We start from the raw sequence: 72,089 nt of genomic DNA, 5'->3' as shown, positions 1-72,089 counted from the left end.
AACGCAATGGAGCTGCAAGTGAGGGGGTTTGTTTCCCGTCTGTGTTTGTGTTTGTACGCGTTTACCAATGGTTTGTCAGGGAGGCAGTAAATTACCTCCTACTGCTATAATAATTTTCAATGACGGTGGAATTCTTCAGACAATCAATTAAAACCTCAAAATCTCAAGGGACACATAACAAAATGGTTTATGTTATCAAATGCACAATATAAACGGAAGAAAACTATTCAGATTAGATACTAAAGACGTGTATTATGAGCGGTAACTCGGTGAGCAAAGAGGCCGCTTGTGAGCTACATGATGTATTTGCAGGATGGAAGTTGTGCAGAGCTTGGCTAACCTATTCATACTGCTGAAGCCAATAATCCGAACGCTATTAATTGTGGTAGCTATACCTGGTATTTAGAGCATTATGAAACAACAAAACGCCAATAACAGGCGGGCATAAAAAAAAACTTCCGTTATTATGAGCAGCAAACCATAGGCTTTGGGAAAATTAGGAATTTCTACCAGACTTAATATCAATTGTGTGCCTGGTGTTAAACGGAGAGATACAGACAACTATATAACAATTAATTTTATTCCTTTATACATCTTAATTTTCATGTTTTAAGATTGTTCAAAAGTATGTCTTTTTAGAAGTCTTTCTTTGATTGTAATAATCATGTTTTTTTTTTTTTTACCTTGCATTCCGATTGATGGGTCTCTGTGTCTAAGAAGGAATGAGATTCGCATAAAAATACACATTTAACACAAGAGGAAAACGTTTTCGTTCTTAGTACCTGGGAAATCAAAGCTACTAAACTTACTGATGATCATTCAAGTGAGTTGACAAATGTGTAAACAAAACTCAAAAAAACTTGAATTTGTCTAACTTTGTAATAATATTTGTAGCATGTGACAGTCATCACATCTGGCTACGGGTATGGCCCTTCTCTCTGGGTTTCATCTTGTGAAGCACTTGTGGTTTCACATTTGTAGCAGTCAACAAGTACATTAGTATACTTTTATGCACAGGATTTTTTGTAGACCCCAAGATCACCATTGCTAACAAGTCACCCTCACTAGGCAGAGGTAAGGCCTTAATGAACTGTTGTGTTGTTCCCATATGAATGCTTTGCTGCAAGTGACGCCTTGTCCCCTGAGATAGTTCACTGCTTGAGACCCGGCATGTCACATTGCGCTACCTAATAGCAAGTTGCCCTTGACTGGTGGCAGGACGACGGAGGGAGCCCATAACGTGCAATAGCCATCAAGCAAGTATTGCTTTATCGAGGCAATATCTGTATTTTCCCCAGCCCCCCCCCCCCCGCCGAACTTTCCCACTCAGGAAGACCCACCATCGCAGTAAATGATGTAGAAACTAACAAATAATAACTCGAGTACCGAGCTGAATGTAAATGTAATGTACCAAGTATTCATTTGCACTATAATGTACCTTGTGATGTCGATTCCTAAAAGTTCAATATAAAGAATAAACATGCTCTGTGGCTTGCTGCTTGGTCATAATATGGCTTGCATTTGTCACCTCAGCATTATTGCCGCCATTTGCTGCGTGAGAGAATAGCATAACTGTTAACTCTCTCGCCCCAAAGATGGTGAAGACAAAATTAGACAGAGCCCCAGCAGCAGCTGGTGGTGCACATGGAAATGAAAAGCGCCCAAACGTTGATGACCCCACAAACAAAACATTGGTAGCCACACTATCAGAGCACTCCCGACGCTTCAACAAAATCCTAGCGCAGTTTTGGACATTAAATCCACTCTCAAACCTAAACTGGACTCTTTATGTATCAAAGTGGGCTTCCTCCAGCAGACCATAAAAAATTGAAAGACAGCTTTGAAATTTCCGAATCTACACAGGCTGCCCTGTGACCCACGGTGGTGTATTCTGACAATCGTATCTGTGCCATGCAGGAAGAGATTAACTATTTGTGTGGATAAATTGAGGACCAAGAATGTCAATCATTGCAAAATAATGTATGGATCTTTAGCCTCCCCGTACGTAGGACCACAACCACTTATAAAACCTAAGCTTGAACCATTGTTTGTCGATCTTGTTTTCTTACTCGTGTTCTTGCATTTTAAGGGACCTTGTTACTTACACAGTATATGTGCTACAATTACTATTGTTACGTGTGCTCTGGATCTTGTATTCACAATGTACCTCAAGGTATGGTTCATTAACATGATCTTGAAAAGAAAACAATCCATCTTATTTTCAGTTGAGAGGGCCCATAGGGTGCCTAGAGAGACTTCTTCACCCAGGCTCACCCCTATGTCTGGTGGTAGCATTCTTATTTAACTAGAGGGACAGAGATTATATTTTTTCAGGCAACAAGAGCCAGAGGTCCCTGTAATGTCAAGAGCACCCAAGTCCTATGGCTGAGATACCCGCCACCCCCTCTCAACACACTCCCCAAGGATGGGAAACCGGAAACAGTTCTGAAGTCTTTGGAAGACGGGAGGGAGTAACCCCCCCGGCCGTATTTATTAAAATATGAAACAAAATTAAAACATTAAATAAACAGTTTCATATTATGTACAATTTCATTACCACATTGCGATGTTTGGCTAACCTTAACAGATTCTCTAATACAAAGGTTCTCCTAGCCGAACTAACATCCTGCAAAACATTTACTTGAAATTTTGAAATTGTACATCCTAACGTTTAAGGGCCAACGGCAAGGTCGTAACCGGTGTCAAGATCCCTAACCCAGAAATATCGCCCTCACTTGTGAGGGGCGGCCCAGAGGCGTACCTCAAGTGCAATTACCAATTTCCCTTGACTTGACGGGGGCCCCAATAAAACTCGACGCCACTTAGAGGTCGTACGAGGACTCGTGTGAGGTATCTAGAAGGTAGCGTAGACCCCCCCCAAACCCCACACAACTTACCATATCTGCCGTCGCAGACGTCCTGGCCCCGGGAAATTCCCCAGGAGGGGGCTGTAACCCCTCCTACCCAGGAAGGGGCCTTGACCGCCTTTCCTCTTCTTTCGGCGACCCATCCTTAGAAGGGACCGCCTCCCCGTTGAGGGGCCAATGGCCACCTCCCCCGAGCGCTCCCATCCGTGCTGGGTGACGCCCACTCATAGGGATCTTCCAATTAGTGCTCACCGATCATGACCTTACCGCCCGACCAAAATAAATACGACAATGCTAACTAAATGACTAAACTAAAAATACAGTAGCAACTATAGTTTTATTAAAAGCATGCTTACCAATGAACACTAAAGCAGAATTTCTTTATTTGCAAAACGTAACACAAATCGACATTCTTTATTACATACTCAAAATCATCACGATAATACCACAACCTGTAAACGAAAATCAGAGTTATCCATCAACTTTATTCAAAAACCACTTGCTGTCATCAGGGGCTGGTGGGTGGGTCAAAATTGGCTCTTCGTTCCGTCTCGAGCTCACGTGCAGCGAGGAGGTGCAGCTTCAGAGCACAGGAACAAGAGGATGCCTTCGGATCTTGCTTCTCCTTTTATCCGTCTTCAGGGCGGGCGTAAACCCGCCCCTGCCTGCCCCGAGGGCGTGGCCAGCCGCGTCAGTGTCTAGGCCAACCCACTCTAGGGCGGGAAAAGGCGCGCCCCGGCTACGCCGCTTCGGGCATACCAGCCGAGACTCGCCTCCCGCCCAAGATGGCTTCCCGGGGGGATCGTGGTACTCTGCCATACGTTCGGGGGGACCGAGTGGTCGCCCCTTTCCATATGGCTGAGATACCCGCCACCCCCTCTCAACACACTCCCCAAGGATGGGAAACCGGAAACAGTTCTGAAGTCTTTGGAAGACGGGAGGGAGTAACCCCCCCGGCCGTATTTATTAAAATATGAAACAAAATTAAAACATTAAATAAACAGTTTCATATTATGTACAATTTCATTACCACATTGCGATGTTTGGCTAACCTTAACAGATTCTCTAATACAAAGGTTCTCCTAGCCGAACTAACATCCTGCAAAACATTTACTTGAAATTTTGAAATTGTACATCCTAACGTTTAAGGGCCAACGGCAAGGTCGTAACCGGTGTCAAGATCCCTAACCCAGAAATATCGCCCTCACTTGTGAGGGGCGGCCCAGAGGCGTACCTCAAGTGCAATTACCAATTTCCCTTGACTTGACGGGGGCCCCAATAAAACTCGACGCCACTTAGAGGTCGTACGAGGACTCGTGTGAGGTATCTAGAAGGTAGCGTAGACCCCCCCCCAAACCCCACACAACTTACCATATCTGCCGTCGCAGACGTCCTGGCCCCGGGAAATTCCCCAGGAGGGGGCTGTAACCCCTCCTACCCAGGAAGGGGCCTTGACCGCCTTTCCTCTTCTTTCGGCGACCCATCCTTAGAAGGGACCGCCTCCCCGTTGAGGGGCCAATGGCCACCTCCCCCGAGCGCTCCCATCCGTGCTGGGTGACGCCCACTCATAGGGATCTTCCAATTAGTGCTCACCGATCATGACCTTACCGCCACAGGCCGGATAGTTGACCGGCTATCCGGACCCCCCACAACACTCCTACCTAAAGGTCATGGTGTAACGTTTTCAGCCATGCTAAGAAGTCTCCTATGAGTAACTCATTCCCCACCCGAGACAAATGCACTCCATCCCCCAAATACATACTGTCATCATTAATACACCCATGTGAAATAGCATGCAGTGTCTTGGAACGGAACAACCTACTCGCTTTGTTATTAAGCTTCCTAACAGAATGATTTAAAGCAGGAACCGAAATAGCCCCCCGCCACACTTTTCGTGGGATCATATGGGACCACGCAATTGTGCACCCTGGAACTCTCCTCGCTAACCAACTTACAGTGGAAAGCATCGCCTCGAGAAGAAGTCGTCTACCAGTGGTGACCAAATCATTACCCCCAAGATGTACTATCACTACAGACGGCGGTGACCTCGTCCGCCCTAGCAAACCCTCAAAAAATGATTGAAACTGGTCAATACAGAGACCGCCTCTTCCGTAGAAGGACACACTGTACCCGTATTCCCCAGCTACGTGAATCATATCACCTGCCTTGAATACGTCTGCGGCACGTCTCACGTATGAGTGGCCCACAACCCACACCTCCTTTTTCACAGCCGGTGATGTCTGACCGCTGGCCCGGTGTAGGGTCGACTGCAAAGTCCGCCCCGCCTCGTAGGCTTGCGCAACTGAAACCAAACAAAAACAAGAAGCGTGAGTACATTGCTACAGCTTCACAACATGTGCAACCGCACATACCTTTTATAACAATTGGAGGACCAACGCCCCACCCGTTTAACTTGTTCAACATCCAGACCCCTGGCTGTAGCTTCTGTAGCAGCCCCTATCCGAAAGGAATGGGTCCCAAACTCGCCCGGGTTCAAGCCCGCAGCGGCAATCGACATCGCAAGCACCCGCTGAAACTGAAACTTTGTCAGTGGGGTGGCGTCAGCGTGTCTCAACAAGGTCCCCCCCCATGATGCCACCCTTCGTGCTAAATAATCTTCTAGACACCTTACCGGGCACATGGAGGACCCGGGAATCCTGCGTATGATTACGCAGTCACCCATCCCACTTTGATCGGTCTTGGACCTGACAAATGAGACCGTCATCGTCTCCCCTCTGATCTGGACGTGCTCCTGGCACAATCCTCCTGTCACATCCTGCTTGTTCCTCGCCACTAATTCGCTTACCCGCATAGCCCCATGGAATGCCAGCGTAAAAGCGGCTCGGAATAATACTGTCTCAAACTGAGATGAACACGTAGCAGGGAGTCTGGATAATAACTGGGCCAGCCTATCCAAACCTATCGGGCGCCTCTCATCTACTCTGCGACCCTCAAGGCGTTGCCACCCCCGTAGCGCTTTCTGTACAACGAAAGACGCTGTCGGGTCATGGATCCCGTGAGCCCTAGCAACAAATGAAATGGCAGCCCGATGCCTCTGAGCCGTGGCCACCGATTTCCCGACCCGATGTAAGGACATCAGAAAATCCACCACCCACTCTTCCTGGCCCCAAAGCTCCTCCCTATCAGTACCCAAAAAGGCCAAATAGGACCGGAACGCCCCTTCATATGCCTTCCTCGTCCTGGGTGCTAAACTCTCTCCCACGAGGTTACGAAGTTCGGGGCACCGAGAGACCAGAGAGCTTCGGGAAAGGGTGCCGGCTCCGGGTCCGCTGTTGGAAGGAAACCCCAGAAAGCCTGCATACGAAAACGAGACAGTGCATCAGCCGCCTGGTTCATTACCCCTGGGACATGTCTTGCTCTGAATAGCACATTCAATTGCATACAAAGTAAAACAATTTCCTTGAGCAGTCTCAAAATCCATTTGCATCGTGCTGCCTGGCTATTGATACACTCGACCACGGTCATATTGTCAGACCAAAATACCACAGAGTGATCTTTGAACCCTTCGGGCCAAGTTCTCAGGGCCACTAAAATGGGGAAAAGTTCCAGGAAAGCAATGTTACTTGTCAGTCCACTGTCATGCCACCATGTCGGCCACCTTTGTGCAGACCATTTTGTGCCGAATATGGCACCGAAACCTATACTCCCTGCCGAATCTGTCCACAGCCCCAGCTCCTCAGAGGACACTGCTGGTTTGTTCCAGACGACTCGACCATTGAAATCCGCCAGAAATGCCAACCAAATGCGCATGTCCTGGCGTACCTCTGCCGAGAGCCTTGTGTGATGATGGCACTCCTTCAGGCCGACCATGGCTTGAGCGATCGAACGGGAAAAGGGGCGGGCCATTGGTATAACCCTCAGGGCAAAATTCAACTGGCCAACTAACTGCTGTAATTGATGCAGCTTAACCTTAGGACCCCTTATACACATCTGCAAGGATGTCCTGAACTTTGACACTTTATCAGCTGGTAAACGAAAACAACCTTCTGCGGAGTCTAACTCGATCCCCAGAAACTCGAGGCAAGTGGAAGGCCCCACAGTCTTACCTGGTGCCAATGGCACGCCAAACTGATTCATCAAGACACAAAACTGTGCCAAAGCCTGCCCACATTCCGGGTCCCCGGCTGCCCCCAGGAACAAAAAATCATCAAGGTAATGCATCACATTTTGAAAACCCGTCTTCCTTGTGAAGACCCATTGTAGAAAACTACTGAATTTTTCGAAATAGGCACAAGATATAGAGCACCCCATCGGCATACACCTATCCATGTAATAATGACCCTGAAACATGAAACCTAAGAGACGCTGATCGTCTGGATGTACCGGGAGCAACCGGAACGCTGACTGGATATCAGATTTTGCCATCAGCGCCCCGGGCCCCAGGCGATTCAAAATGGCTACGGCCTCATCGAAGGATGCGTACCGCACCGAACACACTTCCGGGTCTATCGCTTCGTTTACGGAAAGACCACGTGGAGCTGATAAATTATGTATCAGCCGAAACTCACCCGGGTCCTTCTTTGGGACCACACCTAAAGGGGAACAAACAAACTTAGGAACCGGTGGTACACTAAACGGACCGGCGACTCGACCTCGAGTAACCTCCTTCCTGATCTTATCCTGTACCACAGTCGTATGCTGAAAGACCGATAGCTGATTTTTACATTTCGTTGCACCTTGAAAGTCCCCCACTGGGATGCGGAAACCATAAGAAAACCCGTTCCGCAACACCCCAGCAGAAGCACGATCCGGGTATTCGCTGAGCCAAGGAATCATTGCCAAGGTATCAATCGGGGTAGGTAAAGGCGCCCCTCGGACTATGTTAGACCTGTTTGGCGCCTCCTCTACCCCCGTTATCACCCGTATTGGCTCTGCACGTGGACTCAGGATGAGATGATTGCCCACACCCACTACATTCGTGTCTAAATTTGCACGATCCCTGGGGCCTAGTACATTTACCCCTGTTAAAGTTCCAACAAACCCCCCTTTTTCCTGTGTTACCGGCAGGCTTCGAGTAATTGTCTGTACCCGCACCTGACCGAAAGGGCGTCCCCGCATACTGGCGGGAAGATTCGCCAACGATACTCCCCACTAATGGCAATTTTAACATACCAGTCTCCTTCATTTTGGACCATGACACAGAATCATAACAATCCCATGTTAAGTTTTTATCATGTTCTTTAGCTTTTCTAAACAGGTTATCATAGCAGAACCAATGATTACCCTCGTGTGATACCGAGTACCCCATGATTCGTGACTGATAAATCGGCAATTCGGGTAACAGATCGGGCCTTCGCTCCCCCAAGATCGATGTAAAAACCCCCCACGCTTGGCCCCAATTGCCAATGTTTTCATTTACCTTAAAGGCGGCCATTTTTGCGCGCCAAACACTCGGATGCATGAGCTCCTTCTGGCCCTTGACATGCTCCATCTCATAGTGATCAGTAAGCAACGAGAATATGTTTACGTACTCCCCTGCCCATATCTTTTCCTTAATAGCCAAAGGAACATGCTGACCCAATTTTTCCCGACGAGAGGGTGCCGACTCATCCCTCGCAATCGGCAATGGCCGCTTACCTGCACCGGACGTTGTCTCTGCTACTGAACCCGTCCCCTGTGGCTTCTCTACTGCTGCAGCCGGCGTGGACACCTTCGCTGCTTCCCGTGACTCACGCAGTTGCTTCATTAGCTCCTGCGCGTCGACAGCCGTGGCGCCCTCGCTACCTTTTCCCAACCACGCTGCCAATTGTGCTGCCAGCTCGGGCGGCATATCTTCCTCGGACACGGGGGTGACCACAACGGGAATCGGATTCCCTCCCTTCGGCACAGGAGTTGGTGCCTCGAGCGGGGCACTGGGACCCGGGATGTCGTCTCCCGCTGCTCCCCTCCTGGGCCTCTTATTTTTTCCTCCCGGGGCTGCTCCCGCCAAAGGACGGTTCGGTCCCCCTTCCTCGTTCTCATTCATTCGCCTCTTTAGTTCGGTCATCTCCTTCATGAGAACGCGCAGCATCTGTTCAGTAGTCATGCGCTTTCCCGCCTTCTTCGACATTCTCCAACAGAGTATCTGCAAAACAAACAAGAACGATTACAACGCTCAAAATTGGCTCTTCGTTCCGTCTCGAGCTCACGTGCAGCGAGGAGGTGCAGCTTCAGAGCACAGGAACAAGAGGATGCCTTCGGATCTTGCTTCTCCTTTTATCCGTCTTCAGGGCGGGCGTAAACCCGCCCCTGCCTGCCCCGAGGGCGTGGCCAGCCGCATCAGTGTCTAGGCCAACCCACTCTAGGGCGGGAAAAGGCGCGCCCCGGCTACGCCGCTTCGGGCATACCAGCCGAGACTCGCCTCCCGCCCAAGATGGCTTCCCGGGGGGATCGTGGTACTCTGCCATACGTTCGGGGGGACCGAGTGGTCGCCCCTTTCCAATATTTACCCAGACTGTGCCCTGGAAGTCCAGCATCACAGATCTTCCTTCCCGGAAGTGAAGAAACGTCTTCGTGAAAATGGCATCAAGTATGCCTCGCATTTCCCTGATACTCTCTGGGTGACGCACACAGGCGCCACCTTCTTTGGTATGACACCAGAGGGAGCTTGGTCTTGGCTCGAGCAGAGGGGCCTTGCACCCACCACCGGTGGCAAAATGGACCACTCCACCTCACAGCAAGTATAGCGGCAAGGCAAATCACGTACCAGACATGAACATGGGGCCCCACTAAGGAGCAAGCTGTCAAGGAGAGTGCTGACGTGGTAAAGTATGTGGAGAAACATGCATCAATCCCCTCTCCCTGGCATCGAGACCGAGTATCCAGGTCACCCGCGAGCTCTAATCCGACCGCGTCCCATTTCGACATTGATCGCTAACGAGTAGACGGCCATAAAGCCTTACTCGACCAACCCAATACTATTGTTATTTAAGCTCGCCAAAAATCCGGCGTAACTGAAAGAACCAGTGTACCTTCCCTCCACTTCCATCCGCAGATTAACAGGAGCGGAAAGCATAACAATTTACTGCTTGGCCCATTGCCGTAACGGGATACATGAGAGTATAATCAGCAACCACCAGCACTACCAGTGCGTCTGCTCAATTATTTAAGGAACGTCCTCTCCGTTTGTCTCGCTGAACACCAGCCCAGACGTCATACCCAACAATCAAGTTCACCATTCCCCACCTCTCATTAAGAGGCGTTGTCATATTCAGGCAAATTTAATTTAAAGTCCTGATGATGATCCCCTTTATGTAATTGAGCAAAGGGATCGAAACGTCGACACATGTAATATATTTCAAATGTGATTTTGTATGTGCTACTCCAGGCGACACTGTCACTATTCTCTACTATTTACAGTGCCCTGCCTGCTCCTTTTCTTGCCTGAAAACACCCCTTTCACTCTTTTTTACTTTCTTTCTCTCCTAGTACGGTACAGGATTGTGCCACGCTACAGTTGTAGAAATATATTATGATTATATCTGATATTTGTTGATAAATAAATTCCTTGTCCGGCTGGGCAAGGAGACTTAAGCGTATAGTAGCTTATTGTGTTCTATACCGTATTGTTATGATTCTAAATAAGCTAGGAACCCTTGTTTCCATAACTGGGTTCAAAGAGCAGGCACATTGACTAGCTGACAATATCTTACTCACAGATTGCTGCATTGCCGGGTGCCGCTCTATATTTCAGGCCACAGTCAACTGAGGACTTAATGTACCTACTCCTCTCAGGCCTGAAGAGCACTTAAATGGGTGCGCATGCCATCTAAGTTATAGGACACCTTTTTTTTCAACTGCATCTGTAGTTGGGTGCAGGCCGCAGGCTGTGGCTACGGTCCTAAGGGCCTGCGTCTGCCATTGAATACTGCCCCCCTCCACTAAAGAACCACCGGTAAGTACTATTGTTTGGAATTGTTAGTATTGCATTATAGTGCCATTGGCTGGCTGTCCGTTGGCGAACTGGCCGGGGAGTGGGAGTTGGGTGTTTAAGTTTTTATATTTTAATTATTCACAAACTTTTCTTTAATCTTAGCAGGGATGTCTCATGCTGTGTGTGTGAGGGGTCGAGAGGTGTGGGTGTGGGGTGGTCAGGTTTTGTTGAGGGGTTACACCTTCTTAAAATGTCCTTAAGTATAAATGAACAGGGCTCATCTGTTCTGTTACTGACCTGGAACGTCCGGGGACTTGCAGGTTTTGCAAGAGGTACCATGTGTACCAATACCTCTGCAGACACGAGATTCATATTGCACAACTACAGAATACAGCCCTCATGCTGCAAACACTAGAATGTTTGTGCAGGCACTGGAGAGGGACTCTAATAGAAACTAGAGGAGTGCTGATTTGGGTGGCACCCAGATGCCCCTGGAGGTTCTATGCACTTAGGTTGATCCCAAGGACCGTTATGTAGTGTTGGAGGGCCTGCTAGATGGCCTTCTGCTATTGCTCTTTTCTCTTTATGCCCCCACTGCATACCAAGCTCTCTTCCTGCAGTTCATGACCCCAACGCTGCTGCGGAATACTCTGGATCTTGACAAAGTTCGCTCCTGCCCCCCACTTCCAGGAGCCCAATCGGTAGCTCTCTCACAATGCTTGCAGAAATGGGCCACTGATCTTCAGATACAGGAGGCTTGGCAGGGCTTACACTCGGATGCTAGGGAATTCTCACATTACTCTTGGTTGCACGACCTACACACCAGAATTGATCTAATCTATTGCTCACAAGAAGCCATTGCCAGGGTTTCCCATGCCTAAAATCTTGGATGTACCCTCTCAGATCACTGTCCTCTGCAATTACAATTGAACTGGGGGAGAAGTAAATCTAAAATCCCAACATGTCGTTTGCCTCTGGAGGCCCTCCGGAACATCCAGCTCTGTTCCTCCCTTTAAAGCAATCTCACACAGGATAATGAGGGTACATCAGGAGTTGAGAAGAGTGGGATTTATTCAAGGTCATGCCTGTGGCTACATGCTCAAAGCAGTTTACAGTGCTAGGCATACCCTCCAAGGGGGGATCTTAATAACCTAGAAAGTGGGATACCACGGGAATGGGCATCTATCTCCAACGTATCAGTCATTTGAGACTCCCTTGTCCCAGGTAAGACTAGCGCACAGGACAACCCTAGAAAAACTGGGTACCCTTGATGACAGGGAACATTAGGCTAGACAACATGCTGAGGGCGACAAGACGAGCAGACTGCTGGCAAGGCTGCTGCTGTCTGAATCCCCCTGGAACAATTGAGTTATTTGGGAAGTAGGGATGGCATGGGAAATATTATAAACATGCAGGAGGGCATCAATAATGCCTTTTACTCATATTACGCGTACTTGTACAGAGCCCCCATGGGAATGACCCAGCGGGGTACAGTCCTTTTTAGAGGGCATTGCCATACCCCATATCCTGCTGTTGCAGCATGGTGGGCTAGAGTTTCCCTTTAACGAAGCAGAGATAACTGATGCCATCAACCAGATGGCCTGAAGCAGGACTCCTGGAGCAAACGGTCGACCCTTGGAATTTTATTCCACTTTCAGTATGAAATTAGTCCCCACCTACACTGAATTTACACTGAGGCATTCTACAGGCGAATATTGCCCCTCTCCCTGCAAGAGGCAGTACTGGTGGTCTTGCCTAAACCAGACGGGAACCCACTACTGCTTGGATCCTACCAACTTTTATCAGTTTTGAATTTAGAATATAGGATCCTTGCTAGAGTGTTGGCTGGCATATCAATCACAGTGACACAAACTTTGGTGCATCATGACCAGAATGGCTTTATACCTGGTACAAACACCTTCCTAAATGTACGTAGTCTTTTCATGATGAAGGACTGGGCATGGGCAACGGGTATACACAATGGGTCACCGCAATTTATATCAAGGAGGCTTTTGATATGCTGGGATGGTGATATTTGAAGGAGGTACTCATTAAGTTTGGAATGGGCCCCTGTTCCTTAAGTGAATCCCTCTATTGTACAACTCACCAGGGCGCGGGTGGGACTGGGCCTACAGCCTACTATCCGTTCACCATAGGGCATGGCTCCCTGCAGAGTTGCCCCGTGTAATGGCGGACCTTTTCTGGCTCCTTCAAGAGGGAGAATGATGGAGAGTGACTCCAGTCTATCAACCTTATAGTATAGGGATTAGGACTATAGATAGGATCTCTGCCTTTCATATAGTAGAGTATTTTCGTGTCCCTTTCCTTAGAGTAGGGCTTATGAATTTAAGTTAGGGGATAGATACATAAGTATTAATCATGATTTGCCTATTTGCTAACGTGTTAGGATATTTTCGATGGAGTTATGCATATTGCGGGCCCCGTAGGCCTTAAACGAGACAGACTCCATCTTGCTCTCTGTCTGGTAGCTCGAGAGGCCTTCTAGGTCAAGTGTAATGTTTTAGTTTCAAGCTGTTGTTCGCTTGGAGAGAACCGGCTCAGGCTGGCCCTTATCGAAGGAATGTATTTTTCTCCACTCCGAAGACACAACTTCAGGCCGGCCGGCTGGGAACGTGTCCTTGGTACGGGGAGGTACAAGAATTTGGTGGGCGGCAGGTTGCTGGCCGTAGCTTTCCATGAAGGAACAGGCTTTGATATTAGCAAAGGTGTTAGTTAGTCGACAGTCAGTTCGTAGGCGGCATCTAGCCGTTAGCATCTCTGCCATTAATTGTTTCATGGCGGACAGTCGCCATCTTTGAAGTCAGAGAAAGATTTAAGACCGAAACTCTCTGAGAAAGACTGAAGGAAACTTAGCGCGGAGCGCACGGAAACAGAGAGAGAGAGAGAGATACGGTAGTTAATAATCAGCAAGGTTCCAGTGGCCTGGAGGGAAGCAGACGAGGTTGAGCCTAGCGGTGCAGACGTGTACTTGTGACGGCTGGGGTGTGACTGCAAGACGAGCCAGGACACAGAGACGAGAAGGGAACCTAGGTGACTGCCGAGTCCCGACTTAACGTTAACAAGGTGATATCCGCCCTCTTTATGATAAGCGCGCATTCTAATCCTTACCTTTTCCTTTTCTTTGCATAATCCATGTTGCATAGTATTGTGTTATATGTTATTGACAATAAATACCCTAGTTCTTAGTGAACGGATGTGTGCCGAGTATTCTTGTTCAATCTTGGTAAACGTGGCTTCTAGGTGGTTGGTGTTTATGTGAATGGATGAGTAACCCCAATCAGGTAAGTGTTGATCACATAAATAGGGAGCGAAGTGGACCTCTGATGCCAAGGATAAGGGGCACATTATACTATTTGGAAACCGTACTAAATTCTATTATTATAGTTTTATCCCAAGTAGACAAAGGAGAAATTATTCCGATAGGTGCTCATAGGAATGTGGTCGTCGTTGATATGCGGCGTTAGTGAGAGCGTTGGGGTGGATTACCAGCGCGTATACCCACAGGATTGTGGCTTGTGTAAGTGAGAGCGCCAGGGGGGATTACTGGCGTGTAGGTTTGCCGGATTGTAAACCGTTTGGAAAAGAGAGCATTGGGTTCTGCAGGCCCATGTGTAGACGCACCGGATTGTGTGTCATATCTGCCCTGGGGTAGATCAGTCTGGGTCGGAGTGGTCGCGAGACTAACTGATGTGAATAAGATATAGTAGAAAACCTATGCATGTTTATTGCTATTTCCCCATCCTTAGGTATGACTTGTACATACCTATATCTATATCCATTGTGAATACGTTCTAAGGAGGGAGGTGAGTACGTTTTGGCTGGGTTATAGGGGCCCCTAGGGGCTGATTCCATCTAAACGGAAAATCCGGCCATTACATCTGGCGTCACAAACTGTTTACGAAGCCTGTGTGCGCTGTATTGTTTTGATCTTGTTGGTTTGCGCTCGGCTCGTACGTATAATATTTTGTGTATAATTGTGTATATAATTTTTGTGTGTCAATATGTTTGCGAAAAAATCACCGTTGGTTTTCAAGTTACCTATTCAGATTCCCGGCTGGGAGTCTACGCCTTACGAGGCTTTGGCCCGTGAGTGGGCTGATTCTACTGGTTTGAGTGAAAATTGGTCTTCTTGTTTGGAGCAGGCGGAGCCTGCCGATGTGGTTTCATGCCTACAGAAAGCGCCAGTAGTGAAAAGTGATGAGCTTTCTATTTTAGGACGCAGGGGTTGGATTGTTCTTAATGCATACAGAATTCTTCATGAGAGGTTTGTTCAACTGCAAAGGCAGTTTAAGGACATGGAAGGACAGTGTGTTGAGTTGCAAAATGCGCATACTCTTTTGCGTTGTCAAAATAAATTGCTTGCCGACAAACTTGAAACATATCAGACCATAGCCGAAAGAGCTGCGGTCCGCATTGCAAGATATAAGTATAAACATCGTCGTGGTCGTGTATCTACACGGAAAGTGCGTCTGGTTGTAGCAAAAGCCGGAATGGATTGGAACCCTGATGAGTGGGATGGTAATATCTGGGATTCAAATGCTTCGGACTCCTCGGCTGAGGAGGGTGATAAGCGCGAATCTTCTCGCTCCGGACGTGATTGTAAGTCTGCTTCTTATACTGATACGGTTACTCACGACGACCGTGCTCGCTCTTCCCATTCGGATGACGTATGTTGCCCTGATTGTTCTGTTAAATCTAAGATGCGGGCTTCCTCGGAAGCTCTTCCTGAGGTTTCTGCTCACCCTGTGTTTCGACGCAAACTGCAACAAGCCCCTGGTAATCCAGCTGGTATTGCCTTGGATTGTATTGAAGACTTTACTCAACAGGAGGTTAGTGACATTTTACAACGATTTCGACAACGGCCTGGTGAGGCCTTGCTTACCTGGATGGTGCGCCTTTATGAACTCGGCGCTGCCGGTATTATGCTTGATGCTGTTGATTGCTTACGTTTTTGCTCTTTGAGTTCTGATTCCACTATTCAAGATCATTTTCGGAATTATAATGGTGCTGGTCAAATTACTTTGCTCCAGCTTGCGTCTGACGGCTGTAACCACAAATATCCTACTGAATCTGATTGGCCTGTTAATGACAAGCCATGGTACACGTTGCGCGATGCGTCGCAACGTTTGAAGGAGGAAGTCATGAAAACTGCTATCTTTCTTAGTATTTCTGACAGATTGCTGGATGGTCTTTTAACATCTTCTGTGCGTAATCGCATTATCCGTTCTTCGCCTGTTGCTTACAAGCAGGTCATGATGACTTTGTTGATTAATCAGACTGGTAATCCTTTGTCTGCTGTGCTTGAATCTGTTCGTCAGCTTGGTGAGCAGGGTGAGTGGTTTAAACCTGAAAGACAATCTCGACCTGAGGGTCGTACTGCTGGGGACTATAAGTTCTCTAGACGTGACATGTTTCTTGCTCTTGTGGCTGATGGCGTCAAAAGGGAGGACATTGACGGTGAGCCTAATAATCGCTTATGGGATATGTTTCGTAAGCGTGGTTTGGATCGGAAGGAGGGTGCCCGTCGTGTGCGAAAGAATGAGTATGACCGTGGTTCGGATGACAGTGGCGATGAGAGACGGCGTGTGGATTCTGATCGCTGTGATGAGCGGCGTTATGAACGTGATGTATCCCCTCATCGTAATGGCGAGAGGGGGAGAAAGGGTGAACATGAAAGAGGGAGAGATGATCGTGGTTCCAACCGACATAGGGAGGAGAGGAGTTATTCCCCTGATATAAAAAGACGGGAAGATCGTAACAGACTTTCTGACCGTAATTCACAGTATTTTGAAAATGACAAGAATCCGTTTCGTACTGGAGACGGATATGAACAAGACATTTTGATACCAAAGAAAACAGAGAGCATTTACCCTGATTTGTCTTGGTTGACAGAACGCGGGAAAAATGACTAGGAAATAGGTCAAGCTCCGGTACACAAGTGGGCTCACAGAGACAACAGACCCTATGTAGATATTGAGATTTTTTGGAAACATCGTAATATTCAAAGGGCCCGAGCACTAGTTGATACAGGAGCGGAGGCCACTTTAATTCACGGAAAATCTAAGAAATTTAAAGGACAGTTTTTTACAATTACTGGTTTAGGTGGAAAAGAAACCCCCGCAGTACAAACTACACTTGAAATTAAAATTGGTAGGATTCCTCGTAGAGAATACTCTGTGTTAGTTGTACCACTTTTGGAATATATAATTGGAATTGATATTTTGAAAGGAATGACTTTGCATCTGGATGATGGTTGTTATCAATTTGGAACCAGACAGTACATTTCGACCAGACCCGTACGGGTTGGCCGTTTGCGAATGCCCCCTATCAAAATTCCTTTAGCCACGACAGTGGTTTCTCAGAAGCAATATCGTATCCCAGGTGGTCATGAAGAAATTAATGCTACAATTCAGGATTTGGTTGACGCGGGAGTTATAACTCCGGTTACGTCTGCTTGGAATAACCCCGTCTGGCCCGTGCGCAAAAATGATAATTCTTGGCGCATGACTGTTGATTATCGAGAATTGAATAAACATACACCTAAATTGGCTGTTGCAGTACCAGACATTGTTACTTTGATTCAGAGAATTCAAAAGCATCCAGGTACATGGTATGCTTCTATTGATATTGCTAATGCTTTCTTTTCAATTCCGATTGCCCCCGAGTGTCAGGAACAATTCAGTTTTACATGGAATGGACGTCAAATGACGTTCCGGAGTCTTCCTCAAGGTTATGTACATAGTCCCACGATCTGTCACCGGCTGGTGGCAGAGCATTTGTCTGAAGTGCCCGCTAATATACAAATACAGGTGTGTCATTATATTGATGACATTTTGATTCAAGGTGAGACGCAAGATCGGGTACAGTCCCATTTAGATCAGATCCTTGACTGTTTGCGAGCGAAAGGTTGGGAAATTAATCCTGATAAATTACAAGGTCCATCCCAAAATGTGAAATTTTTAGGAATTAATTGGCATGAAGGTCACAGAGAGGTGATCCCACAGGTGAAGCGAAAAATCCTAGATTTTGCAGTTCCGAGAAACAGGAAAGAGGCTCAATGTTTTATTGGTTTGTTTGGCTTTTGGCGCCAGCATATTCCTCATTTGAGTCAGATTTTGGCTCCGTTATATCGAGTCACTCGTAAGAAGAATGCTTTTGAATGGGGTGAATCACAACAAAATGCTTTTAATTTGGCGAAAAAAGCTATTCAGTATGCTTTGGATTTGTGGCCGGTGGGTGAAGGTGATGTGGACTTGAATGTGTCCGTGGAAGGTCTGTATGCCAATTGGAGTCTGTGGCAAAAGCAGGGCAGACAAAGGGTGCCATTAGGTTTTTGGACTAAAAAGTTGCCTGAGGCTGGTGAGAGTTACTCACCTTTTGAAAAACAATTACTTGCTTGTTACTGGGCTCTGGTGGATACCGAGCAATTGACCCTAGGCCATGCTGTGGTTTTGAGACCTGAAATTCCCATTATGCAGTGGGTTTTGAGTTCGCCGAAATCTCATCGAATTGGACATGCTCAGGAGGCGAGTGTGATTAAATGGAAATGGTACATTCAGGACAGGGCACGTGTGGGTCCAAAAGGTGTGGCAGTTTTACATGAGCGAGTGGCGCAGGCGCCCTCCAATGAGACTGGAAGTGATTGTTCCGTACCTGTCGTGCAGGAATCTCCCGTTAAGTGGGGTAAATCATTTGATGATCTGTCCGTGGAGGATAGAAAACATGTTTGGTTTACGGATGGTTCAGCGAAGTTCATCGGTGAAAAACGACATTGGAAACCTGTCTCCTATAACCCAATCACGCAGAAATTATTGAGTACAACTGGTGATGGTAAGAGTAGTCAATATGCTGAACTCTATGCAGTTTACCAAGTTTTGAAACAAGAATTGCCTGGCACATGTCATATTTTCACTGATTCCTGGTCCACTGCTAATGGACTGGCGGTATGGTTACCAACGTGGCATTCTCATAATTGGGAATTGCATTCAAAAGAACTGTGGGGAAAAGAATTATGGCAAGAAATTTGGGAGTTGCTCCCGCAGAGTACTGTAACAATCTTTCACGTGGATGCTCACACTCCAATAAACTCCCTTGATAAATTCTTTCATAATATTGCAGATGAGAAATCTAAAATTGCTGAGGCAGTGGTGGACATGCAAGATTCTGATTTGGCAGGATTGGCGAAATGGGCCCACCAGAAAGCGGGACATTTTGGAGAAAAGGCCACTAGCAGGTGGGCTGCCGATAGAGGAATTCATATTCCTTTTTCTTTGATTAAAGATGTCATTCTGCATTGTCCCATTTGCCAGCATTCTAGAAAGAAGGAGGTGCCTCAAATTGTTCGGGGCCAGTTACATCGAGGAAATTTGCCCGCTCAAATTTGTCAGATTGACTACATTGGTCCGCTCCCTATGAGCAAGAATTGTCAGTATGTCTGTACGGTTGTTGACACTTATAGTGGCCTTCTGGTCGCTTTCCCTTGCAAGAACACTACCCAAGTGAATACCATTAAGACCCTGGAGCTGCTTATTCTGTACTATGGTGTCCCATTCCAAATTCAATCTGACAATGCATCCCACTTTCGTGGAAGATTAGTACAGGAATTCTGTGTGGAAAATAACATTGAATGGGTGTTTCACATTCCATATTATCCACAGGCTTCGGGACTGATTGAGAGGATGAATGGTTTGTTAAAAGAACAATTACGTAAATTGACAGACGACCATTACAAGAATTTGAGAGATTTCTTGTTTCAGGCATTATTGATGTTAAATAACCGCCCTTTGTTACATGCTGAATCCCCTTTGATGCGTTTGTTTCCTCCAAATGTTGATGTAAAGCCTAATTCCCTGTCCAACACTGTCATGTATTGGGATATTACCCCCGGTGCTTTGGCTCCATGTAGAGCGACCCCAGGTTCCGCAGGGCTAGACCTGCATGCTTTAAATGATGCAACCTTACAAGGAAAAGACCGAATCATTGTTGAAACTGGCATTGGTGTCTGTATACCTGCCGGTAGTTTTGGATTAATTGCCCCAGATCAGGCCTTGCCCTGAAAGGTATTCAAGTGCTCGGAGGAGTAATTGACAGTGATTATCAGGGAGAGATTAAGGTTCTCTTGCTTAATAGCAGTGAGACTGACTTATTGATCAAAAAGTCTGACCGTGTTGCTCAATTACTGATTATGCCTGTCTTCAGTGGTGAGATCAAGAAAGGCTCTGCCCCAACGTTACTAACTGTGCGAGGTCAAAAAGGCTTCGGATCGTCTGATCTTCCTGGAGCCAAAATAGGGGTGCAATCGCCTAAGAATCCACCTGAACAGGCTGATATTATTGCGACCGGTCATGACAACACCGTTTTGGTGATGAAGCCAGGGAAAGATGGCTGGGAAGCTGTCCCAGCTGATAAATGTTACCTGCGAGAATGATTAAGGCCTGTGTTTGTATTTTTTCAGATCATTCTCTGGACTGCTGCTGCAGGATGTGTCGCCGTTGGACTCCTTTTGGCCTGCTACGACGGGAGAGGAGAGGATCCGCCGACTTCGGTTGATTGGAAATCCCGGGTTCCGCGTTCTGCATGGATGTCGTCCTCCAATTTCTGGATAACTTTGGCTAAGAGAGTGACGAACTCTCCACATTTCTGTCTTACCCCCATGAGGTCTGTGACTGACATTTTGGCGACCTGCCTGGTTGCCGTCCCAGCATCTACTGAGACTTTACGGCATATTTTTAATATTTCAAATGCCCGACCAAATGTTATTCTGGGCGATTTCGCGGCCCATGAATTTTGTCCCTTATGTACTGCTCTTCCTGACCTTGATGTCCCTATTCATTCCCAAATCACTACTTTTAACATTACCCCAGGTGATTTATGTTTTATGATGACATGTGATCCCAAAGCCATCACCGAATGCCTTAGGTTAAAAATACAGGCTGCAACTTCTTTTTCAGCTCATCAACGATTGCTGTGTTTAAAGAGACTTCCGAATTCGTGTGTTTCTGTTAAAAACAATATGACATGTAAACGTTTATTAGTTGCCCCTAGTTATTACCGTTCCATGTTATTACCTTCTGGGTGGCTCTTTTCCTGCGGGAATTCGTCCTGGCCATATATTCCCGCAAATATTTCCGGTGGTCCATGTGCTATCACTAGATTGAGTTTATTAATGTTTTCTTCACATCCTAATTCACATTCCCGTATGGTCCGAGATTCAATGTCATTACATGAGGACTGTGATTCCTCCGTTCATCTTTACTCCAAATCAGAATATCTTGGTTTAGCTTTTTCGATTATTGGAGTCCCTGCGTTGGCCGTCTATAATGCCAAAACAATCGGCAAGATGGCCTGCTGGATGGTTAAATCCATCAACCAAACTTCTACTGTTTTATCTGATCTGTTATTAGATGCCCAGGGTGAACGTAGAGCTATTTTACAGAATCGCGCAGCTATTGATTATCTTTTGTTAAAACATGGACATGAGTGTTCTGATTTTGAGGGCCTATGCTGTTTTAATCTGTCCGACCATTCCAGATCAATCCAAGCCCATATTGACAAACTCCACGACTTGACTGCAGAAATTAGACAACACATTGATCAGGGCTTATTTGACTGGCTTTTTAATTGGTTACCTGACTTGCATTCTTTACGACAGATTTTAGGGGGAGTTATTCTTGCCGTTTGTGTTTTAATAGCTGTTTGTTGCTTTATTCAGTGCATTCCTTCCCTGCTCCAGTTTTGTAGACTTGGCAAGAGACATAGGTCAGTTAATTTTGTTTCCTATTATTCTTCTACTGATGTGAGTTCTATATAGATTGTAGTTAATAGACTGGAGTCAAGGGGTGTAATGTAATGGCTGACCTTTTCTGGCTCCTTTAAGAGGGAGAATGATGGAGAGTGACGCCAGTCTATCAACCTTATAGTATAGGGATTAGGACTATAGATAGGATCTCTGCCTTTCATATAGTAGAGTATTTTCGTGTCCCTTTCCTTAGAGTAGGGCTTATGAATTTAAGTTAGGGGATAGATACATAAGTATTAATCATGATTTGCCTATTTGCTAACGTGTTAGGATATTTTCGATGGAGTTATGCATATTGCGGGCCCCGTAGGCCTTAAACGAGACAGACTCCATCTTGCTCTCTGTCTGGTAGCTCGAGAGGCCTTCTAGGTCAAGTGTAATGTTTTAGTTTCAAGCTGTTGTTCGCTTGGAGAGAACCGGCTCAGGCTGGCCCTTATCGAAGGAATGTATTTTTCTCCACTCCGAAGACACAACTTCAGGCCGGCCGGCTGGGAACGTGTCCTTGGTACGGGGAGGTACAAGAATTTGGTGGGCGGCAGGTTGCTGGCCGTAGCTTTCCATGAAGGAACAGGCTTTGATATTAGCGAAGGTGTTAGTTAGTCGACAGTCAGTTCGTAGGCGGCATCTAGCCGTTAGCATCTCTGCCATTAATTGTTTCATGGCGGACAGTCGCCATCTTTGAAGTCAGAGAAAGATTTAAGACCGAAACTCTTTGAGAAAGACTGAAGGAAACTTAGCGCGGAGCGCACGGAAACAGAGAGAGAGAGAGAGATACGGTAGTTAATAATCAGCAAGGTTCCAGTGGCCTGGAGGGAAGCAGACAAGGTTGAGCCTAGCGGTGCAGACGTGTACTTGTGACGGCTGGGGTGTGACTGCAAGACGAGCCAGGACACAGAGACGAGAAGGGAACCTAGGTGACTGCCGAGTCCCGACTTAACGTTAACAAGGTGATATCCGCCCTCTTTATGATAAGCGCGCATTCTAATCCTTACCTTTTCCTTTTCTTTGCATAATCCATGTTGCATAGTATTGTGTTATATGTTATTGACAATAAATACCCTAGTTCTTAGTGAACGGATGTGTGCCGAGTATTCTTGTTCAATCTTGGTAAACGTGGCTTCTAGGTGGTTGGTGTTTATGTGAATGGATGAGTAACCCCAATCAGGTAAGTGTTGATCACATAAATAGGGAGCGAAGTGGACCTCTGATGCCAAGGATAAGGGGCACATTATACTATTTGGAAACCGTACTAAATTCTATTATTATAGTTTTATCCCAAGTAGACAAAGGAGAAATTATTCCGATAGGTGCTCATAGGAATGTGGTCGTCGTTGATATGCGGCGTTAGTGAGAGCGTTGGGGTGGATTACCAGCGCGTATACCCACAGGATTGTGGCTTGTGTAAGTGAGAGCGCCAGGGGGGATTACTGGCGTGTAGGTTTGCCGGATTGTAAACCGTTTGGAAAAGAGAGCATTGGGTTCTGCAGGCCCATGTGTAGACGCACCGGATTGTGTGTCATATCTGCCCTGGGGTAGATCAGTCTGGGTCGGAGTGGTCGCGAGACTAACTGATGTGAATAAGATATAGTAGAAAACCTATGCATGTTTATTGCTATTTCCCCATCCTTAGGTATGACTTGTACATACCTATATCTATATCCATTGTGAATACGTTCTAAGGAGGGAGGTGAGTACGTTTTGGCTGGGTTATAGGGGCCCCTAGGGGCTGATTCCATCTAAACGGAAAATCCGGCCATTACATCTGGCGTCACAAACTGTTTACGAAGCCTGTGTGCGCTGTATTGTTTTGATCTTGTTGGTTTGCGCTCGGCTCGTACGTATAATATTTTGTGTATAATTGTGTATATAATTTTTGTGTGTCAATATGTTTGCGAAAAAATCACCGTTGGTTTTCAAGTTACCTATTCAGATTCCCGGCTGGGAGTCTACGCCTTACGAGGCTTTGGCCCGTGAGTGGGCTGATTCTACTGGTTTGAGTGAAAATTGGTCTTCTTGTTTGGAGCAGGCGGAGCCTGCCGATGTGGTTTCATGCCTACAGAAAGCGCCAGTAGTGAAAAGTGATGAGCTTTCTATTTTAGGACGCAGGGGTTGGATTGTTCTTAATGCATACAGAATTCTTCATGAGAGGTTTGTTCAACTGCAAAGGCAGTTTAAGGACATGGAAGGACAGTGTGTTGAGTTGCAAAATGCGCATACTCTTTTGCGTTGTCAAAATAAATTGCTTGCCGACAAACTTGAAACATATCAGACCATAGCCGAAAGAGCTGCGGTCCGCATTGCACGATATAAGTATAAACATCGTCGTGGTCGTGTATCTACACGGAAAGTGCGTCTGGTTGTAGCAAAAGCCGGAATGGATTGGAACCCTGATGAGTGGGATGGTAATATCTGGGATTCAAATGCTTCGGACTCCTCGGCTGAGGAGGGTGATAAGCGCGAATCTTCTCGCTCCGGACGTGATTGTAAGTCTGCTTCTTATACTGATACGGTTACTCACGACGACCGTGCTCGCTCTTCCCATTCGGATGACGTATGTTGCCCTGATTGTTCTGTTAAATCTAAGATGCGGGCTTCCTCGGAAGCTCTTCCTGAGGTTTCTGCTCACCCTGTGTTTCGACGCAAACTGCAACAAGCCCCTGGTAATCCAGCTGGTATTGCCTTGGATTGTATTGAAGACTTTACTCAACAGGAGGTTAGTGACATTTTACAACGATTTCGACAACGGCCTGGTGAGGCCTTGCTTACCTGGATGGTGCGCCTTTATGAACTCGGCGCTGCCGGTATTATGCTTGATGCTGTTGATTGCTTACGTTTTTGCTCTTTGAGTTCTGATTCCACTATTCAAGATCATTTTCGGAATTATAATGGTGCTGGTCAAATTACTTTGCTCCAGCTTGCGTCTGACGGCTGTAACCACAAATATCCTACTGAATCTGATTGGCCTGTTAATGACAAGCCATGGTACACGTTGCGCGATGCGTCGCAACGTTTGAAGGAGGAAGTCATGAAAACTGCTATCTTTCTTAGTATTTCTGACAGATTGCTGGATGGTCTTTTAACATCTTCTGTGCGTAATCGCATTATCCGTTCTTCGCCTGTTGCTTACAAGCAGGTCATGATGACTTTGTTGATTAATCAGACTGGTAATCCTTTGTCTGCTGTGCTTGAATCTGTTCGTCAGCTTGGTGAGCTGGGTGAGTGGTTTAAACCTGAAAGACAATCTCGACCTGAGGGTCGTACTGCTGGGGACTATAAGTTCTCTAGACGTGACATGTTTCTTGCTCTTGTGGCTGATGGCGTCAAAAGGGAGGACATTGACGGTGAGCCTAATAATCGCTTATGGGATATGTTTCGTAAGCGTGGTTTGGATCGGAAGGAGGGTGCCCGTCGTGTGCGAAAGAATGAGTATGACCGTGGTTCGGATGACAGTGGCGATGAGAGACGGCGTGTGGATTCTGATCGCTGTGATGAGCGGCGTTATGAACGTGATGTATCCCCTCATCGTAATGGCGAGAGGGGGAGAAAGGGTGAACATGAAAGAGGGAGAGATGATCGTGGTTCCAACCGACATAGGGAGGAGAGGAGTTATTCCCCTGATATAAAAAGACGGGAAGATCGTAACAGACTTTCTGACCGTAATTCACAGTATTTTGAAAATGACAAGAATCCGTTTCGTACTGGAGACGGATATGAACAAGACATTTTGATACCAAAGAAAACAGAGAGCATTTACCCTGATTTGTCTTGGTTGACAGAACGCGGGAAAAATGACTAGGAAATAGGTCAAGCTCCGGTACACAAGTGGGCTCACAGAGACAACAGACCCTATGTAGATATTGAGATTTTTTGGAAACATCGTAATATCCAAAGGGCCCGAGCACTAGTTGATACAGGAGCGGAGGCCACTTTAATTCACGGAAAATCTAAGAAATTTAAAGGACAGTTTTTTACAATTACTGGTTTAGGTGGAAAAGAAACCCCCGCAGTACAAACTACACTTGAAATTAAAATTGGTAGGATTCCTCGTAGAGAATACTCTGTGTTAGTTGTACCACTTTTGGAATATATAATTGGAATTGATATTTTGAAAGGAATGACTTTGCATCTGGATGATGGTTGTTATCAATTTGGAACCAGACAGTACATTTCGACCAGACCCGTACGGGTTGGCCGTTTGCGAATGCCCCCTATCAAAATTCCTTTAGCCACGACAGTGGTTTCTCAGAAGCAATATCGTATCCCAGGTGGTCATGAAGAAATTAATGCTACAATTCAGGATTTGGTTGACGCGGGAGTTATAACTCCGGTTACGTCTGCTTGGAATAACCCCGTCTGGCCCGTGCGCAAAAATGATAATTCTTGGCGCCTGACTGTTGATTATCGAGAATTGAATAAACATACACCTAAATTGGCTGTTGCAGTACCAGACATTGTTACTTTGATTCAGAGAATTCAAAAGCATCCAGGTACATGGTATGCTTCTATTGATATTGCTAATGCTTTCTTTTCAATTCCGATTGCCCCGAGTGTCAGGAACAATTCAGTTTTACATGGAATGGACGTCAAATGACGTTCCGGAGTCTTCCTCAAGGTTATGTACATAGTCCCACGATCTGTCACCGGCTGGTGGCAGAGCATTTGTCTGAAGTGCCCGCTAATATACAAATACAGGTGTGTCATTATATTGATGACATTTTGATTCAAGGTGAGACGCAAGATCGGGTACAGTCCCATTTAGATCAGATCCTTGACTGTTTGCGAGCGAAAGGTTGGGAAATTAATCCTGATAAATTACAAGGTCCATCCCAAAATGTGAAATTTTTAGTAATTAATTGGCATGAAGGTCACAGAGAGGTGATCCCACAGGTGAAGCGAAAAATCCTAGATTTTGCAGTTCCGAGAAACAGGAAAGAGGCTTAATGTTTTATTGGTTTGTTTGGCTTTTGGCGCCAGCATATTCCTCATTTGAGTCAGATTTTGGCTCCGTTATATCGAGTCACTCGTAAGAAGAATGCTTTTGAATGGGGTGAATCACAACAAAATGCTTTTAATTTGGCGAAAAAAGCTATTCAGTATGCTTTGGATTTGTGGCCGGTGGGTGAAGGTGATGTGGACTTGAATGTGTCCGTGGAAGGTCTGTATGCCAATTGGAGTCTGTGGCAAAAGCAGGGCAGACAAAGGGTGCCATTAGGTTTTTGGACTAAAAAGTTGCCTGAGGCTGGTGAGAGTTACTCACCTTTTGAAAAACAATTACTTGCTTGTTACTGGGCTCTGGTGGATACCGAGTAATTGACCCTAGGCCATGCTGTGGTTTTGAGACCTGAAATTCCCATTATGCAGTGGGTTTTGAGTTCGCCGAAATCTCATCGAATTGGACATGCTCAGGAGGCGAGTGTGATTAAATGGAAATGGTACATTCAGGACAGGGCACGTGTGGGTCCAAAAGGTGTGGCAGTTTTACATGAGCGAGTGGCGCAGGCGCCCTCCAATGAGACTGGAAGTGATTGTTCCGTACCTGTCGTGCAGGAATCTCCCGTTAAGTGGGGTAAATCATTTGATGATCTGTCCGTGGAGGATAGAAAACATGTTTGGTTTACGGATGGTTCAGCGAAGTTCATCGGTGAAAAACGACATTGGAAACCTGTCTCCTATAACCCAATCACGCAGAAATTATTGAGTACAACTGGTGATGGTAAGAGTAGTCAATATGCTGAACTCTATGCAGTTTACCAAGTTTTGAAACAAGAATTGCCTGGCACATGTCATATTTTCACTGATTCCTGGTCCACTGCTAATGGACTGGCGGTATGGTTACCAACGTGGCATTCTCATAATTGGGAATTGCATTCAAAAGAACTGTGGGGAAAAGAATTATGGCAAGAAATTTGGGAGTTGCTCCCGCAGAGTACTGTAACAATCTTTCACGTGGATGCTCACACTCCAATAAACTCCCTTGATAAATTCTTTCATAATATTGCAGATGAGAAATCTAAAATTGCTGAGGCAGTGGTGGACATGCAAGATTCTGATTTGGCAGGATTGGCGAAATGGGCCCACCAGAAAGCGGGACATTTTGGAGAAAAGGCCACTAGCAGGTGGGCTGCCGATAGAGGAATTCATATTCCTTTTTCTTTGATTAAAGATGTCATTCTGCATTGTCCCATTTGCCAGCATTCTAGAAAGAAGGAGGTGCCTCAAATTGTTCGGGGCCAGTTACATCGAGGAAATTTGCCCGCTCAAATTTGTCAGATTGACTACATTGGTCCGCTCCCTATGAGCAAGAATTGTCAGTATGTCTGTACGGTTGTTGACACTTATAGTGGCCTTCTGGTCGCTTTCCCTTGCAAGAACACTACCCAAGTGAATACCATTAAGACCCTGGAGCTGCTTATTCTGTACTATGGTGTCCCATTCCAAATTCAATCTGACAATGCATCCCACTTTCGTGGAAGATTAGTACAGGAATTCTGTGTGGAAAATAACATTGAATGGGTGTTTCACATTCCATATTATCCACAGGCTTCGGGACTGATTGAGAGGATGAATGGTTTGTTAAAAGAACAATTACGTAAATTGACAGACGACCATTACAAGAATTTGAGAGATTTCTTGTTTCAGGCATTATTGATGTTAAATAACCGCCCTTTGTTACATGCTGAATCCCCTTTGATGCGTTTGTTTCCTCCAAATGTTGATGTAAAGCCTAATTCCCTGTCCAACACTGTCATGTATTGGGATATTACCCCCGGTGCTTTGGCTCCATGTAGAGCGACCCCAGGTTCCGCAGGCCTAGACCTGCATGCTTTAAATGATGCAACCTTACAAGGAAAAGACCGAATCATTGTTGAAACTGGCATTGGTGTCTGTATACCTGCCGGTAGTTTTGGATTAATTGCCCCAGATCAGGCCTTGCCCTGAAAGGTATTCAAGTGCTCGGAGGAGTAATTGACAGTGATTATCAGGGAGAGATTAAGGTTCTCTTGCTTAATAGCAGTGAGACTGACTTATTGATCAAAAAGTCTGACCGTGTTGCTCAATTACTGATTATGCCTGTCTTCAGTGGTGAGATCAAGAAAGGCTCTGCCCCAACGTTACTAACTGTGCGAGGTCAAAAAGGCTTCGGATCGTCTGATCTTCCTGGAGCCAAAATAGGGGTGCAATCGCCTAAGAATCCACCTGAACAGGCTGATATTATTGCGACCGGTCATGACAACACCGTTTTGGTGATGAAGCCAGGGAAAGATGGCTGGGAAGCTGTCCCAGCTGATAAATGTTACCTGCGAGAATGATTAAGGCCTGTGTTTGTATTTTTTCAGATCATTCTCTGGACTGCTGCTGCAGGATGTGTCGCCGTTGGACTCCTTTTGGCCTGCTACGACGGGAGAGGAGAGGATCCGCCGACTTCGGTTGATTGGAAATCCCGGGTTCCGCGTTCTGCATGGATGTCGTCCTCCAATTTCTGGATAACTTTGGCTAAGAGAGTGACGAACTCTCCACATTTCTGTCTTACCCCCATGAGGTCTGTGACTGACATTTTGGCGACCTGCCTGGTTGCCGTCCCAGCATCTACTGAGACTTTACGGCATATTTTTAATATTTCAAATGCCCGACCAAATGTTATTCTGGGCGATTTCGCGGCCCATGAATTTTGTCCCTTATGTACTGCTCTTCCTGACCTTGATGTCCCTATTCATTCCCAAATCACTACTTTTAACATTACCCCAGGTGATTTATGTTTTATGATGACATGTGATCCCAAAGCCATCACCGAATGCCTTAGGTTAAAAATACAGGCTGCAACTTCTTTTTCAGCTCATCAACGATTGCTGTGTTTAAAGAGACTTCCGAATTCGTGTGTTTCTGTTAAAAACAATATGACATGTAAACGTTTATTAGTTGCCCCTAGTTATTACCGTTCCATGTTATTACCTTCTGGGTGGCTCTTTTCCTGCGGGAATTCGTCCTGGCCATATATTCCCGCAAATATTTCCGGTGGTCCATGTGCTATCACTAGATTGAGTTTATTAATGTTTTCTTCACATCCTAATTCACATTCCCGTATGGTCCGAGATTCAATGTCATTACATGAGGACTGTGATTCCTCCGTTCATCTTTACTCCAAATCGGAATATCTTGGTTTAGCTTTTTCGATTATTGGAGTCCCTGCGTTGGCCGTCTATAATGCCAAAACAATCGGCAAGATGGCCTGCTGGATGGTTAAATCCATCAACCAAACTTCTACTGTTTTATCTGATCTGTTATTAGATGCCCAGGGTGAACGTAGAGCTATTTTACAGAATCGCGCAGCTATTGATTATCTTTTGTTAAAACATGGACATGAGTGTTCTGATTTTGAGGGCCTATGCTGTTTTAATCTGTCCGACCATTCCAGATCAATCCAAGCCCATATTGACAAACTCCACGACTTGACTGCAGAAATTAGACAACACATTGATCAGGGCTTATTTGACTGGCTTTTTAATTGGTTACCTGACTTGCATTCTTTACGACAGATTTTAGGGGGAGTTATTCTTGCCGTTTGTGTTTTAATAGCTGTTTGTTGCTTTATTCAGTGCATTCCTTCCCTGCTCCAGTTTTGTAGACTTGGCAAGAGACATAGGTCAGTTAATTTTGTTTCCTATTATTCTTCTACTGATGTGAGTTCTATATAGATTGTAGTTAATAGACTGGAGTCAAGGGGTGTAATGTAATGGCTGACCTTTTCTGGCTCCTTTAAGAGGGAGAATGATGGAGAGTGACTCCAGTCTATCAACCTTATAGTATAGGGATTAGGACTATAGATAGGATCTCTGCCTTTCATATAGTAGAGTATTTTCGTGTCCCTTTCCTTAGAGTAGGGCTTATGAATTTAAGTTAGGGGATAGATACATAAGTATTAATTATGATTTGCCTATTTGCTAACGTGTTAGGATATTTTCCATGGAGTTATGCATATTGCGGGCCCCGTAGGCCTTAAACGAGACAGACTCCATCTTGCTCTCTGTCTGGTAGCTCGAGAGGCCTTCTAGGTCAAGTGTAATGTTTTAGTTTCAAGCTGTTGTTCGCTTGGAGAGAACCGGCTCAGGCTGGCCCTTATCGAAGGAATGTATTTTTCTCCACTCCGAAGACACAACTTCAGGCCGGCCGGCTGGGAACGTGTACTTGGTACGGGGAGGTACAAGAATTTGGTGGGTGGCAGGTTGCTGGCCGTAGCTTTCCATGAAGGAACAGGCTTTGATATTAGCGAAGGTGTTAGTTAGTCGACAGTCAGTTCGTAGGCGGCATCTAGCCGTTAGCATCTCTGCCATTAATTATTTCATGGCGGACAGTCGCCATCTTTGAAGTCCGAGAAAGATTTAAGACCGAAACTCTCTGAGAAAGACTGAAGGAAACTTAGCGCGGAGCGCACGGAAACAGAGAGAGAGAGAGAGATACGGTAGTTAATAATCAGCAAGGTTCCAGTGGCCTGGAGGGAAGCAGACGAGGTTGAGCCTAGCGGTGCAGACGTGTACTTGTGATGGCTGGGGTGTGACTGCAAGACGAGCCAGGACACAGAGACGAGAAGGGAACCTAGATGACTGCCGAGTCCCGACTTAACGTTAACAAGGTGATATCCGCCCTCTTTATGATAAGCGCGCATTCTAATCCTTACCTTTTCCTTTTCTTTGCATAATCCATGTTGCATAGTATTGTGTTATATGTTATTGACAATAAATACCCTAGTTCTTAGTGAACGGATGTGTGCCGAGTATTCTTGTTCAATCTTGGTAAACGTGGCTTCTAGGTGGTTGGTGTTTATGTGAATGGATGAGTAACCCCAATCAGGTAAGTGTTGATCACATAAATAGGGAGCGAAGTGGACCTCTGATGCCAAGGATAAGGGGCACATTATACTATTTGGAAACCGTACTAAATTCTAATATTATAGTTTTATCCCAAGTAGACAAAGGAGAAATTATTCCGATAGGTGCTCATAGGAATGTGGTCGTCGTTGATATGCGGCGTTAGTGAGAGCGTTGGGGTGGATTACCAGCGCGTATACCCACAGGATTGTGGCTTGTGTAAGTGAGAGCGCCAGGGGGGATTACTGGCGTGTAGGTTTGCCGGATTGTAAACCGTTTGGAAAAGAGAGCATTGGGTTCTGCAGGCCCATGTGTAGACGCACCGGATTGTGTGTCATATCTGCCCTGGGGTAGATCAGTCTGGGTCGGAGTGGCCGCGAGACTAACTGATGTGAATAAGATATAGTAGAAAACCTATGCATGTTTATTGCTATTTCCCCATCCTTAGGTACGACTTGTACATACCTATATCTATATCCATTGTGAATACGTTCTAAGGAGGGAGGTGAGTACGTTTTGGCTGGGTTATAGGGGCCCCTAGGGGCTGATTCCATCTAAACGGAAAATCCGGCCATTACACCCCGTATCCCCGAATATATATAAACTAGCAATGGAACCATTCACTTGTGCAATTCAACAGCAGGCCATGAACTTGGGGATAAGGGCATTCAACCAGTGGCATATGAGGGGAAACAACCTTTATAACGCAGTCATTACATCGCACTACCTTTACAACGCAATTATTACAAAGCAACATCGTTTACATCGCATGGTTTTATAAAGCAGCCATTTCATCGAATGTCACTACAACGCATGTCATTACAACGTATGCCATTATAACCCAATATAAGGTAAGTAATGGGGAATAGTAATTTTTATCCCTCCCCTATCCAAACTTACCCTACTGTTGCACTCACTGGAGTGGGAATAGTAATTGTTACCCCTACACTATCCAACAATTACCCTACTGTTGTACTAACTGGAGTGGGAATAGTAATGTTTACCGCTACACTATTCAACACTTACCCTACTGTTGCACTCACTGGAGTGGGAAAAGTAATTTTTACCCCTACACTATCCAACACTTACCCTACTGTTGCACTCACTGGAGTGGGAATACTAATTTTTACCCTTACACTATCCAACACTTACCTTACTGTTGCCCTAAAAGTAGTATGTGTTGTAATGGTATGTGTTGTAAGGGTATCTGTTGTAATGGAATGCATTGAAAATGTAATTCTCAAAATGCGTTGTGGTGGTATGAGAGGTAAAATCATGCATTGTAATGGATGTTGCGATGTAAAAACTGCCTTGTAAAGGCATGCATTGTAAATGTTTGTGTTACTACCAGACGCTATGGCATTGGTAGAACGTTTCAGGAGGGTATTAGGTCTAAAAGTAAACTAGAATGAATCCCTACTATTCCCAAAAACTTTACTAACTCTTAAACAGAGGAGAGCACTCACATCCACATCAATCCCATGGTCCTGTGACTCCTTCAGATATTTGGGGCTCCAGATATACCACTCACCTAATGATCTGTTGGACAGCAATCTGGAATGGCAGGTCAATGGCTAGTGCCAGGTCCTCCTTAACAATCCGGACTGAGTTGCCACTTTTCCCGATGGGTCACATAGCCATATCTAAGATGTTGGTCCTACCCAGATTGTGATATTTTTTCACTGCTCTCCCTATTCTAATATCCCAGTATTTCAAGACATTCTTAATTGTTTTAATATGGGATAAAGGTATGAGTCGGGTTTCCCTTAAAAAATGGTATGCCTCCTGATGGAGGAAGGCTTGGGTGCTCTGAATTACGAACAATATTACGGAGCCACGCAGTTGTAATGGCCAATGAGCTAGCTAGCCAGCCAAAATTTAACAGAACTGGGAGGCTGGGCAAATAGTATTGGGATGGGTATTGGGTGCAGTGACTGCAGTCCTAAAGAAGGTAGGGAATGACTACAGCCCTATCCAGTTGGTCCATTTATCTACACAAGAAACAACTTTTTCTGGACCAATGTAGGTCTCAAGTCATAGTGAGACCTGTTCTCCTACGAGATTCTTTGCACATTTGAGAGCTTGATGGATGATTATGGAATTCAATTGTGGTCCTTTCTCTTGTATGCCTATCTTACCTGACACTTACATAGAGTTTGAGGCAGAACACACAAAAAACCTGAAACATCCAGACTCCTTCAAACCATACTTGAACATGGCACCGGCCATCATGCTATCACAATATTATACAGTTCTTAATAAGCAAGGACAGGGCGACTCTCCTTACTGTGCTCAGAGTCTACTGGGATGATGATTTCTCAATTACGTTTACAGATAAACAATAGAAGCAATGCTTGGGACCACCAAATTAAGTTCCCATGAATTCTAGTCTTAAGTGTACCCAATTTAATTATCTCCATAATGCATATCTCACCCCGTATATACTTTCATTGATGTATCAAGGTTTCCCGGACTCTTGCCCCTGCTGTCATTGTCCTGGGGGTACCTTTATCGATATGGTATGGTCCTGCCCAATAGCCGAGACATTGTCCAAGGCCGTGAGCTATACTGACCGTTATATGGCCCGCACTTCCTATTGAGGATCACCTCCCACACTGCAGTGCACAAGACCCTTAAAAAATTTGAGATTTGGCACTGGTGCTAGCCAAACACAGGATAACCATGAACTGGAAATCCCCAGCAGCACATCCCTTTCATGGCTCACTGACCTATGCTGAGTTATTGCAGTTCAGCTGGAGATATTAAGTGGGGCCGTATCTAATCATTCAGTCACGCCTAACCCTCCAGATTGGAAAACATATCCCACAGTTGTCGAGGCCAAGTTTACAGACACTCCTATGTAAATGGTTATGATACATGGGGCTCTCATGACTGAATAAGCGAGAGACACACCCAGCCACACATAGTTGGCGCATTGGTCCACTACTCCACGCCTTGCCTCCTGAGGCGCCACCCTCTGCCAATGGTAAAGCCAGCAATTGCTAGAGTTGTAGTACTCATCAAACTCCCCCTTTGCACCACGCATGGTTGGTGACAATATGAACCATCCCATTCAGAACTTACAATTCTTTTTCACATGTAGTTAATATTAGGAGTATTTCTTGAAATGTGACCCAAGTGGCTGTCATATTGGCTCTCATATGTATGGGTTGATGCAGAGATGATGATGAGATGCAGAAGGCATGTAAACTGTATAACATGTAAGACCTATATTTGGCACAAGAATAATGCTATGCCGCCATTATATGATATCGAATTATTTTGCTGACCACTGCGCCATATACATCTGTCAAACTGTTAATAAAGATTTCTTTTTTAAAGTTTACCCCACTTGTAACAGCTTTATTAAACATAGGTCGGGTTTAATTTTGATTTTAGTGTGCAATATTATATACTCTGAATCTTCTTTCCTTCCTTCTTTCTTTCCTTCTTTTTTTTATCCTCTTTGCTACTTTCTGTCTTTCTTTCCTGTATGTTTTTTTTGCACTCTTCATTCCCAATTTCTTTCTTGCTTTTCTTCTTTTGCACCATCTTTCTTTTTTCTTTCCTTCTTTCTTCCTTTTCTTCATTTCGGCCTTCTTTCATACTTTCGCTATTCTTTTTCTTTCTTGTTTGCTTAATTTCCTTTTTCTTTCCTTCTTCCTTATTTTCTTTCTTTCTTACTTTCTTTCTTTCTTTCTTTCTTTCTTTCTTTCTTTCTTTCTTTCTTTCTTTCTTTCTTTCTTTCTTTCTTTCTTTCTGTCTTTCTTTCTTTATTCTTCTTTTCTTCTTTCTTTCCTCTTTCCTTCTTTCTCTATTTCTTTTTTCCTTCATTCTTTCTATGTTGCCTTCTTTCATTCTTTCTTTCATTGTTTCATTTGTTTGCCTATTTTCCTTTTTGCCTATTTTTCTTTTTGCTTTGTTTTCTTCTTTCTTTCCTTATTTGCTTCTTTTTTTGCTATCTGTCAATTTTCTTTCCTTTATCTCTTTTTCTTTCTTTCTTAACATTTTTATTTCCTCTGTTCCTTTTTTCTTTCCTTCTTGTCTTCCTTCCTTTAGCTTTCATGCCATCCTTCTTTTTGTTCTTTCTTTCCTTTTTTCATTCTTTTTTGCCTTCTTTCTTTTCCTTTTTTTGCCCTCTTTCCTCGTCTCTTTTTTCCTTTCAATTCTTTCTTTTGTGCGTTCTTTCCTTGTTTGCATCTTAATTTCTTACCTTCTTTGCTTCTTTCCTTTTTGTGTGCCTTTTTACCTTCTTTATTTCCTTCCTTCTTTCTTTTTGCCCTTTTCCATTTTCCCTTCTTTTCTTTCTTCCGTCCTTCTTTTTTGTTTGTAATTTTTATTTTGTTCTTTTTTGCCTTCTTTCCTTGTTTATTTCCTTTTTTTTCACGTTGCCTTTTTATTTCATTCTATGCTTTCTAATTTCTTTCTTCATTACCTGCTTTTCTTTTTTCTTTCCTTATTTTTCTTTTTTATTTCTTGCCTTCTTTCTGCCTTCATTCTTCCTTTCTTTTCTTCTTTCCTTTCTTGTTTGCCTTCTTTCTTCTTTCTTTTCTCCTTTCCGCTATGCCCTCTTTCCAACTTTCTTTCTTTTCTGCCTTCTTCCTTTTTCTTTCTTGCTTTTTGTCTGTCTATCTTATTTCTCCCCTTTTGTCTTGCCTTCTTTCTTTATTGCTTGCCATCTTTCATTTTTGACCTTCTCTCTTCATTTATGTCTGCCCTCCTTCCTTATTTGTCTACTATCCTTCCTTTTTTCACTTCCTTCCTTCCCTACTTTCCTTCTTTCTCCAAGGCAAGGCTAACTGCAAATGCCAGATCAATGGCTTTTTTAGGCCTGTGTTAGCCAAGCCTTTTGATTTTACTGAAAGCATGCATAACATAGTTACTTATAGGGTTTTCAGCCACACTCCATCCATTAATTTGTGATTGTATCAGTCATATTTTTCTTCCATTCACTCCACCATGAATGAAGTGGCAATATTAGCCCACTTCAACCTTTGACTGACATCATTACGAGCTAAAACATGCTGCCCTATCACAAGGAGCAGCTCTACACAAGGTATGTTCCCTTGTGTGCGGGGTGTACTATGGTAATTTGTACTTTTTTGAAACCAGAAAAAAACCTTTGTCTTTAGCCAATGTTTGTTTTACCTTTATTGCGGGCTCAGCAGCGTCCCGTACAATCACATTTTGCTAAAACTATGAAAAAACAAAAAAAGAATTGCTAAAAGACTTGTGCCCAACGTCAGACATATTGACTTTTTCAATGCAGATTTTTTTATGTTTTCACTTTGTTCATGCCTCATGGTTCTGGGACACTGGTATTCACATTAGGCTACCCTTACAGTACAAAATACTATGTTCAGAGACATTTTACAACTTTTCCTACTTTGTAACTGTGTTGTATAGTGCAGTACACATACAAAGTTGGAAAAAACTAAGTTCAGCTACTTTGTGCATGCCTCAAAGAGGTGCATTTCTTGGCACAAAGCCCTGTGTACTAATGTTAGTAGATATGGCTTTGTGTCGAAAACCATGAATGCCAGCATACGAACATCAATGTACAACTTTCAAATGCCCCATAGCAACTTTCGAGCACAAAAATATTTTCCTCTGAAATTAAATAGTTTATCAAGACTTTGTGCCAGTTTGCATCACTTTTCATGACTTTGCACAAGTGCAATACCTTGATAAATCTGCCCCTTAGTATTTTAAAGATTATTTCGGTAGAATGATATGAATTAGTCATGTCATTTCGGTCTTCATGATGGTAAGGAGGAGTTTGTGGTCTACTTTATGAATAGTGGCAACATTTGGATAGGGAACATTAGGCACGCTTTACTGTTGATCTTTATAAGTGGTCCATCAATCAGTAACCAGTGTAGATGTGTAGATGTGTAGTGTAGATGTTCTTGCGACACATGGCAGCCTGACTCTAAATGGACATTCCCCTTGTAAGTTTTCTCTGAATCACAAATGTAATCGTTTACAAGTTGATGCGTTTTGTTTGTTTTGGCTAAGAGTAGAAACGTTGCGACTGGTCAAATTCGATGAGTTTATGAGGTCAATTAGTGTTTTGGGCTTAGAAGGGCACTTGTCTCACTTTGAAGATGGAGGACAATTCTCTCGTTTCAGGCATAAAGAATGTGCCAATGCTACTAAAGAGTATTTTGTCTGACAATGGGGTGGGGGGGGACCAAGGTGATCAGTGAAGTCATTTCTTCTATGTTTCATACTGTATTCAAGTGCGAAGCCCACTGTAGCAGAAGTAGATCTCTAAGTAACCTAAGAAATAGTGTGATATTCCACTACCAAGAAAGGCAGTAAAAACAGGTCCTTGCTAATAGAGTTCTGGGAAAACGCATTTCCTTTCCTAGAATTAAAAAGTTCACACAAAGGATTTGAAATATTTTGGCTTGCTATCAAAGGCACTCTAAAGTACTCAATTACAATCCCTGTAATTACAAGTAAATAATCAGGGCATCTAGTTAAGTTTTCCAAAGATCTGATAATGGGGAGTGATTCACTGTCATCAATACATTAGCATATATTTAACTGAAGCTTAATCACATCAAATGTTTCTCTTTGATTAAAGGTTGTAGCATAATATATTTCATTCACCTATTCTATCCTGCATCAAAGAGATAGAAGTGTAACAAAGGTCATTGTGATACAGGGATTATAGCTACCTATGCATTAGAACTTTATTGTATCACACGCGTCATCAGAGTTGTATTGGCTGAGCAAGTTATGGGGAAAAGATATGGGGGCATATTATCAAGACAGGTGATAAAATTATCGCTGTTTTAGCGGCAGAAAACTGCAGCTAAAACGGCGATAATGGGCTTGATAATATGCTCTATGGAATTCCAATTGAAGCCCATGTTAGATGTCCTTCATATTTAACATGGGCTTTAATTAGAATTTCATAGAGCATATTATCAAGCCCATTAGCTCCATTTTAGTGGCAGTTTTCTGCCGCTAAAACTGCGATAATTTTATCGCCTGTCTTGATAATATGCACCATGGTCATTATAAAAGTGCAAAGCCGGCAATAATGGGAATGGAGAGTGGGTGGGTTATTGGTTTAGTCAAGGGAAGCATGGCATTACGAGACAGCGAACAGGCGCAGAATTTGGTCAGCTGTTTTAGGGGAGTGGAATAGAACAGGAACAACTTGTGAGGAAGGATAGGGATGCAGCAGAGAGGAGAACAAAAATTCACCCAAACCTTCATTCAATAATTTCCAATGGACACCACCTGCCTTTCATTCACCACATCAAATCCATAGCTTCAAGGCCTTTGAAATATTTTCTAATTATGGATTTAATGGGTGCTCATTTCTGAGTCAATATAGCATTTAAGGGCAGGCAGTGGTCCCAGGGACCACTACCTGTCCTTAAAAAATGAAACCTGCCCGTTTTCCTTATTAAATAAAAACTGCTTTATTTAAAAGCAGTTGCAGACATGGTGGTCTACTGAGCCCAGCAGGCCACCATGCCATTCCCAAATTTAGTCACCAATTGTGAGTGGCTCATTAATATTCACGAGCCTCGCATTTTGCGACCCAATTGGGATCGCTAACAGTGTCTCAGTGTCTCAGTTGTACATCCCAATTTGCAACTCGCAAATAGTGACTTGCAATTGTGACGCAATTTGTGAGGCACAAATTGGGTGGTCGTACATCTGGCCAAGAGTTATTACTCAGAACCAGAAAGATAATAAAGATGAGATCTCAGAGTTGGCACCCATTTTACATAGTTTCTCATGTCCTGGCACGAAGGGGCATCTGAATTGACTCCGACATAGATGCTGAGACAACAATTTTTCAGAAGGTCATGAACAGGTGTCAGAGAACATTTCTTCATCCCTCTGCGGACCTCAGGAAGTCTTCATTGAACCTGAAATGGGAAAAGGAGCTTAAGGGATTGAATCCGTGTATGTGTCCTGAACTTGGTTTCCCAGTGAATTCAAGAGGGACATTAAAGGCGCCTTTTGACCCTGCATGGGCGCATACGTTGTTGGCTACCTTGTGCCTCATCCATGTACAATATTGCGTAATATGCAAATATCATGAAGAGGCTCTTTGTGTGATCACCAGCCAGCGAAAGACTCAGTCGAATGTGGCCAGAAACAAAGCATTCTCATGACTATGCAGGTTCCTGAAGAATGGCAGTAGTTTTAGCAGATGATGACGTGATGAAGGCAACCTCCGTAAAATATCATTGTTTTACTCCAGAAATAAAATCAGACAGAACTGTCAATGGGGCTTTGATCTAGTCTGCTTTCAACTTTTGCGCTTCTGTTGGGGTGATACGTGTTTATGCCTAAGGAGAGGCAAATGTATCATCTGCTGCTCTCACAGATATGAATAAATAATTAACGCTGGCAGAGCAATGAAAAATAGTGAAGCAACGCGCAATAACTGGTCTATCCGCTCTGCTCTTTTACCTGCTCCCTTCCGCTGCACCCATGTCAAGGATTACGATCTTGTCCGGTTCGACTCTGCATTTCACCTTTCTTTGTTGTGTAAGATTGCTGGTACACTGTACTTGTGAAGGCTTTTTGATAAATCGAAGTAACTTAAAAACCTGCATTCTATCTGTAGCATCCTGCTACAATGAATACAGACACTTAGGATGACCATTAATTAGAGCTTTATTTAGCATGTCTTGTCGGTCCCCTGTCCCTACTCTAACCGCCCTGGTTCCTGTCACTGGCTCCTCCCGTTCCTGTTCCTCCCGTTCCTGTTCCTCCCTCTTAACTCCACCCCAACCACTAGACCACATTGTATAATCTGACATCTCCCCCCTTCTTAACAAAATGAACTTAATTTCCACAGTGTTCGCAATTCTTCAGTCCACCACACGGGTTGGCGGACAGCTTGTTCTTCAAGCATCAGTAGCGTCGAATCCGTGGTGGACTTGACGTTGATCAATCTTTCCGGCGTCTTAGCCAAAACATCTTTGACCACAGGATTGCACTTTTGAGAGTGTGACCCATTATGTATGGGCGGCTTATTATCCAGTTCCGCAGTTGTCATGGTTCTTTCACGTTGTGTGACTGCTACTGGCTCAACTCGACAGTGGCAGTCTGCTTGCCTTGGTGACTCTTGTTCTGTTGACGGTTGATCTTCTTTGGGAGTGGACAATGTTCCGGTCTTCTTCCAAACTCCCTCCTGTAAGGTTATTTCTCTTTGTCTCGTCCGGTTGGGAGCAACACTGTTCATCTGTGCACCGTCGGGCACGCCAGACGTCAATGTACTATCTGAGGTGGGTGTCCTGTCTTGATTCTTGGCCTCATTTGCTGCCACTGTTCATTTCTTCCCTTCCCGCTCGTGGTTGAGGCTGGCGAGACCCTTGACCACCTGGTCATGTGTCTGTTTGTCTCTCATTCGGTGGCAGTTCGTTTCTGTCACCACGTTCGGTCCTCCCCGCAGGGTGACGGGATAGTCCTTTGCCACTAAATAGATATTGTCCCATCTCTTTGTTCTCCTTCCATCAGTTCTTTTAGTCAACCTCTCCGACCCCATCAGGGGTGACGGTATATTATTCATGTCTTGATGTGGCGATGACTGACGTGACGTGTTGTCCTTTGGTTCTGTTGTGTGTCCGGGTGATTGAGGCCATGGCTGTGGTCGGGACCATGATTTTGTTGACCCACATGATCGGACAGACATGTCTTCCGACTCGGAGGAGTCGGTTGCCGATTTCCTCTGAGAACGTTCTTTTGAGGGCGTCGTGGCTGATAGGTTTATCGAGTTGGTATTCTGGGATGACATGCTCCTGGAGTCGGAGCTGTTTACGGAGCATTTCCGTGGGTATGTTTCTTTTTGTGTCTTCTGTGTTGTTGCTGTGGGGGGATCGTTTACTTCATTAGTTTGGTCACGGAGCATTTGGTCTTCACCCTTTCCCCGGGACATCAATTGTCCCTTCTCCGCTTTCTCGTTGACACAACTGTCTGTAGTGCATATGCCTCTCCCTTTCCGGTGTCGGAGTGGCTCGCCACTCCTCATGTGGTTGGTTTCTTCTTCTTGCTTGTTGTTTGTGTTAACGTCCGTGCCATTGGGGTGATTTGTCTCACTGCTTGATGCTTCCTCGGACTCATCTGTAGACTTTGGTGCATAGCGGGAGGATGGCCGGGGTTGTCCGCGTGCTGGTTTCCGGCATTGACGGGATAGGTCCCTTCTTCCGTAGTTCATCTTTCTTGCCTTCTTGTTGAGCAATCTGCCATCTTGTCCATGGGTGTGATTTGTCCCGCTTGACACTTCATCTGTTTCATAATCGTTCTCATCATCGGTTGACTGACTCCTTGAGGTTGAATAACTTGGTGAGGTTGTATCAGTGTCATCATCTGTTGACTGACTCCTTGAGGTTGCATCCGTACCGCTTTCGCGATCCTGATTCATCCTGGTCTTTTGTGATGGTGACTTGGAGTGTTCCATGACGCTCTGTCTCTGGTTTCTTGACTCTGCTTCACCCTCCCTCTTTTCAGCTTTGTTTGTTTCCTGGGCCTCTCCCTTAGGCATGAGGGGTGCCTCTTTCCAAACATCCATGTGTCTTGCATTTGAGTGCACGTCTTTCGAGAAGTCTTTTGCTTTTATTCGCACTCCAGCCTCGGCCCCTCTGATGATTCTCTTTAGCGACCATTGCTCCTGAAGAATCTTGCGCTTCGTGTCTGCGCTTGAACAGCCTTCGATTATTCGGAGCCGAACTGCTTCTTCATTGGTAAATGTGTTGAAGTGGCAGCAGGGTACCAGACTTAGTAACCGGGTAATGAATCTCGGCAGTGGTTCTCCTGGTTCCTGCCGCGCTGTATTGAAAGCGATGCGAGCATGATCCACTTCCACCAGTGCATGGAAATGGGCACGTAGCTTCACTTGGAGTCTTCCATAGCTCTCTGTGTCCCTTTTGGGAAATGATCTGATTAGGCGACGGCCCTCATGACCGACTAGCTGGAGGAGTAGTGTCAGACATTTTCCATCCCTTTGTTCATCGATTGCATCAAGAAAATCGTCCAGGGAATCCAGCCACCGGTTCCATTCGGGACCCAAGTTCTGACCGTCAGTCTGTGACACTGGGGGTGGTACTTCAATGCAAGGACTGGGCCGGTGGGTTGCTTTTACCGCCGCCATGAGGGAGGTGTGTTTTGTCTGCTATAGTCGTAGGATTGTTCGCTCTGTTTGCCGTCTTGTCTGCTGACTTTCCTCGGCCAGGATCCCGTGTCTAGCCGTCTCCTTTGATTTCGGGCAGGTTCGCCACTCCTGGGTGACTACTGTATTCTGTCCGCCTTTAGCACGACTGTTTCCGGAGGCTTCACTGAGTTAGGCTTGGATTTCCTGATTTCGGAAATGGCCACCACTCAGCTGGTCCGCACATGACACTTGGCTCAGCACCTTCCCACTCTTATTGGGGTGGCCTGCTACCTGCAGGTGATTTGAGGTTCCCTTTGCTGTTGGTTATTTGTCTTTGCGTGACGCGGGAAGGTTGCTTCGGTGCTTGCTTTTGTTCGTTACGTTCCAGGTCTGTAGTTGCTTGGTGCATTTAGGATGTGCATTCGCCTGTGCTCGCTGACTTCGGGACTTGTATTTATCCGTGCTTGGTATGTCCAGGTCCGTATTGGCTCGTGCTCGTGGCGTTCTGGGTTTGCATTTGCTTGTTTTAGTACCATTCGATGTTTGTGCCAGCTTATGCTTGTTTGCAGCAAGGCTTGCTTTTGCTCATGTCTGTTTATACTTGAAGCATGTACTTGCTTGGGCTTGCTCTCAGGGTGTCTCTTGCACTTGCCAGTGCTTGTTGTGTTTACAGTTGTCTTTATTTGTATCTTGCGTTAATTGATGCTCGTTTTCATTATTGGTCTCGCATTCACCTTTGCGTGTCCTAATGCAACTCTTGCATTTACTTGTGCTTGTTTGTCTTTGTTATTGCTTTTGCCAATGCTTGCTTACTTGTATCTGTCAATGCGCGTTCATTGACATAGTCTGTCACTTGCCAGTGTACATTCAATGTAGTCATTCCATTTGCCAATGCTTGTTCTTTTGGTTGTTCCCCTGTGTTTGTCAGTGCTTGTTGTATAATTTCTTTTCTTGTCTTTACCAGTGTTTGTTTTCTTTGCTCCTTTCCTATTTAACAATGTTTGTTTTCTTACATTTGTCAATGCTTGTTTCCTCAGATTGATTGCTGTTTGTCCTGTTGTATTTGCCAAGTCTTGTTCATTTGTCTTTATCAATGCTTGTTCCTTTTGCTGACTGACATTTATCCAGGCTTGTTCCTCTGACTCGGTTTGCCTGACTTCAATATGGCCGACTCCAATCCCTGACAGGGGATTGGAGGAGTCGCCTGACTCCAATATGGCCGCCGCTATGGGAATCCCGTTTCCCACGAGATTTCGATTTCTCCATTCATCCGGCTCTCTCTGCCACAACCGGCACTTACCGACAGCCGGTTTCTCCAGCGATGACACCTTCCCTGATCACCAGGCCAACAGCACGCCGGACCAGCAGGTAGGATCGGGGTGAGCTCCCGCAGCGCCTCACCAGGCTCTTCACTCGGCGTCTGCGTGCTAACACTCACGCATCAGGGGTGAGGTTTCCGGCGTCAGAGCCGTTCGAGCTCTGTTCCAGGCTCCGCTTTCGTCGCCCTTGTTGGCGCTTGGCCGCAGGTCCTCTGGGGCACTTTCCTTCTCTCTGGGCACTCTTCACTGGGTTGACCAGAGTCGGGGTGGACACCCGACTTCTGTTCCGCTGAGGGCACGCTTATTGACACGCATCGAGCGTGAGTCGCATTTTGGCGCGATTGAGCGTTTCCTTTCTTCCGACGCTCGGGCGCTCGTTTCTTTGGTTCTTTCGGGCCCCCGTAATCCCCTGGCTTTGGGGAGCTAGTCGCTCGCTGCTGGCCTCTCTTCCTTAGGCGGCAGCACGGCTCTACACAGCAGCGTCTTGCTTCTTGGGACACTGCACTGGACAGGGTGTTTTCAACAGGGTTCTGTGGGCACAGGACATGCCTATCCCACCCTCGTCGCCAGCTGTAGCATCCTGCTACAATGAATACAGACACTTAGGATGACCATTAATTAGAGCTTTATTTAGCATGTCTTGTCGGTCCCCTGTATCTACTCTAACCGCCCTGGTTCCTGTCACTGGCTCCTCCCGTTCCTGTTCCTCCCGTTCCTGTTTCTCCCTCTTAACTCCACCCCAACCACTAGACCACATTGTATAATCTGACACTATCGTGGGAGGAATTCACGGTATAATGTAATTAAATGTGAGACGTCAGTGCAACCCAGTCGATTCGCCCAGCTGGCAAAAAACACTTGAGAGCAGGCGCGCAACACCCATTGGCCTCAAAGGGCTTCAGCCCCCAACCCCACCCCCCGTCTTGTGTGGCAGCTCGGGATGAGACGCTTCCCGGGCCCACTCACAGCCGTACCCGAGCACTTCACAGGTCTTTAAAAGACCTTGTGCATGATAATGGGGCTTTGTTGTTGTTTCACCCCTTTTAAGAGCCCCTGCAGCTCGACTCTGCCGATTGCCTAAAGATTCACCCCCCCCCCCGAAAAATGTTCTGAGCCCCCGCCCCCCCCTGAAATTTGACACTAGTTGCGCCTCTGCTTGAGAGAGCAATATATTCAAGGCCTGATCATGAGGGGACTGCAGAAAAAGGGTGAAAATTGCACACCTCCTAAATTTCAAAAACATGGAGTGCACGAATTAATAGTTGCATAATTTACACCTGATGTTGATTCAGGCATCTCGGAATGGGCAATAACGTGCATATAACTCTCGTTTTTACCATTCTGAGGTGCGGACAAAGCAGTGGGAGCTGTTGTTCTTGTGATTCGTGGCACTCTTCCTAGAAATTGTCAGCCGTGGACGATCCTTATGGGTGGAGGGGCCAAAAATGTCATTCTTGCCCATCATACATCCCCTACTTTTAACCAAAGTTAAAAATTAAGTGGAAAGCAAAATATTTGCATACATTTTTGATTTCTCAGGAAAAGGAACAGGATATTGCATAATTTACCCTGAAAGATTAAGTGAGTGAGGTGTAGTTAAGTGTTCAGCTGCACAAAAATATAAAATTCTTTATATTCTAATGCATCTCCGAGATGCCATCATTTTTTAGGTGTGTTTGTTTGTTACATTTGGCTCATGCTAACCATGAGTCATGGTTAAACTGAGACAGACTTTACAATGCATCATTTACCACACAATACATTTATCAGACATTGTTTACCATGCAATGCATTTACCACGCATAGCCTTTGCCACACACGTTTTTTACAAATAAATGCCTTTAACACGCATGCTTTTACAATGAAAATGTAAGTATTTATTAGGCAAGTGAAACCCTAAGTATATATAGTATATATAGATATTCACTTTAAAAAAAACTAAGTTTACAGGGTCGATGTAGTTCTGAAATACCATTTAAAAACTTGAGAAATTCACTGAACTAAACCAAAGGTTACATGGGCAATATAGTTAGGCTCAGATTTCACTTGTACAAAACCAGTGAAATTCCACAGCTATAGACTCTCATTCACACACACAATCACTTTCATACCCTTTCACACATCCCTATAAGCACTCTCACATCCCCTCACTAACCCATACAGCCATTCACACAAGCACTCACTCTCTGATACAGCCACTCATACACCAACTCACTTAATCAAGCATTCACTCAAGCAGCCAGTCATTCAATCATACAGCCAATTAGACACAGAGTCACTCAGTCATACAGCCATTCAGACACCCAGTCATTCACAAATAAATTCACTACACATTATAGATAGAGCCAATCACACCACCACTCATCAGTGATGTCATCAGTGATGTCACTGACCATGTCATGAGTGATGTAATATGTGAGGACATAATCAGTGCATTGTGAGGGCGAAAGTTATAGTTAGCTCAGGTAACTATAACTGCTGAATTTCTATGGTTTTGTTCGAGTGAAATCTGTTGTTGCAGGGATTCTGCAGAGATACAGAGCTATGCTTGGGACCATAGAATCTTAGTAGGCCGGGACAGAGTCATCCTACCACCTGAGTACCCATGAGGCCAGGACTGACTAGCCATAATGCCTCACTTGCCCTCCCACTTACTCACAGAGGGACACATGATTAGACACCCCAGAACAGAAAACTCCTGACCCTCTCAGGAATAGCGGTTGCAGGACACACCCTTTCACTCTCACACTCGCAGTGGCCCTCAATAAGAGCTGACAGAGACACGATAAAAGTTTAAAATGTTAATTTTAACTATTCTGCTTTAATGTGCAGTATGCGTCCCAAGATGAGTAAGAAGATACCTAACACAAATACAGTCAGCATAGTACGTAGTTCATAAAACATAATAAAAGGGTCTGTCATTGTATAAGACAGGGTAGCCCCTACTACAGAAGCAAAGTGATTATATGTCAGACGATCTCTGGGTATTGGCCACAGACCCTGTACATTAGCAGACACAGATGAAAGTTCTTCAGCTCAGGTGCTATCACGATCACTTCCCTGGAAAGATCCTTCTCCAAGTGTGTGTTGTTACCTATTCGTGCATGCCTATATGACAAAACTACGTGTTCCCAAACAACAGCTGCATTTGTTTGTTTTGTCTAGGTGTTAGGGCCTGACCGGAACAGAATAACAAGGGGTATTATTGTTTGACCTTGTCTACAGTGATCAGACTAAATCCCAGGAAAGCAAAGAATGCAAAAACAACAGCAGGTTCTGTGTAAAAGTACAGTGTGGCACAAAGCAAAATATATTAGTATAGTAACGTGCGCAAAGCAGGGGGCAGTCTACAACGTGCTTATGGTAACATAGTGAAAACGACAATGGGACGGCACGGGACATATGACACCACAACATAACATCCACACAGTTTATGCTCTGCAGTAACGTAATGCCGCAAACAAGCCTGTGAACAAGGACAATGACTGTCCGGAAGGCATAGGGCGAGAGGAATTGAGGAGTATCCGCCAGTTTTACCAATATATTACAATTCTGATGGGGAGTGCGGCTTCATACGAGGAGAACAATGGAAACATTTGCACAGCAGTCCTAGCCGTAAAGCTCGCATCACTGCATGGAGAGAAAGGCGGGTCCGGGTCTGGATTGTCTAGATAGATAAGAGAACAGCAGTTTCACAATTTAAAAACTGTGAGGATCACGACTGCGGCACACTGGAGGGCAAGGTTTGAAAATAGTTAAGGATTTGGGGCATTTTATACCCACTGGAGGGAAACCTACAGTGCAGACTACACACAGCAGCCTGCTTTGTAACTTAAATAAAAAAAACACTATAGGGAAATAAAAGGGGGATATTGGTGAAAGGTTTGGTCTGCAGTAACGTAATGCCGCAAACAGGCCAGTGATCAAGATAAACACCAAGCAGCCCGGGGGGTTGAATGTTACGGAAGACCTCTACACATGTTTACACTAGGCTGTTTAGGGTAGCAACTTGATACTTTTTCAGCAAATTCTGTGAGCCCGAGCTTATGAAATTCTTTTAGATAGTGGTTTTATGAGAATATTAACTAACTATTTATTTATTGTTTTAACATGACTCCGGTTCATATCATATCGTTTTGCATTAACTGTTTATTATAAGTGTTTACAGCCCGAACTGCCAAGCTATGTCTTCCCTGGACTGGAAACAAGCATCCTGGGACCGGTTTTGGACTCATAATCCTCATCAGCCAGGCTATCTTGAATCCAGTGGCCAAGTGAGCAAGGGACTCACGTCTGAGCATACCCTGCCAACGTAGGGCGAACAAAGCGAAACAAAAGGGGATGATGGACATGGCTTGGCAGTTCGGGCTGGACTGTTCCTGTGAGGCACAGGGTCAAGGCTGATTTGCATATGGCCATGTCTGAACTGGGGTGGTGTGGAGTGCAAAAAAACGATGGATTTAGGCTCAGATCTCTGTACTGGGGTGAATGTATGACATTGTTCTGCATTCTGTCCATCAACTGTTGTTTTGCATTTTGAATCAAAATGCCATTGAATCAGAATGTTCCTTTTTATAATATGTCTAACAGCTTTGTCTAACTCCTGATCCTATACTGTTGTTCTTCATGCATGTGCCAATATGATGAATACTGAATGTTCCTTTAATTTACTAATGGGAGATCAGCTGGTAGCCAATCTCCACTGGAAAAGACAGACTGGGCTCAGTCTCTCAGAAAATTAGTTATTTGAAATATGTGGCTTTTTTTTCACTATTGTACTTTTGTACTTTCACATATTCAAGCACTTTAAGTATGGGTCGGTTTTTGTAAGCATTACTCAGTCCAGCTTATGAAATATACTTCACCGCTGGGGATTTATCTGAACATTTTCTTGGTGACTATTGATGTCTACGTCTGGGAGTTATAACGTGACATTGTCCCAGATATAACCAGAAAACTGTGTGATCAGTGGTGTATCAGCAGTAATTGAGTATTGGTATTTTACCTGCCTTTCGAAAAACCTGTATGTTTTAAATTGTATATATTGTGTATTTTACATTGATGTTACATCAGGTCTGTTTTCTATGTTTATACAACCATGACCCAATGGAATTGCAACACTGGCACTTTAAATACTCAATAACAACAATAGGGGGGAGGTAGAGTATAGAGATAGGATTCTCACTCCACGGGCACTGTTACATAAACAAAAGGAATCCTACTCAAAGTGGGCAGAGGGAGTGTAGACCACAGAAGTGGGGGACACTCAGTGTTTTGTAAAATACCCCTCACACACCAACAGGCCCCTTGGTGTCATGCTTCATCATTGGGGTCTTTGCACCCCTCTAACGGGATGTGGCATGCTGCGACCTGCAACTACGCGGGAGCACTGAAAGGGTGGACTATGTGTGGTGTGTGTGATGAAAGTGATGGGGTATTATGGATGTGAGTGGTGAGGTATGGTGAAGGTTTAAAATGTACCTGGCTCGTAGGTTTCCGAAAAAAACTTTATTCACAACCTCGGGCTGGTACTATTAAAAGAAGTGCAGTACGAGGTTAGTTGTCATAGTTATGGACATTACCTCCGGTGTGCGTCGACATGTTTCGTAACTTGTGTTCCTTCTTCAGGACGGGGGCACAACTTCCCCACCTTACTCACGTATCTCTATGAAAAAATTTAAATAACTAAAAGTGAAAGATTATTTACAGTGATAAACTAAGGCTAAGGGGCCTGTTGGTGTGTGAGGGGTACTTTAAATACTCACCCTTCACTATGACACGCTGTCATATGATCAAGGCTCAAGCGAGCCGAAACGTTATGGCAACAGCAATAAAACAATACTTCATACGAAATTGTGGTCCGTGCCTGGTTCCTGTTCGTGGCTGAATGTGAGAAGACAGCACGAGGGAAACTGAGGTCTTTGCATATATATATATATATATATATATATATATTACCTACTGGCGTCTCGCCAGTAGGTATATATAGTTAGGATTAATTCCCTATGGGATTTTTGAAAATTCTATGTCTAATAACTTTGGCGTTTGAGGACAGAATCGGCTGAAATTTTCAGGAAAATGGCACATTTTGTTTCTGAGCAGCCCCTGAAAATTTGGGGGGGTTTCGTCAAGGGGGGGCTGAGAAAAAAGGGGGTCCCAAAACGCGTTTTTCCCATTCATTTTTCCATAGGCCGGTTGGACTCACTTTTAGCTCGAACGGCTGAATGGATTTGCACGAAACTTGGCAAAATTGTAGGGACTGTTAGCCCGATGTGCCTTTGCTAGGTCTCAATATATGTGCTCCAGTAGTTTTTGAGAAATTAACGTTCAAAACAAGATATATATCTGTAACAGCGCTCTGGGCAGCGATCCGGTCCGCTTACTTTTCGCGAAACGGAACTTTGCGCGCAGAAAGCTGATTGGCTCTCCGGTGTCTGTCAACATTCTAAACAGTCCGGAGCGGCCGCCATCTTATCTCTCGGTAGGATCGAGAAAGAAGAAGAGGTGAAAAACGAAGGGGGAATTTAATGAAAGGGGGCAAGGTATACCCCTCTTGACCCCCTAGGAATGTTGTTGGGGTTATTAAAGGGTCCCGTGGGGAAAATAAAAAAAAAATTATTTTTCACGGTAGAAGCGCTTCACGGGCCGCGAACTGGGCCGCAAACTGGTAGCGAAACGGGAATTCGCCATTTTGTGCTTCGTTTTAATTAAATTACTAGGTATAAGGGGGTGCGGGAGACGTATCCTAATCCCCTATGTTTTCTGAGGGTGGCTGAGGAGGCTCATATATGTTGATACATCTCTTCCAGCGGCTGTGCGTGAGCTTTTTTTTTTTTTGCTGCGTGACGTCTGTTAACGTTCGATTCGATGGAAATCAGGAAGTGTTGACCGCCAATTTGTCAGTGCGATAAAATATTTTGTTATAAATGAATCCTTATTGATAAACATTATCTGCGCCATCTTGCCTTTTTTCCAATGCCACAATTTTGTTGTGCACGGCAGCCATTTTAGATGCCAGGCCGGTCCCAGGCTATCACCTAGCCCTGCGGATGTAGTTTATGGCCCCAGCTGTAGAGAATCCAGACATGCCAACCCTCCCGATTCAGGCGTGAGACTACTGATTTCAGTGCTAGTCTCCCGCCTCTCGATTTCTGCAAGCAAAAACCTGGGGGCATATTACCAACAACTAGCCATAATTTTTGTCTCTAACTTGTTTAGAGACAAAAATTATCGCCGCACATCGGCGATTTTTATCGCAGATAAACCTTGCTATTAGCAAGGTTTATCGCAAATGCGATAAAAAACGGCCGCAATGCATGAATATCGCAGAAAAGTCAGCGATATTCATGCATTATCGAGCAAATGCTCTTAGCCATGTTATCCACCTCCCATTGGATAACATGGCTAAGAACTGCTCAGGTCAGGTGTTAGCTTTTGGAGATATTAGCGCTTAGCGCGAATATCTCCAAAAGTTGGTAATAGGAGATAGCGATGTTAGGGACTGTTTCCAGTCGCTAACATCTTGGCACGCCCACTTTGCATGTCATTAGTGATAAATATCACTGACATGCAAAGCGGGGCCCAAGATGGTCGCTATCTCCTTTTAGCTGTCACTAACTGGTGTTAGCGACAGCTTGGTAATAGGGAGATAATTTTATCTCCGCTTTCTTGGCTTTTAAAGCCAAAAAAGCGGAGATAAACCCCCTTGATAATATGCCCCACGATTATTCGGGGGTTTCAGCTGACAGGGCTTGGTATTGTGTTACGTGGTCATTTTTCCAGGAAACGTCAGAGGGTCGATGTAGGGGTTCTAGAAGGGGTGATAAACCATTTAAGCCTCATGAACAAGCGCATGGTCTTTTAAAGATCTGTGAAGTACTCGGGGCGGCGGTGTGTGTGTGTCCTCTTTCAGGGGCGGGGGGGGGGCACTGCCAGCAACTTCCAGGCCAGGCAGTGTTCAACAGTTGCATCACCCTTTCTCTGCCTGCTATTGCGCTCCATGCTTCGGAAAGGTAAGAAAAAGAACGTGCATTTGAGTTTGAAATGTCCGATCCTGTAGCAGTACACTTGCAAAGCCCACGCATGACAATAACCCGATTCAAGGCCCCATTCACCCGTTTTTTAAAAAATATATAACACTCCAACAAAGTAGGATTATAAAACTTTATTAACTTTTAAATATAACGAACGGAACAAAAACTGTAAAAACATTTAAACATTTTTCACAAAAAAAAGAAACAATGGTCAAAAGCTGTCTTTTGTGCGAATAGTCCCAAGGCAGCACAACGTGCTGAGTTCTGGACGGCACCCAGGTGATGTCACCTGGGTGCCGCACTGGTTTTTGGGATCCTACAATGCAGCAAAGAAAAACAGCGTGGGGCGTCCAGGGTGTTACGGAGGGAGGCCTCGTCAGTAGCGGTCTGTTGTGCGAATAGTCCCAAGGCAGCAGAACGCGCTGAGATGTTGATGGCACCCAGGTGATGTCCAGTAAACTGCCGCACTGGTTTTGGTATCCTACAATGCTGCTCCGAAAATTGGCGTGGGGCGGCCCGGGGGGGGGGGGGGCGTGGGGGAGGCGGCGTGAACGGGCCTCCCCAGGTGGCAGCCATCCAGGCTTCCGGTGGGGAGCGGCTGCCATGATTGCTCGCGGAATGACCACGACGGAGCCACGAGATGGTGGTGCTCTCATGCTGACGCCAGCTTCAGTCTGAATCATCCAGAAACAAGGTGGGGCTTTCATCGTTTGGGAAAAAAAAATGTTCTAAACCAATGAAAAGTGTTATTTTTAGGTCATATGACCAAGCCTTCCATCTTTAGGAAACCAAAAGTAAAATGAACCAATGAAAAGTTTTATAAACAAGTCACATGACCTGTTATGCGGCATAGGGCTACAAAAAGTGTAGAAAATCCGTTGGCACGTGAGGCGGCGTCAGTAGCGGACCGATGTGCGAATAGGCCGAAGGCAGCACAACGCGCCGAGATCCGGATGGCACCGAGGTGGTGTCCAGCAAATTGCCGCACTGGTGTGGCCATCCTACAATGCTGCGCCGAAAGACGGCGTGTCCAGCTGAGTTCCGGTCACTCTTGCGGTACAGTGACTCGAACGCGCCGAGATCCGGATGGCACCGAGGTGGTGTCCAGCAAGTTGCTGCACTGGTGTGGCCATCCTACAATGCTGCGCCGAAAGTCGGCGTGGGGTGCCCCGTTGGCTTATGAGGTGATGTCAGTAGTGGACCGATGTGTGAATAGGTCGGAACCAGCACAAGGCGCCAAGATCCGGATGGCAAGTCCTGGATGTTGAGTGCCATAGTTGAGAGTTCTGAGCAGTGCTTGTAAGACTGTCTGAAGCTTATTTGCACCTGCTGCAGCTTCACTATTGCCCGAGGTGGTGTCCAGCAAATTGCCGCACTGGTGTGGCCATCCTACAATGCTGCGCCGAAAGTCAGTGTGGGGTGCCCCGTTGGCTTATGAGGTGATGTCAGTAGTGGACCGATGTGTGAATAGGTCGGAACCAGCACAAGGCGCCCTGCACTGTTGAGCTTTTTTCAATGCCTGTTTTTTGTTGTTTCCCCTCCATCAAAAACAAAAAAAAATATATAAAACTGTGCAAAAATACAAAAAAATGTTTAGAAAAGCAGTGCTTGTAAGACTGTCTGAAGCTCTTTTGCACCTGCTGCAGCTTCACTATTGCCCTGGTGTGGCCAAAGATCGCCCATGACATAGGCGGCCGGCTCCCGAGGTCCGGCGGAACTTTTTTCCTTTTCCTTTCTGCTTCTTGTCCCACAATCCGTTTCACCTGAAGACACGACCAGGTTCCTGAATGTGTGCAGGGGGACGCTATTGATTGAATGAAAATGGCGGCTGACACAAAGCTGACTCAAGCGTTGCTGTTGATGCTATATAGACTAAAATTGGTTTTCAGTTTGTACATTCTTCAGGATTTTTTTTTCCATCCAAGGCTGATTGAGAGTTTGTAGAAAAATGGCTTCAGATTTTCCACATATTACTCTTCAACATTCTTCCTAAATGTAACAATGTGAGACTCACTAGGAAAACGGCTGTTTATCTTTCCTTTCAAAATGCTGCCAACAATATTTTCTGAATGGAAGACACGATCTTGTAGCATAAAGGGCCGAAAGGGGTTCTGGTCTGGCCGATTGTTGGTGGAGACATTTTGACTATATCTTGGACCTGCCCGGCCTCGCCCAAAATGGCGCCGGTATAAATGGGACTCGTAACTCCTTTTTGTGTACTGGTTGAACAACCTTGATATCACGAGATATGAATGCAGTTTTGATGCTCATGGCGGGCGGGGACGAGAATTGATTGAATATTTCTACATCCCTATTGATATTAAGTTCTGATGTGTTATTTATTACTGTACTATTGAAAGTTCGAATTAACGTCACCCATGGTACTTGCACGCAAATGTATATCTAGATAACTTTTTTGTAAGTGGCCCTGTCGTATTTTAATTACAAAATGTACGTCCAGCAATTCCGCAACTGTTAGACATCTTAGTTCTTGCAACCTAATGGCTCGCTCGTTACGTTCCTCTATAATGTAAATGTCTCCTCATCATATACGATTTCAGTTTGCTCCGTGGCCGGCCCACGTGGTTGTAGGCCCGTATTTGTATACTGACATTTTCACAATAAAGGTTTTTAAAACAAAACACGGTAGTAGTATTTACATTGGTAAAGTTTTTACTTTTAGTCACTGTTTTCGAATCAGTAAAAGGCAAGTGAAATAAAGCAGTCCAATTACATGACGGATAAAAGGTATAATATGTAGGAACGCAGTAAAGATAAATGGTCAAGGGCAGTTGTGTTTTCCACTCCTGCAACATAAAGTGATCGATAAGAATCTGATAATCAGGCGTATCGGCGACTAAGACAGCAGGCCGAGTCTCTTTTACTCAACGGCTCCGTCATGGAACGAAGAAACGCCCTTTTTCTCGAAAAAGGAATATATTTTACTTGCAGGACAGTTGTAAATTTTCCGGGAAAGTACATTAGCCTGGAATATTATAACATATATGTTTAAAAAAAAAATAATGTTCGAAAACAATAAAAAGCGTAATTTTTAGGTCATATGACCAAGCTTTTCATCATTAAAATAACAAAAGTAAAATGAACCAATGAAAAGTTTTATTAACAAGTCACATGACCTGTTATGCTTACGTTACGCGCTGCGCGCCGCGCCCCGGATCACTTCCGGGTGCGCTAACGCGGCGTGTCATATAACGCATTACGCGACAACGTAGGTCAAGAATATAGTCAAAATGTCTCCACAAACCAGCGTTCGGAACACAACCCCTTTCAGCAGTCCAAAAAGTTCTGTTAAATGACAACAGAGGGGACAGGCAACAAGAACCATCAGTCAAAGAGGGGAGGGCAAGTTCTTCTCTACCGGGTCATGTTGGGGCGCTACCGGAACTGATCGAATTGGTAGTCTACAATGTTTCTGGATGTTTCAGACTAAAGCTGGCGTCAGCATGAGAGCACTACCATCTCATAGCTCCGTCGTGGCCATTCCACGAGCAGACATGGCAGCCGCTCCCCACCAGAAGCCTGCGGGAGTCGGGGGCCCCCAAGACTTTTGTAGAATCTTCACGGCTGAGGGGACGCTTTCGAGAATGGGACCCAAGCCCTATCAGGGAAGCGTCCGAGTTCCAAGGTGTCCCAGGGCCATTTTAGTGGACCAGGCCCAAAACCGAAGAGCCGGCCGCCATTTTGAGAGTCCTGTGGCAGCCGCCTATCGCTGCACCGCAAGAGCGGGAGCAACTTAACTACATGGTGAGCGAGACGCTGTAGTCGCAAGAGCGGGCGGTAAACAGCTGAATGGCGGAAGAGGCACAGTGTAGCAAAAGCGGGCAAAATGGCAACTAAAACGGTAAAGGGGTGCCCCACTACAGCGTGTCTTCAGGTCAAACGGATTGTGGGACAAAGTCCAGAATAGAAGAGTCATCAAAAGGCAAAAAGTTCCGCCGGACCCCGGGAGCCGGCCGCCTATGTCGGGGGCGATCTCAGGCTACACCAGTGCTATAAGACTTGGGGAGGGGGTCGGAGCCAAGCGTCTTCTCCGAGTCCGTGCCATCACACCGCCCCTCGGGGGCCTCCGTCAAGCGGTTTAGGGAGGTACCATATAACATTGTTTTCAAATGCAGTCAGGTCCACAAACGACCCTCACTTACTTTGAGAATAGTGAAGCTGCAGTAGGTGGAAATAAGCTTCAGACAGTCTTACAAGCACTGCTTTTGTAAACATTTTTTGTTTTTTTTGTATTTTTGCACAGTTTTATATATTTATTTTGTTTTTGATGGAGGGGAAACAACAAAGCACAGGCATTGAAAAAGGCTCAAACTCAGAACTCTGAACTATGGCACCCAACATCCAGGACTTGCCATCCGGATCTTGGCGCCTTGTGCTGCTTCCGACCTATTCACACATCGGTCCACTACTGGCATCATCTTATAAACCAACGTAATGTAAATAGTTATTTAATAAAATGTTTTACCCTGTTACTTTGCTGGTGTGTTGTCTATATTTTTAATATTTGCATAGGGTTTGTCGTTATTTTGGGCGGGGTGGGTGACGGAGCCGAGCTGTCTTGCAGCCCTCATGGTGTGGCGCTCAGTTCATCTCACTATTTTCGTATTTCTCATGAAGGGTTGTTCCTAATGTTTCTATTTTAGTGAGGTCAAAAAGAGATCCAATTAGTGGCCTACTGATTTTGCTCGATTACTTTTATTTTTTACACGATTTTTCACGATCTGCAAAGACTAAACAGAGTATTGCGACTTTGTGCTTGTTTGTAAATAGAGAATGAACCAAAGAGAATCAATTGTAAAACAGTAAATGCTTGGATAACAATCAATCAAATGGAGAGACAAGCAGGCACGACGGATTACAACGGGGGTAAAGGCCTGCGTTAACTACTCTTCACTATCTGCAAAGAGAGAGTACTACTAAGAGAAAAGAGGGGAGGGGGGCAGCGTTCAAAGCACATCAGCGTGCATAAACACGAAAAAGTTTTTACCTATCACGTACTTGACATTTTACAGCTTTTGATATTTGCTATTAAAAAACCAATGAAATTCACTGAAAAAACCATAGGTTATAGGCCATATATAGTTAGGAATTTGCATTTACAAAACCTTGAAAATTCACTGAAAAAACCATTGGTTATAGACCATATATAGTTAGGAATTAGCCTTTTCAAAACCTTATTTTACTCACACAAAACCATTGAAATTTCATATATAGTTAGTTCCACTAACTATATATCGCGCACCCGCAATCCACTGCTGATGATGTCACATATTACATCATTCATGACATGGTTAGTGACATCACTGATGACATCACTGATGACATCTCAAATGACATCACTGATGACATCTCAAATGACATCACTGATGACATCTCAAATGACATCACTGATAAAATCACTGATAACATCTCATTTGACATGACTGATCACATCACTGATGATATCATTCATGTGATAATACCATAAACCTCTTTAGACTCTAATATAACCTTAGATACAATCAGTGTAAACAGATAGTCACAGACTGTCACTCATCCATGGAGTTACTCACACACCTAGTCAGTCATGCAAAAAATCAATCACACCTCCATTTTCTCAACGATACAGTTATACACACCTTACTTATTCAAATATATACTAACACATATTTACTTTACTCTCTTATACAATCCCTGATACATGTTCACAATGATCCATACAGCCACTCACACATTCACTGGCTCTTATGCACAGTTATTTATATATGTCAACTCTCACATGTACTGTGTTTTACATATGTACTTACTTTGACATGTAGCACTGAGATATCCATTCACTCACTAATACACTCATGCACAGTCAACCGCCCATACAGCTGTTTCCACATGCACTTTTGAACCCATACATATAGTGAATCAACTACTCACACATCTATGTACAGAGTCACACACCTGCCAGCCACCCATACACACACACTCAGTTTCCCATACAAATACTTGGACAACCAATGAATAACCCATACAGTTACTCATATAGCTACTGATCAACATATGCAGCAGTTTGTAGAACAACAGATATAATGATGCACAAATTAAAACAGTTTAGTCACTAACCCATGCACTCAGTGAGACACATTTAATCACTCACTCATACAGTCAGTCATGCACCTACTAAATCCTTCATCCAGACACTTATACATCCACTCATTCTTCAATATGTAAGACATATTTTAACTTTACAGAAACATACAGTCACTGGATGTTGTCATCAGTGATGTCATCAGTGATGTCATTTGAGATGTCATCAGTGATGTCATTTGAGATGTCATCAGTGATGTCATTTGAGATGTCATCAGTGATGTCATCAGTGATGTCACTAACCATGTCATGAATGATGTAATATGTGACATCATCAGCAGTGGATTGCGGGTGCGCGATATATAGTTAGTGGAACTAACTATATATGAAATTTCAATGGTTTTGTGTGAGTAAAATAAGGTTTTGAAAAGGCTAATTCCTAACTATATATGGTCTATAACCAATGGTTTTTTCAGTGAATATATATATATATATCAAGCCTGCTGGTCAGGCGAAACGCGTCCAGGGTTTTGACAAATAAACTTAATTTGTCTGGTACACGGTCTCGTCAGCGTGTGGTTTTCTACTCGTTGAGGCTCTTTTGTAAAGACCTGGCAGCGGAGGTCTTTTGTCAGACGAGACACCCGTTGGTTTGGCGGCGGTGACTACTTCCGAGGCAAGGAGTGGAGAAGATATATATATATATATATATATATATATATATATATATATATATATATATATATATATATATATATATATATATATATATCAATCCAATTGCAGGGTTTCACTTTTGCACGGAGGCCACCAGGAAGGCTGTTCAAATTCACTTTATTTGATGCTCGCATGCTTGCACAGTTCATAACAGCATTTCTTTTCTGGTGTCAGGTAAATTCAGCGTGAAAACGTGCCATCTAAGCCTTAAATACCATGCCTTTGTGAAAGGTAATTCATTTCTTGAAACGCGTCAGGCGAAGAACTTTACAGAAAAGAAATGCTGTTATGAACTGTGCAGATCAGGATGTAAACAACGAATTAAGTCGTGCAAGTAAGCAGTTCATTAATTAGATGTTCCCTATTGCTGAACGCATCACAATAAGCTTTAGTGTTGATGCCGTGAGTGCGCAATTTGCATGTTTTGCATCTGTAGAAGCCCCTATTTGACTGTAACCATAAGGTCTTTTCAATGACCTCAGGGGTCGTGTCTACCAGAAGGTCTCTCATAGAAGGTGCTCTACAGTATGTTAGACATGCTGTACGGGGTAAGGTAGGGCCAATTATTGGATCATTTAGAATTAATGTCCAGTAACGATTAATGATTTTGTATATATCAGTATGTTGCTTGTTGTAACTGGTAATGATCCTAAACGTTCCTGGTTGTTTTTTAGCAAAATTGCCCATATTTGCCTCGTTATCTTTGTCACTGACCTGAGGTTCCTCCTGTTAGTATGCACCTAGGAACTGCCAAAGATTTAATAATGGCAGAGTCAATGGCTTTTTCAGAATATCCTTGCTCGAGGAATCTGCATTTACTGTCGCCTTGTGCTAGTTTTAGGTCAATGGTATTCCTGCACACTCTCCTCAGCCTCAGCATCTCCCCATAGGGAATGCTGGAAATTAAATGGGCTGGGTGTGCGCATGTCGCATGGAGGATAGTATTCCCCACCGTACTTTTTCGATATAGTCTAGTTTCTATTCTACCATTCTTAATGTAGCCCTCCGTATCTAGGAAAGGGACTGATTGCTGACTGATATTGGCAGTAAATTTCAAATTAAACAGGTTATTGTTGATATCCTGTATACATTTTTCAGCAAGTTCCATTGTCCCCCACCACACAATAAACAGGTTGTTGATGAAACACAACCATTTCACAAGATATATATATATATATATATATATATATATATATATATATATATGTATATATATATATATATATATATATATATATATATATATATATATATATATATATATATATATATATATATATATATATATATATATATATATATATATATATATATACCTACTGGCGGTCGCCAGTAGGTAGTTATAGATAGGCATTTTTCAAAGTTAAATCTCAAAATTCTATTTGGAATAACTTTGGCGCCGGTTGACGAATCTGCTTGAAAATTTCCTCAAAATGGCCTCGTTGACTCCGGTCCTTCCCTGAAAGTTTGGGGGGGGGGATGCGCCAAGCGGGGGCCGAGATAAAAGGGGGGGGTCCCAAAACACGTTTTACCCATGTTAATTTCCATAGGGTGGTCGACCTCACTTTTAGCCCGAACGGCTGAATGGATTTCCACCAAACTTGGCAAAATTGTAGGGACTGGTAGCCCGATGTGCCTTTGCTATGTCTCAAGATATGTGCTTCAGTGGATTTTGAGTAATTTAGGTTAAAAAAAATATATATATCTATAGGCGCGCCCCGGTACGCGCAGCGGGGAGCGCACTGGGCGTGCTACGCGACTTGCGCACGGAAAGGTGATTGGTTCACGGGTGTCTGTAAACATTCGAAACAATCCAGAGCGGCCGCCATCTTGTGTCTCGGTAGGATCGAGACACAAGAGGTGGCATAAAAAAAGGGGGAAATGACTATAAGGGGGCAGGGTAGACCCCCCCCCTGACCCCCTGGGTTTGATGTGGGGGCTATAATAGGGTCCCGCGGGGCATTTAAAAAAAAAAAATCGATTTGCGTGGGGGGAGCGCCCGGTACGCGCACCGGGGAGCGCACCGGGGAACGAAGCATGGGGAAAATTCAGGGTCTTATTTATGAAGGCCTTGCGACAGTTTTGCGCCGCCGGTGCGTCACTTTTTGTGACGCACCAGCGGTGTAAAAAATGCGCCTCGTTGCGCCATATTTAAAAAGTGACACATCTAGGTAGATGCGTCACTTTTTAACCCCTGCTCCACATTATACCTGCGTCAGGTATAATGTATGCAGAGGGGGCGTTCCCCCGCAAAAAGCCTCATAATAGTGACGCAGTGAAATCTATGAGATTTAACTGCGTCACTTTTAGGACGCTGTTGCGTCAAAATCTTGCGCCTGCCTCACAGCAGGCATAAGACTGACGCTAGCCCTTTCACATGGGGCTTTCCCCATGTGAAAGGACGCATTACTGGAGTTGCGTCACTTTTGTGACACACTCCAGCAATGCATCACTTTTGCGCTTACAGATACGTCAGAAATACAGACGTATCTGTAACTCCTTGCGACATGATTCGTCATACATTAAATATGACGCATCAGGAATGTCGTAAGTAGTGCGCACTGAAAAGTGACGCATCGCTGTTTTCACGCAGCGATGCGTCACTTTTCATAAATGAGGCCCCCAGTTTATTCACTGTGTCACCTCTACGACCCTTTCTTGCGTCAATACGTCCCTTTTGCATACATTACACCTGACGTAGGAATAATGTGGCGCAGGGGCTTACAAAGTGACGCAACTACCTAGATGCGTCACTTTGTAAATATGACTGAAGAAGGTGCATTTTTTACAGCACTGGTGCGTCACAAAAAGTGACGCTCTGGTGGCGTTAAAGTGACGCATGACCTCATAAATGAGTCCTTCAGTCTTCTACTCATGCGTCATATTACATTTATGACGTATTATGTTGGAAGTTCTTATAGATACCTCAGTATTTTAGAAGTATCTGTAAGCGCAAAAGTGATGCATTGCTGGAGTGTGTCCAAAAAATGAAGCAACTCCAGCAATGTATCCTTTCACATGGGGCCAAGCCCCATGTGAAAGGGCCTGCACGCCTGCTGTGAAACAGGCGTAAGATTTGGACGTAACAGCGTCATAAAAGTGACGCAGTGATATGTGATAGATTTCACTGCGTCACTTCTATGACCCTTTCTTGCGTCAATACGTCCCTTTTGCATACATTACACCTGACGTAGGTATAATGTGGCGCAGGGGCTAACAAAGTGACACATCTACCTAGATGCGCCACTTTGTAAATATGACTGAATAAGGTGCATTTTTTACTGGACTGATGCGTCACAAAAAGTGACGCTCTGGTGGCGTTAAAGTGACGCATGGCTTTATAAATGAAGCCTTCAGTCTTCAACTCCAGCAATGCATCTTTTCTTACCCTCCCACACCCCCTTTCCTTTTCAACATTTTCTTTGAATATCCACATTCCCCATATTCATTCTTCTTCTCCTTACTTTCTTTCCCAACACTCACCTTCTTTCAGTCCCCCTACTTCACTTCCTTTCTCCTCTCATACCTTTCTGTTCTTTCTTACTCATTTTCCTTTCCATTATCAATGCACTCCATTACACTTACTCTTTTTCATTTTTTTAAGAATATAGCTCTTTGATGAGAATTGGAGGTAGGTCTGAAAAGAACTTTTTTTTTCTTCTTTTTTTTAAGAACAGAAACAAAAACAGGGAATGGAAACTGCTCAACAGGAGCAAAAAAACCAAAAGAATTTGGGCTGGGAACGGAAGTGATGGTTCTCCAATGCTCGAACCATGAGCAGTACACTTTGCTCCCCATAGGTAAGGAGTTGATTGCAGTATCTGCATCTCAGGACAGCATTGTTAAAAGCAGGTTGAATATTTGGCACAAGCTCCTGCGATTGCCCCCTCCCTGAAGTAGTTGCTCCTCCGGTGGATGTAGAGGCCCCATCACTGGGAACTTCTTGTGCCAGAGCCCTGACACTTTCCCAGGCAAAATTCTGGGGGTGCCTCCTCTCCACATGCCGGATCATTGTAAAGTTCCCAAAAGAGTATTTTTTTTGGGGGTCACCCCGTGACAGGACTTGTTTGCAGATCCAGCACTCCACTTTTGGAGCATTCACCTTTTTTGGTTAGGTGGCATTTTAAAAAATTTCCAAATAAAATGCTCCTTCACCTTTGGCTGAGGAGGCTCTTCATTGATGAATTCAGGCTCTTCATCACTGCTGGATTCTCTGGCAGCCATGGTAAACCAAGAAAGATCCAGGAGCAAAAAACAGGTCTTTCAGTCACAAAAGTGAAAGAAGAAGTGAAGGAAATGGGTGGGGATTTCATTCTTTGTAAAAAAAACTGTTAGCAACCAATGAAAAGTGTTATTTTAAGGTCACATGACTTGACGCGCTGACGCTGCGCGCACCGGAGCGCTTCCGGGTGCGCACACGCGGCGTGAACGTAGGCGCTTCCAGGGCGCATACGCGGCGCGAAAGTAGGCGCTTCCGGGGTGCATATGCGGCGCGAACGTAGGCGCTTCCGGGGCGCATACGCGGCGCGAACGTAGGCGCTTCCGGGGGCGCTTACGCGGCGCGCCAAAGTGACGTCTTGATAGTTTCACGGAAATGCAAAATCATTTTCATTTCCTTATAAAAAGAACAGCTTTAATTTGTATGGTACAAAATGTTTTGCGTTATTATTAACTTTTCATTCATATTTTTTTCACGAACGAAAGTAGCGCTCTGGCTGCGCTTTCCGGAGAGCTTACCGGAGCGCGCACCTAGAGCGCCCCAGGAAAAAATAATTAAAAAAAAAAAAATTAACAATTAATACTTACACAAAACAGCAATTTAAAAAAAAAAAAAATAGGTTAGAAACTCGATATAGAAAGGAATTAGCATTTAAAAAACCATTGAAATTCACTGAAAAAACCATAGGTTTCACACCAGTTATAGTTAGGAATTACAATTTAAAAAACCTATTAAATTCACTGAAAAAACCATAAGTTTTACACCAGTTATAGTTAGCTGGAAATTTTACTGACATAAAACCATTGAAATTCCCACGTTATAGTTAGTTGGACTCACTATAACTTGTGCGCCTGCAATGCACTGCTGATGACGTCACATATTACATCACTCATGACATGGTCAGTGACATCACTCATGACATCACTGATGACACCATCCTTGTGACAGAGTGACAAACCTCCTTTCAGTGTAAGCCTTGAAACACATATTCAAAAATAGTATTTAACATTTTCAAAAAATGGAGATAACCAAACCAGTTACAACAAACAATTCAGTAATTCCACCATCTATATACACATCCACTCATTCACCAACAGTTCTATATAGTCACTCATACATATACTCACTCATTATATGTAGTGATACACCTATACATCCTGTTACACACCGACAGTCATCCAAAAGTTACTCACACACATTTTCACACATGCAAAAAAACTATTGAACATCCATTTATTTGCATATACAGCAATACACACACTACCACTTTACTTCTAAGGAAACTTACACATACTTACTCTCTTAAACAATCACTTATAGAAACACATACTTATTTAAACAGGAACTCCTACAATCTCTCACTCTCACATATACTCACTTATATAAATCAATACTCACACATACTAGATTAAAACATATGTAGTTACTGAAAAAGACAATAGTGTGTCAGTCGTTTACTCACTAACATACACATATACACACTCATCCATCCATACAGTTTTGTACATATGCTGTCTTCAAAACACATACAAACAGTGAGTCAGTCACCAACCCATACAGCCACTTATACACAAAGTGAAACTCTGATAAATACATTTCAATATTTAAAATGTACTTGCTAATATATGTATTCACTAAGATACACTTAATAAGGCAGTTAACCAATCAATTCTTATAAAAACAAACATCCATTCACACACTTATTTAACGATTTATTCTTTCATCGTCCTTTACAAATACATATATAAAACATATATGTTTTTCAGAAAGACACACATTCACTGAATGGTGTCATCAGTGATGTCATGAGTGATGTCACTGACCATGTCATGAGTGATGTAATATGTGACGTCATCAGCAGTGCATTGCAGGCGCGCAAGTTATAGTGAGTCCAACTAACTATAACGTGGGAATTTCAATGGTTTTATGTCAGTAAAATTTCCAGCTAAATATAACTGGTGTGAAACCTATGTTTTTTTTCAGTGAATTTAATACGTTTTTTAAATGCTAATTCCTAACTATAACTGGTATGAAACCTATGGTTTTTTCAGTGAACATATATATATATATATATATATATATATATATATATATATATATATATATATATATATATATATATATATATATATATATATATATATATATATATATACATATATATATATATATATATATATATATATATACATATATATAGTTAGAAAGGCTTTATTATCCAAAAAGCAGCTCCAGTGGCGGCGAATGCATTTCGGCTTTCGCCTTCCTTAACGCCCAACACCAGAAGAGGTAATCACGGTGTGTTGTTGCCTGCTGCCTTTAGTTGACTGGCAAGGGTCCGCTCCTCCCCCTTCTTTTTCCAATGACGCTCACCTGTTGCAGATGTTCGTGTGTCTACGGACTGCAACTCCCAGGATGCCCAATTTATGCAGCAGCACAAGTCGGTGATAATGGGGGGAGAGCTGATGTAAGATTCACTGCTGTGGAGCCCAAATAACGCAGGACACGATGACACACTCCACTGTCCCAAGATCACAAGGCCTCTCCTCGGGTCCCCTCATGCCGCCACAACCCCCAGGATAGGAAGTCCAATATGCAGGGGCTAACTGCAAAATGCAAATTGCCACAAGAGAGGTACAATACCTCAACTGCTCCTGTCCTCCCAATGCAGGGGCAGGTGCCAGACAAATTCCGTACAGGAGAAAACAAAATTGCTGTGAGGCGTGCCAGCAAAAGTCCGGACCCTGGGCTTCTGTGATGCGCTGCTGGCCAGCGCAGAAAATGTCTCCAAACAAACCTCCCTCACAAGATATATATATATATATAAAGGTTTGTGACCAAACTTTCAGCGGTGTGCGGCTTCAAAGCCCTGAGCTTTGTTTTGGACATATTTACACGGTTGCTCGGACCGTGGAAGCGACGCACCTCTGAGAACCGAAGAAAGGACCAGCAGGGGGGTAACGTCCAATCTGTATTGGCGCTGGAAGTAGCAGGACTTAAGCACACTGTACACCGTCTGGGGCCGATTGGAGGGCTAATCAAACAATCCTAAATTGAGGCACAGGGAAGGGACCCATTGGAGGGTTAACACTGCCTACAAAGACTCCACTTCCCAGCATGCAGTTGTGGTAAAAACGTGACCATCACAGCACACCGGAGGCTAATTAATTCAGCATTGCTGTGGGAGTAGAGCGGCGAAAGAACTTTCCCTGTGCTGGCCTCTGAAGAGATGCACAAAGGCATCGAAACGCGTCAGGCCGAAGGATACAGTAACTGGAGGGCATACAATGTGCTTGCAAATAAAGGTTTGTGACCAAAATTTCAGCTGTGTGCGGCTTCAAAGCCCTGAGCTTTGTTTTGGACATATTTACACGGTTGCTCGGACCGTGGAAGCGACCCACCTCTGAGAACCGAAGAAAGGACCAGCAGGGGGGTAACGTCCCGTCTGTATTGGCGCTGGAAGTAGCAGTACTTAAGCACACTGTACACCGTATGGGGCCCATTGGAGGGCTAATCAAACAATCCTAAATTGAGGCACAGGGACGGGACCCATTGGAGGGTTAACACTGCCTACAAAGACTCCACTTCCCAGCATGCAGTTGTGGTAAAAACGTGACCATCACAGCACACCGGAGGCTAATTAATTCAGCATTGCTGTGGGAGTAGAGCGGCGAAAGAACTTTCCCTGTGCTGGCCTCTGAAGAGATGCACAAAGGCATCGAAACGCGTCAGGCCGAAGGATACAGTAACTCGAGGGCATACAATGTGCTTGCAAATAAAGGTTTGTGACCAAACTTTCAGCGGTGTGCGGCTTCAAAGCCCTGAGCTTTGTTTTGGACATATTTACACGGTTGCTCGGACCGTGGAAGCGACACACCTCTGAGAACCGAAGAAAGGACCAGCAGGGGGGTAACGTCCCGTCTGTATTGGCGCTGGAAGTAGCAGGACTTAAGCACACTGTACACCGTCTGGGGCCCATTGGAGGGCTAATCAAACAATCCTAAATTGAGGCACAGGGACGGGACCCATTGGAGGGTTAACACTGCCTACAAAGACTCCACTTCCCAGCATGCAGTTGTGGTAAAAACGTGACCATCACAGCACACCGGAGGCTAATTAATTCAGCATTGCTGTGGGAGTAGAGCGGCGAAAGAACTTTCCCTGTGCTGGCCTCTGAAGAGATGCACAAAGGCATCGAAACGCGTCAGGCTGAAGGATACAGTAACTGGAGGGCATACAATGTGCTTGCAAATAAAGGTTTGTGACCAAACTTTCAGCGGTGTGCGGCTTCAAAGCCCTGAGCTTTGTTTTGGACATATTTACACGGTTGCTCGGACCGTGGAAGCGACGCACCTCTCAGAACCGAAGAAAGGACCAGCAGGGGGGTAACGTCCCGTCTGTATTGGCGCTGGAAGTAGCAGGACTTAAGCACACTGTACACCGTCTGGGGCCCATTGGAGGGCTAATCAAACAATCCTAAATTGAGGCACAGGGACGGGACCCATTGGAGGGTTAACACTGCCTACAAAGACTCCAGTTCCCAGCATGCAGTTGTGGTAAAAACGTGACCATCACAGCACACCGGAGGCTAATTAATTCAGCATTGCTGTGGGAGTAGAGCGGCGAAAGAACTTTCCCTGTGCTGGCCTCTGAAGAGATGCACAAAGGCATCGAAATGCGTCAGGCCGAAGGATACAGTAACTGGAGGGCATACAATGTGCTTGCAAATAAAGGTTTGTGACCAAACTTTCAGCGGTGTGCAGCTTCAACGCCCTGAGCTTTGTTTTGGACATATATATATATATATATATATATATATATATATATATATATATATATATATATATATATATATATATATATATATATATATATATATATATATATATATATATATATATATATATATATATATATATATATATATATATATATATATATATATATATATATATATATATATATATATATATATATATATATATATATATATATATATATATATATATATATATATATATATATATATATATATATATATATATATATATATATAGATATATATATAGATATATATATAGATATATATATAGATATATATATAGATATATTTTGATATATTACTTACTGGCCAGTAGGTAGTTATAGATAGGACCTATTATGCATAGGAAATCCGCAACATTTTATTGACAACATCTATGGCGTTGATTGATGAATCTGCACAACATTTTCCGAGAAAAAAGGGGGTCCCAAAACATGTTTTGCCCTTGCAATTTCCTATAGGACCTTTAGCCACAGCTACAGCCCGAACGGCTGAACGAAATTACACCAAATTTGGCAAAGAGGTGGTCCCTGTTTTTTTTTTTAAACAAAATCGCGGGATGCGCAGAGGATCCCCGCATTTTGCTGCTGAATACAAAAAACAAAGCACGGGCTTCCACGGTTTAAAGGTTCTTAGCCCCCGGGGGCATTTAAAAAAAATTGTGTGGGTGGGCCCCAACCTCACGCACACCACCCCGGGGACTGCCACACCGTGGCGCTGTAACTTAATATATGGGGGGGGGCTCACGGGGCCCCCTCAGCAACCCTGTGGACAGCCACCCCCTGGGGTTTGTTAAAAAAGGGTGGGGGCTCCTAGGCCCCCCAGCCTCAGGGACCGCCACCCCCAAGGGCTTCTTGAAAGTGTGGGAGTGGGGCTGCGCTGCCCCCTCCTGGAGCCCTCGATGGCCCTGGAGACCGCCACCCCGTAGGGCCGGCTCCTGCAGTGTCTCGGGGTGCCCACCCCCGGGACACTGCTGTTTGCAATGGCAGGGTGGGAGCCTCACGGCTCCCACCCTGCCATGAAAAGCATTGCATTACAAGCATTGCTGGCTCTCTAAGGATGCAGGGAGCCGGCTGGGACCATGGGGGCGTGGGGCTCACCCCACGGTCTCCAACGTATTTCATAAGCCCCGGGGGATGGGGTCCCTGGGGCTAATAAAAATGACTGATAGGGGCTAATTGTTTTTTATGGTACAATTAGGAGTCGCGCACCCAGCGCGGTGCTCAGTGCGGCCCCTGGTGTGCACACATTGGATGCACGGCGTCTAACCCATAGGGTACGCAACTCCAGTGCGTATGGTGCACGACTTGTAAGCGTTGGCTGCACGACTCCTACCGCATTGGGTGCACTACTCCAAGCCAAAAACAAATAATATTTTTCCGATATACATGAAGCTTATGTGTTTAGTTGTTAGGTGGTTCTAAAAAGAGCCCTTGTGTTTATTGAGAGGTTTTAGTACCTACAAGTAAGTACCCATGCAAAGTCAAGAGGAAGACTCTGTTCCCTTCGTCTGTAAAATGTATACCATCTCTCCTATAGATGCCATGTATATTGAAACGCATGTTGTTGTGGTATATGGACCCCATTCTATAGTCTCGGAGAAAAGCAGAAACAGATTTATTCACATGTTTCCTAGCTTTCTCAATCTGTGGACAAAATTGATTGGACCAGTTCCATTTCTGCCTTTAGCATATGTTAGAATAGACAAAGGCAGTTTGGGGGAAAAGTGACATAAATTATCCACAGGTGTCCTTTTTAAGCATTTCCAGACCTACCCCAGTCAAAGTGCCTAGGTCATTGCCACCACTGTGCACAATTAGGAGGTCAGGGTGTTGGAGATGCAAACAGGATTTAAGCAATGGCATCAATTGGTGCGACTTTAACCCTCTCTGTCCAATCCATTTAATGTCTACATTTGGTAAACCTAGGTCTTTGTGAATTCCTTTCTGTTCTGCGTACCTTTGGCTCCAGAAAATATAGCTGTGTTCCACAATCCACACTGTAAGCATCTTGAAAGGAGGGCTGCATGCACTCAGATGGTCTCTGTAAATGAAGTGGCAGTTTGAAAACTAAGATTTTTCTAAAATGGTGGATAACATGCAGTGTTGAAAAACAGAAAATAAATCATTGGTTGTTTGACAACATTCTACACTGAAAACTAGGGTGCATGTTTCTGTTTTTTAAAAGCATGATTCGTATTGGTTATCAGAAAGTGATTGAAAAGAACATTACATAGGATAAGCTGGTATATTGAGAAGTCAAGCACACTTGCTGTTTGGATTAGCAACATTGTGTGATTAACTTTTGACCTGTGTGCTCAGTTAAGTGTTCCATGAACTGTTTCTACGATAACAGGCAGAAGGCAGATTGGGGGTTGGGTTGAAATGTATGTCATTTGGAAATGGTTGAAATCTGTGACCAATAGAAATGTGTGTTTGCTTTTGAATTAATGAGGGAAGCAATGTGATTTGATGTGAAGGTGTATATGTGTTCCAAATGAGAGGGAAACTGTGCCATTATTTGGTTCTCTTGAGAGGTGTTCAAAACAGAGATTCTGTATAAAAAAATCTGCTGTGTGACTGATATACTTCTTATTCTACAAAACAATTTGAAAGGTGAGGTATTAATTTGTGAGGGAATGTATGTGATGCATTTTGTTTTTAATCAGACTAATGTGTTTGTCCTGCTAAAGTGCAGGAAATACTTTTGGTTTTCTCTAGAATTTTATTGTGAGTGTGTGTGCATTTAAAAAGCATTCTGAGATAAGCATTTGTGTATTTTATGTGGGTGCAGACAGATAACTATGCTGTTCTCATGTTTTGATAGAATTAGAAACCAGTTATTTTTTATTTATTTGCAAAAATGACTCAAGTTTCTACATTAAAATGCAGTACTCATTCTAGACTATGAAATGTGTTTTGGTAAAATACAATGGATAGTATTGGTTGTCTAGAGTGTCACAGGTAGTCTTGTGTGCATTTTGGAATTATATTGATGGACGCACTCTATACTGATGAGTAGTAGAACATTTTGTGAAATATGTAAAGTTACCTAAAGTCTTGTTGAGTGGTAAATGTGTTTTGGTAAAAAGCAAGGGATAGAGTTGCTTGAGAAGAATCACAGTGCATCTGTGCATTTAGGAATCACTCTGAGAGAAGCATTTTGGTAGTTCATGTGTTTCTCGACATGTAATTGGTAAAAACGTATTGTGTTCTCACATTTTGGTAGAATTAGTTAATAGTCATTGGTTATGTGTAGAAAAAAAGCTTAGTATTAAAAGTAAAATGCTGTTCTGAAATAAATAGAATGCATGCTTGATGTTTTTGCAAAAAAAATGGTACATGTAGTCTTGCAGTGACACTACCCCAGTATGATTTCCTACACTATCCAAACACCACTGCACTACGGTAAACCCTTAATCTACGTCCAGCATGACCACCTACACTAGCTATTCATCACTTTACTACCCTACATTTTACATCTACCCCAGCACAACCTCCTACTCCACCCAAAAAACACTGTATTTCCTAGAACACTACCCTACCACGACCCCCTACACTACACAAACACCACTGCACTACCTTAAACCCTAAAACACTATGCCTAGCATGATCCCCTATGGTACATAAACACCACTGCACTATGCTAGAACACTAACCCAGTATGACTCCCTATACTATCTTAACACTATTTCACTACTCTAAAGCTTAAATCTGTCACAGCAAGACCCCTTACACTACGAAAACACCACTATACTATCCTACTACTGTATTTATAAGAAATATTGTTATTTGTCTAGAATCACACAGTGAGTCTGTTCATTTAGGAATTACTCTGAGAGAAGCATTTTGGTAGTTCATGTGTTTCTCAACATATAATTGGTTAAAAATGTATTGTGTTCTTACATTTTGGTAGAATTAGAAAATAGAAATTGGTTATGTGTTTCGAAAATAAGTTTAGTATTAAAAGTAAAATGCAGTTCTGGAATATATGGAATGCATGCTTGATGTTTTTGCAGAAAAAGAGGTACATGTAGTCTTGCAGTGACACTATCCCCAGTATGATTTCCTACACTACCCAAATACCACTGCACTACTGTAAAACCCTAATCTACCTCCAGCATGACCACCTACACTACCTATTCACCACTTTACTACCCTAAACCTTAAATCTACTGCAGTGCAATCTCCTACTCTACCCAAACACCACTTTATTTCCTAGAACACTACCCTACCACGACCCCCTACACTACAAAAACACCACTACACTACCTTAAACCCTGAAACTCCATCCCTAGCATGATTCCCTATGGTACATAAACACCACTGCACTATGCTAGAACACTTCC

This window comes from Lissotriton vulgaris, chromosome 1_1, assembly GCF_964263255.1.
Source record: "Lissotriton vulgaris chromosome 1_1, aLisVul1.2, whole genome shotgun sequence".
Lineage (NCBI taxonomy): Eukaryota > Metazoa > Chordata > Amphibia > Caudata > Salamandridae > Lissotriton > Lissotriton vulgaris.
Note: the sequence above shows the minus strand (reverse complement) of the source record.